Here is a 72089-nt window from a genome sequence, read left to right as displayed (position 1 = left end):
TTCAAGCCCGTGATTGCTTATTTGACATCAATTTAGCCAAACTATTTTCATAATAGAAATGGTTAACGGTGTATATTTATCTATATATACATTATTCTGTATACTCAGTGTTGCATAGAAAACCTAAAAGGTTATTCAAAATTAGAAGAAAACATGGAAGTCAAACGCTATGATCCTCTCAGGACTCTGTCAAATAACAAATCAAATTGGAGAATCAAGGTTCGATTAACATGATTATGGAATAGTCATAATGTAACGACACAAATCTTCAAGGGGTACAACATGATTTTTTTAGATGATGATGTAAATGGATTATCCTTAATAGTATATAGTACTATTGTATAGTAGTGTATCTCTTTCATATTGTATCCAAGTGCAATTATCATCCATGTTTTGACTATCATGTTATTAATTCATGCTAACCTTTATTTTTGTCGTATGTACATCTCTTTTCGCAGAAGAGTCACATTCATGCATATGCAGAAATGAAATTTATCAATGAAACAAAAGAAGCTCCTCAAGAAGGGAAAGTTTATGCAATATTAAATTTTAATGTAGCTGATTCAAACCGAATTACTCCGCTGTAAGAAACAAAAAAAATATATATTTTTTGAAGAATACATGCATGCAGCTTATCGAAGAGGATGATGAAATGATCCCAAAACACAAATTTGAGTTAGTTGTTTTTAAGTCATTGAAGAGTAGGATTGGAGACACCAAATACTTAATAGGTAAAGAGTAATTTTTTTACTTTTCACATAAGATTATTTAATAACACCATTGTCAATTTTATACCGACCATATAATATACATAGATCACATGTATATTTCTCTTATATTTCATATTTATATAATTTAAACTCAATTCTCTTTACAAATGTGATGGGATTGTTGCAAAAAAGATATCCAATGTCCACCCGTAATACTGTCAAAGGCACAAAAGATATCTTACTAATTGACATAACTGATGGAAAGTAACAGTTTGGTTATTCGAATTTCATATAACTATTTATTATTATAGTAATGTAAAATAAACTTATTATTATTGCAGTGAAAAGGTTATTGTCACCGTTTGGGAGCCACTGGCAACTGTTTTGAATGAAGAGTTAAATAAAATTCATGACCTTGAAAATATTGTGATGATTATCACAAGTTACAAAATAACTGAGTATGAAAGTAATGTAACTAAAACTTTTATAATCAGGAATTTTCAATTATAATTAATTTTTAATTCATAGCAGTGTGTGTACTTCTTGAGTAAGTTGAAGAATTTATTACTTTTTAGGAGTACTTCAGGCAAGTACGTTTTCACCATCAAAATTTACATAAATCCTGATTATGATGCGGTGTATCCTTTGCATTACAGGTAATTTTTTTAATGGAATAATTTCTAATCCAATATTATTTTAGAGTTTGCAATCTTATTTAATGTACTATACGTCAAGGCATTCATATTTGTTTAATTTGACATGTCTTGAAAACTATGACAGGCTGCTTAATGCTGCAACAGAGTCATCAATATCATGTGAAACATTTTCGGCAAGTGCATGTTCAATTAAAAAAATAGAGGTATACAAGTTAAACGAAATTGTCAAACTCCAAAACAATGAACTCTAATAAGTGAGTTTTTTATTAGTATTATTAAAACTATCTTATCCTTCCTAAATTTTTTTTTGTATAATTTTTTTATTTTTTTTTATTACAGCTAGATATAATCTGTAATGTGAAAGTTAGGAGTGTTGATGTCAACTCAAATTGGTGGTATTATAGTTGTGATACATGCACAACCGAGCTGGATGAGAACTATACATGTGATACATGTGATCAGAAAATTGTTTCAGTTTCTGATAAGAGGTATAAAATTTTTGTTATGCAATTGTAATTTTTGTGAAAAATAGTTTTTCTTATTTGATATTTAATAATAATTTTACCATTATTATTAGGTTCAAGGTCGTAATGCATGTTTATGATGGAAGTGAAACAGTTCAAGTTTTATTATTTGATCGTGAAGTAAGACGATTGATTTCTAGATCTATTGACAGTTGTGTTAGCCATGATGATAAGGTTTGACATTATATAGATGATTATTAAATTTTTAGTTTAAATGATGATATTCACTAAATGTACCCACATATATTAATAATTTATTTTATTTTTTCCTAAAGGAACGCCAGTACCCCACACCAATTAAAGAGGTTGAAGGATAATCATTGACATTAACTCTGTGTTTGAACAAAGAAAATTTAGTTAATGGCAGCAAAATTTACTATGCTTTGGATGTTATTGAAGAAATTGAAACAGCAGCAATTTGTTCAGCTCTTGAGAAAACTGAGCAAAGCTATGCAGTGGTTGGTGTTGTAATTTAATTCTTGATTTCTTTTATCATGTACATTTAATGGACCATTTTTCTTACTATTTTTGATTTTGTGTAATAGGATGCTAACTCTAGCAAATATGATGAGAGTGAGGCTAGCAAAAGTACTCCCCAGTCCAAACAGCTTGCCAACAAACGTCTCCACGCAAATGATGATGGAATAGATGATAAGAATAAAAAGAAAAGTGTTTAAGTTGTATTTCACAGTTTATTAAATATTTAATTGTTAGCATTGTTTCTCATGGAAAAATAGTGTTGGATATTTTTATCATTTCAGTATGAATAAAGTTTTTCATTATGTTTTATTGAATAATATTGATGTTCTAAATTACGTTTATAATTTTATTTGTTTAACAAATATTTACAAAATTTAAAAATATTATCATTTAAATGTAAAAAATAACATAAAAATGTTTAACTTGAAAAAAATCAACCTGGTGCGTAGCACGGGTTGAACACTAGTACATATAATATGTGAGTGTCGTTTAACAGTGAGATATTTTATTTAAATATAAACATAAATTTTGGATCATTTGTTAAGATAATTTTAACAAATTGAAGTAAAAATAAAAGTTTCAAGGAGAAAAATAAACCCTGGTTGCGCAATTAATATCGCATTAATTGTGCCCGAGTTGGGCTGACAATAAAGCCCATTACAAAAAGCCCAAAACCCTGAATATTAATTAATTTCATAATTAATTAATATGGGTAAAATCAGTTGATAAGTAAAGTCCAAATAAGGATACAATTCCTTAGAGATTGGCCTCCAAGGAACCTCATGGGATAAGAAATCAATTTCCTGCATTCTAGGACTCCAAAGTCTACTCTAAATCTGAGACTTGTCCACCAAGTCTTCTAAAACTAATTCAATTCAAAGGCATCTTGTGCCTATATAAGGGGTCTTGCCCCACAAGTCAGAACTGCATTTTTGACTTGATCATTGGCAAACAACAAGGTACGTAGGCATCTTGTTAAGGCAGACTAAGTCACGAAACACAAGAGCAGTCAAATCGAGCCTTAAAGCTTAGGAGCCCTAACAATAAATACACCCACGTTTTTTACCCATAACATTTGGCGCTGTTTGTGGGAAAGCACAACAACAACTATGGTGAACACACGGAGCAGAAATAACGCCCCTAAAGGAACACATGCTGGGACGACCCAAGCAATTTCATCAGTGGTGGAGAAACCCCCGCATTCAACCTACGTCTCCACCCAAGGAGGAACTCTGGTGGGAGCAACCGAGGCACAGCCTTAAGGGATGAATCCCCCGACTCCTCAAGGGACGAATCCCCAATTCCAGCAGCTACATGCACCTGCGAACCCTCGACCCGTTGGGTATGAGTATTCAACAATAGTAACCACAAACCCCCCTTACGGGATGCCCCTATACCCCGAAGTTGGAGGAAGTTCCAATTGGAGTGAGGCACAAGGGTGGACGCCCCAATATATACGTGGTTTGGATCCTATTCCGGAGGATCAAGAAAACTCTGGACCTTATACTGAAAGAGACTCTGAATTATCGGATGATGATGTTGCTCCGAGAAGGAGGCGTGCTGGGAAAGAACCGCTGCCTGATGCTAACCAGTGCCCCAGGAGCACTCGAGGGACGAATCCCCAAGACGTCCAACAGAGGATCAGGGCTCATGAAGCCAAGATCTAAAGACTGAAGCGTGACCTGGAAGCGCACCTGACCCCAAGACCACCACTTGCTCTTAGGCGAAGAAACCTTCCTCCAATCATAGACATGGATGGTCCAATACCAAGAAGGGTTGTTACCCCAAGAGCTGATCCAAGTGACCTTATCCCCCTAGGAGATCCTGATGATCCAACTTCACCATTCACTAAAGAGATAATGAATGCCCACATCTCAAGGAAATTTAAGATGCCCACTATCAAAGCATATGATGGTACTGGAGATCTCGCTAATCATGTTAGGACTTTCTCCAATGTGCTGTTGTTGTAGCCCGTCGATGATGCAATTAAATGTCGGGATTTTCCTCAAACCCTATCGGGTATGGCTCAAACGTGGTACAGTCGATTTCCACCAAACTCAATTGGATCCTTCAGAGATTTGAGTCAGGATTTTATCAAGCAATTCATCAGTGGAAAGGTGCACGAAAAGAGCTCAGCTTCTCTCATGAGTATAGTGTAAGGAGCAAAAGAATCCCTTAGGGATTATCTGAACTGTTTCACAAAGGAAGCCTTGAAGGTTCCGAATCTTGATGATAAGGTAGCAATGATAGCTTTGCAACAAGGAACCTAGGATGAATTTTTCAAGATGTCATTGGCCAAGCGACCACCGGAGAACATGCTACAGCTCTAGAGCAGAGCGGGGAAGTATATTCAGGTGGAGGAGAGCATGAGAAAGACAGTGATAAACAATGAGACCGCTGGAGGCAAGAAGAGGAAGATGGATCAGGAATACAATGCTGAAGACAAGTATCCAGGAGTTGAGAAAGATACAGACTCGACCCCAAAGAAGGGAGGACCAAGACAAAAATTTAACGAATATGCTAGGCTGAATACTCATAGGAGCTAAATCTTGATGGAGATAGAGAGAGATAGAGAAGTCCACTAGCCTAAAACCTTGAAGGCCGATCCTGCTAAGCTAGACAAGAGTAAGTATTGCCGATTTCATAAGGACACTGGCCATGACATCGATGTGTGTAGATAACTGAAGGATCAAATTGAGTTCCTTATTCGAAAAGGAAAACTGAGTAAGTATACTGGAGATGGAGGAGATAGGAACAATAATGAAAGGAGGAACTTTGATGATCGTATAAGGGATCAAGATGATCAGGGGCGAAATCCCCAACCCCGGGGGCCGGTGATAAAAACTATCTTTGGAGGACCCCAACCCCGTGAAAGAGATATGTCCTAAGTCCAATCATGTATGAGGATTTAGGAATAACTTTTATGTAATCTGTTTTGATTTCATTGATATTAATAAAAGGCTTGTTTTGTTTTTATTGCGGGCTCAATCTATTTAAATATTTAAATAAGATATACCACAGTTTAGAGTAAAGCTTTTTATGGATTGTGATGAGATCATAATAATGAGACCTAAAAGATGATAACTCTAAACTTAAATAGTTCATGGTCGTAGGATTACTAACTGGTAATTAATAATCCGCAAAGATCGGTACATACTATGATTGCTTCATTATGAAGGATATCTGTTCTCATAGACATTTGTGTGGTGACACTATAGCTAGTATGTAGTTGCTTATTATAGAATAAGTTAATTGAACATGACTCACACAGCTGAACAACTGATGGAGTTCACTCACGTGTCAGCAGTTGTTCACATAATGATAGTTGTACAAGTATCTTTAGACTTGAGATCATCATAGTCATCTTGTGTACACTGAACTATGCTTTGGTTTAGTTCTTAGTCTCAAGGGACAATTATAAGGGCTCTACTGGGTATAGGAATTTGTACACGAAGATAGTGTTTGATCAATAAAGGATCTACCCCTTCAAGTGTAGGAAGAGAATGTTCAATGCTGATCCACTTATGTTAGTTCAGGAAACTCTAGCCAGAGTGAATGAAATTAGAAAGGAGTTTCTAATTTACATTAAATAGAACTAAGCATAGTGAATGGGAAAGCAAGTGATTAAATAAGATAGGCTTGATACAAGTTCCATGCCTTGTATTTAATCGTGACATTGCATGGTAGAAGGAATTAATTGTACGGTAACTACTCACTGAATAGGTTCTTGGTATTCTAAGCAGTGAATTCGTATTATCCGGATAGTCGCGATATGCTGAGAAGTATCCCTCACGATGTAGAATAAATATGATTAATTAATTAATCATATTTAATGAATTAGAGAATTTATATAAATAATGATAAAATAGTTTTATTATTATTTATTTCTACTACCGGCTTAATATTGAACCTACAGGGTCACACCATAAAAGAGAATGATTTAATGGTGGAGGAATTAATTAATAATGGCTGATAATTATTTATTTATGAAATAAATAATTAATTGGCAAATTTAATAATTGATTAAATGAGATTTAATTAATTATAAATTAATTAAGAAAAGGTTCTTAATATTATTAATTAAGAATTTAATTTTTGAAAATTAAATCAAGCGAGAGAATTATTTCTAAAGAGTTTAGAAAAAGGATTAATAATTAAAAGGTGTTTTAATTATTAGTGAGAATAATAAAGGGTTAATAATAATATTTTATGGGAAAATTTTCAGCTGAAAATTTTGCCTATAAATATACTATTATAAACCCTATTTTTGCCTCAACCAAAAAGATTTACAAAACCCTAATTCTCTCCATCTCCTCCTCCTTCATTACATTGTTTTCTTGGTGGATACCGGTGGAGTGCTTCACACTTGAGGAGCAGCTGCTAAGGATCTCCGTTCATTGTTTTTGGATTGCCATTAAAGACCTCCATCTTTCCATTAACGTAAAGCTTCTTAAGGTAAACATACTAAACTACGAATTAAATATTATTTTTCGCATGGATCATGCGGAGGGTTTCAGTTTTTTTAAGATTTAAATTTACGTTTTCGCTGCATTTATGTGCTAAAAATCCTTCAATGGTATCAGAGCTACTTGCGAAAAGTTTTTAATTCGTTTATGTGTTTAACTGTTTTCGATATATGAGCATGTATGTGATTCACCATGATTTGATGTTGATATAATATGCTTATATATGTATGGTTTTGAATATATGATATTCATGTAAGTTGTATAATCATAAGATAATTATGTAATATGTATATATACTGATATATAAATGATTTATGTTTGTTCTAATTATGAGAATCATATTAGATACGGATTTTGAATTGGCTGCTGCAGATTTGCTGAAATCTGGTTCTGGTGTCCGATATACGCAAACGAATACCCTATTCCATAGGTAAACGAGCGTATGAACAAAACTGATAGCCAAATCTATCAACGACTCGTCTGTAAGGCGTTTGACATCGTTTACTGCCCGTAAACAGTGATTCTTGTTTTTCTGATTTGATTCTAATTTTTCTGATTTGATTCTAATTTTTCTGATTTTTGTCATATTTTCTTTTTATGATTAGATCATGGATAATACGATATGTTAAGATCAGATTATGTGTTTTAACATTCTTTTATGTGTTGTATGTGCATGGTGGATGGTTATGGCATTTCGACCTTAGTATAATGGTTTTGGTTTTTGTTTTAAATACGACTTGCATGTCGTCAATCTTTGTAATCATAAATCTCGAATGTAACTCGAGTTATTCTTGTAAGTTCATTAGATTAGTTTTACTTTCAATCATGTAATGTAATTGAAGACTCAAGAAGGTTATCCAATGGAGGTGATACAAAGAAGAAGATGAGGCATACAAGAAGACTTATGTAATAAGTAGTTGTATTTATTTCCATCACCATATTAGATTGACCTTGATCTTTATCATGAGCTTGATAAACATCACATAGGATGGGGCCATAACCAAACACATTTACTTTATTGCACTTTATATTTACTTGTTTATTTAATTTTATATATGAGATATATGCCTATGTTTACCATGCGATGATAGATTTAGGTGAACTTAAATCAATATAAGGCGTGCTCTGGAAAATCTAGAATAGGAATCGTTTCTTGCCTTAACAATAATATTATGAATACAATCATGAGATTCTTGTGTTTATAAAACACGTAATTAAATATGAATTTTCAATATTGAGAGAAAGGATGATTCTGTCAAAAGCAGATTTCTATCTGTAAGAAAGGGGTATTAAGTGACGCCTCTTGACAATGCTCCCCCCGATCTGGGAATCATCTGATTATCGATTATTGATTTGAAATATTTAATTTAAAAGGAAGAATATCTTTATAATATGATTATGATTGTAACATAATATAATCCCTCTAAAATTAAATAATATCAAGTAGTAATTGGCCAATGACACAACGGGTTTGTGTCGGTCATAGCCTTTTAACATGGTAGAAAGTGGTTCTTATTTTTAAATCATTGTCATTTTGTGCTACAGCCGAGGGCTTTGATTTGGAAATAATAAATACTTGTCTATTACATAGAGATGTGTACATTGAATTAGAATCTAAAGGTCGTTACGTGCTACAGCCGTGGGCCGTTGGAGACTAATTCAATTGTACGAAATGTTGGGTTAGACTTGACTTAGAATATTGAGTTTGTCGTGCTACAGCCGTGACTCAATTATTTAAGAGGCTAAAGTTTTATTAGGGAATAACATAAGATGTAATTGACAAGAGTTGTGTGCCTATTGAACATCACATGATGTTTCGTGCTACAGCCGAGGTTGTGTGATGGAATGTAGGATCCCTATTCCCACTAGCATTATGAATGCTTAATTTTCACTTAGGGGTTGTATAAATTAGATAAACTAGTGGGAGCCACTTATGAATAAAGACCCGATTCATATAGTGTTTTGAAATGAAATTGAATATTTGTTAAGTGTTGTTATGTGTTTATCATTTACAGATTTACTATATTCGTTATGTCTTCTGCACTATCACTCCGGAGTATACTAGATGCTCACAAGTTGACTGGTCCTAATTTAGCTGTTTTTTTCATTGTAACAAGTTGGGGCACTAAAAGAGGAACTGCAAGGTTTACCTTGCAGAATTGAAGAAGAAGAAGGGTAGTAAGACTACCGCTTCTGATTCAGGCATGTTTATGATCGAAGTTAATGTCACTAGGTCAAATTTCTACTTGGGTATTAGATACCGCCTGCGGTTCTCATATTTGTAATTCGTTGCAAGGACTAAAGGGAAGTAGGACTCTTGAAAAAGATGAGGTGATTCTACGTATGGGCAATGGAGCAAGGGTTGTGGCCATATCTGTAGGATCATTTAGTTTACATATGCGTACGGGCAAGACTATTATTTTGAATAATTGTTATTACGTTCCCTCTATTGTGAGGAATATTGTTTCTATTCCTATGTTGGATGTGGATGGTTTTTCATTTATTATTAAGAATAATGAATGTTCTATCCTTAGAGATAATGTTATTTATGGACGTGGTATTATAAATAATGGTATGTATGTATGTGACGTAGAGCATGATTTACTTCAGATTGAACAAACTAATAAAAGAAAACGAGATGATGAAAATCTGACCTATTTATGGCACTGTAGGCTAGGTCATATTAGTGAAAATAGACTGCGGACATTGTATAAGGAAGGGTTAATTGACCCCTTTGATTTTGAATCAGATCCTACATGCGAGTCTTGTCTATTGGGTAAAATGACCAAATCTCCATTTAGTGGACATGGAGAGAGGGCTACAGATTTACTAGGATTGGTACACACAGATGTATGTGGACCAATGTCTACGCAAGCCATTGGTGGATTTTCGTAATTCATTACTTTCATAGATGATAGATCTAGATTCGGATATGTGTATTTGATGAAACACAAGTCTGAAGCCTTTGAAAAGTTCAAAGAATATAAACATGAAGTGGAGAAACAAACCAAACACAGTATTATAACTCTTCGATCAGATCGAGGTGGTGAATACTTGAATGGAGAGTTTCTAGATTATCTCAAAGAAAATGGTATAGTCTCCCAGTGGACTCCTCCATATACCCCACAGTTGAATGGGGTATCTGAAAGGAGAAATCGAACTTTGTTAGACATGGTTCGGTCCATGATGAGCTATGCGAATCTTCCAGTATTCCTATGGGGTTATGCATTGGAAACCTCAGCATATTTACTGAATAAGGTGCCTTCCAAATCTGTTCCTCAAACTCCATATGAGATATGGAAAGAAAGGAAACCGAGTCTTAAACACGTTAAGATTTGGGGATGTCCAGCTTATGTCAAGAAAGTTGACCCAGATAAGCTGGAATCTCGATCCGTAAAATGTAATTTTGTGGGATATCCTAAAGAGACTTTGGGGTATTACTTTTACACCGATCATCGGGTGTTTGTCTCCAGACATGCTACCTTCTTGGAAAAGGAGTTTATCCTTGAAGGAAACAGTGGGAGCAAAATTGAACTTGATGAAGTTTAAGAAGCACAAACTACTACGGATCAAGTGGAAACACCTGTTCAGACTGAACAACCTTCTGTGGAACAGCCCATTCATAGGACAGGGAGAGTGTCTCGCCAACCTGAGAGGTATTATGGCCTTGTCATTGAGAATGGAAATGAGTTGTCAATCATTGATGATGACGACCTTGTGACCTATAATGAGGCTATGAGTAGTGTTGACTCTGAGAAATGGCATAGTGCCATGAAATCCAAAATGGAATCTATGTATACCAACCAAGTATGGACTCTGGTTGAGGCGCCTGAAGGTGTTAAGCCTATTGGGTGCAAGTGGGTATACAAGAGAAAGATTGGAGCAGATGTCCAGGTGGAGACCTATAAGGCCAGGCTCGTGGCAAAAGGATTCAAACAAAGGCAAGGGATTGACTTTGATGAAACTTTTTCGCCTGTAGCCCTGTTAAAATCAATTCGGATTTTGCTTGCGATTGCTGCTTACTACGACTATGAGATCTGGAAAATGGACGTGAAAACGGCCTTCCTAATGGGGAACTTGAGGAGGAAGTGTATATGACACAGTCAGAGGGTTTTCTTTCCAAGGGAAATGAACACCTAGTGTGTAAGCTGCTGCGAACCATATATGGTTTAAGGCAAGCTTCTCGTAGATGGAACATCCGTTTTGATGAGACAATCAAAGAGTTTGGTTTTATCAAAAATATAGATGAACCATGTGTCTACAAGAAGGTTAGTGGGAGCACGGTAACATTTCTTGTATTGTATGTGGATGACATACTTCTTATAGGAAATGATATACCGATGCTACAATCAGTCAAAGTATGGCTATCAAAGAACTTCACCATGAAGGACTTGGGAGAAGCATCCTACATTCTCGGTATGAAGATCTATAGAGATAGATCTAGAAGAATGATAGGTCTTACCCAGGGTAGATACATCCAGAAAGTGCTTAAAAGGTTTAGCATGGAAAACTCCAAAAGAGGTCTCATACCGATGAGCCATGGAGTGTCCCTTTTCCGAAAAAATGTCTCCTAAGACACCTGAGGAAAGAGAGCGTATGAGTAAGATTCCTTATGCTTCAGCAATAGGATCTATCATGTACGTGATGTTGTGTACAAGGCCTGATGTTGCTTATTCAATTAGTGTGACGAGCAGATATCAGTCCAATCCAGGTGAAGACCACTGGAAAGTAGTGAAAAACATCCTTAAGTACTTGCGAAGGACTCAGGACATTTTTCTTATTTTTGGTGGTGAATCTGAGTTGAAAATAGAGGGTTATACTGACTCTAGTTTTCAATCAGAAAGTGATAGCAAATCCATGTCAGGGTACGTGTTTACTCTGAATGCTGGTGCGATTAGTTGGAAGAGTTCCAAACAGTCTACAACGGCTGACTCCACAGCAGAAGCAGAATATATAGCTACAAGTGAGGCTGCAAAAGAAGCCGTTTGGATGAGGAAATTTGTTTCTGAGTTGGGAGTTGTTCCTAGCGTTGAAGAGCCTATTGTGTTGTATTGTGATAACAACGCAGCAATAGCACAAGCCAAGGAACCTAGGTCTCATAAAAATTCCAAACATGTCCTGCGGCGCTTTCATCTGATTAGGGAGATTGTTGAAAGAGGAGATGTCAACGTCGAGAGAGTTGACACACATAACAACGTAGCAGACCCACTCACAAAGCCACTTTCTCAAAGTCACTTTGATCGTCATAAAGACAAGATGGGTATTAGATACCAGAGTGATTGGCTTTAGTACAAGTGAGAGATTGAAAGAGATATGTCCTAAGTCTAATCATGTATGAGGATTTAGGAATAACTTTTATGTAATCTGTTTTGATTTCATTGATATTAATAAAAGGCTGGTTTTGTTTTTATTGCGGGCTCTATCTATTTAAATGTTTAAATAAGATATACCACAGTTTAGAGTAAAGCTTTTTATGGATTATGATGAGATCATAATAATGAGACCTAAAAGATGATAACTCTAAACTTAAATAGTTCCTGGTCGTAGGATTACTAACTGGTAATTAATAATCCGCAAAGATCGGTACATACTATGCTTGCTTCATTATGAAGGATGTCTGTTCTCATAGACATTTGTGTGGTGACACTATAGCTAGTATGTAGGTGCTTATTATAGAATAAGTTCACTGAACATGACTCACACAGCTGAACAACTGATGGAGTTCACTCACGTGTCAGCAGTTGTTCACATAGTGATAGTTGTACAAGTATCCTTAGACTTGAGATCATCATAGTCATCTTGTGTACACTGAACTATGCTTTGGTTTAGTTCTTAGTCTCAAGGGACAATTATAAGGGCTCTACTGGGTATAGGAATTTGTACACGAAGATAGTGTTTGATCAATAAAGGATCTACCCCTTCCAGTGTAGGAAGAGAATGTTCAATGTTGATCCACTTATGTTAGTTCAGGAAACTCTAGCCAGAGTGAATGAAATTAGAAAGGAGTTTCTAATTTACATTAAATAGAACTAAGCATAGTGAATGGGAAAGCAAGTGATTAAATAAGATAGGCTTGACACAAGTTCCATGCCTTGTATTTAATCGTGACATTGCAGGGTAGAAGGAATTAATTGTACGGTAACTACTCACTGAATAGGTTCTTGGTATTCTAAGTAGTGAATTCGTATTATCCGGATAGTCGCGATATGAGAAGTATCCCTCACGATGTAGAATAAATATGATTAATTAATTAATCATATTTGATGAATTAGAGAATTTATATAAATAATGATAAAATAGTTTTATTATTATTTATTTCTATTACCGGCTTAATATTGAACCTACAGGATCACACCATAAAAGAGAATGATTTAATGGTGGAGGAATTAATTAATAATGGCTGATAATTATTTATTTATGAAATAAATAATTAATTGGAAAATTTAATAATTGATTAAATGAGATTTAATTGATTATAAATTAATTAAGAAAAGGTTCTTAATATTATTAATTAAGAATTTAATTTTTGGAAATTAAATCAATTGAGAGAATTATTTCTAAAGAGTTTAGAAAAAGGATTAATAATTAAAAGGTGTTTTAATTATCAGTGAGAATAATAAAGGGTTAATAATAATAATATTTTATGGGAAAATTTTCAAATAAAAATTTTGCCTATAAATATACTATTATAAACCATATTTTTGCCTCAACCAAAAAGATTTACAAAACCCTAATTCTCTCCATCTCCTCCTCCTTCATTACATCGTTTTCTTGATGGATACCGGTGGAGTGCTTCACACTTGAGGAGCAGCTGCTAAGGATCTCCGTTTATCGTTTTTGGATCGCCATTAAAGACCTCCATCTTTCCATTATTGTAAAACTTCTTAAGGTAAACATAATGAACTACGAATTAAATATTATTTTTCGCATGGATCCTGCGGAGGGATTTGGTTTTTTTAAGATTTAAATTTACGTTTTCGCTGCGTTTATGTGCTAAAAACCCTTCACCCCAAGGGCCAGTGATCAACATAATTTTTGGAGGACCTACTGATGCTGGTTCATCTAAAAACTCGAGGAAAACTTATGTCAGAGAAGTCATGCACATCGTTGGGGAAGCTCCGAAGAGGGCTAAGACAGGACTAGCAATAACATTCGATGATTTTGACTTAGAGGGGGTCAAATTTCCCCATGACGATCCCCTGGTCATAACACCGATAATAGGGAACAGCCCGGTGAAGAGAGTCCTTGTAGATAATGGGGTATCCATAGACATCTTACTCTATGATACCTATATAAGGATGGGGTATAACGATTCTCAACTGACCCCGACTGATATGCCGATATATGGTTTCGCTGGAGTTGAGTATCCTGTGGAAGGAATAATTAAGCTACCCCTGATAATGGGGCAAGAGCCAAGACAAGTCACACAAATGCTGAACTTTGTAGTAGTGAAAGCTGGATCGAAATACAATGCGATCATGGAAGGACATGAATACATCCTTTTAAGGTAGTCCCTTCATCCTACCATTCTGTGATTAAGTTTCCAACCAGAGACGGAATAGGAGAAGAAATGGGAGATCAAAAGATGACAAGAAGCTGTTATGTAGCCTCCTTGAGGGCAGCCGAAGGAGGTGGCAGGTTTTGCCTATTGAAGATCTGGATATTCGTGAGAATGATGAGAAATGAGGAAATCCAGCAGAAGACCTGATCCCGGTCCCTTTAGCTCCCGAGGACCCCGAGAAAGTGACCTTCATTGGAGCATAATTGGAGGAGCCCCTTAAAGGAAATTTAGTGAGGTTCTTGCAAGAGAACAGTGATATGTTTGCATGGTCGGCAACTGATATGCCTGGCATAGATCTGGAGTTGATCAACGACAAATTGAACGTGGATCCAAATCGAAGGACCGTGAAGCAGAAGAAAAGGAGTTTTGCCCCCGAAAGGAAGGAAACCATAAAGAAATAAGTGGAGAAGCTCTTAGAGGCTGGTTTTATTGAAGAGGTACAATTTCCGGAATGGTTAGAAAACCCTGTAATGGTAAAGAAGGCTAATGGAAAATGAGAATGTGTGTGGATTTCACTGATCTAAATGATGCATGCCCCAAGGATTGTTTCCCGTTGCCAAGGATAGATACACTGATAGATGCGACCGCTGGTCACGAAATGTTGAGTTTTATGGAATGATTCAGCGGATACAATCAGATCAAGATGCATAAGGATGACATCCCCAAGGTATCATTCATCACTGACTTTGGTGTTTTTTGTTATCTTGTTATGGCGTTTGATCTCAAGAATGCAGGAGCTACCTATCAAAGGTTGGTAAATAAGTTTTTTAAGGATCTTATTGGCAAAACGATGGAAGTATATGTAGATGACATGTTAGTCAAGATTCTTGTGAAGACAGACCACATAACCCATTTGAGGGAAGCTTTTGACGTCCTGAGATACCACAAAATGATGTTAAATCCTTCAAAGTGTGCTTTCGGAGTAGATCTGGAAAGTTTTTGGGATTGATGGTCTCCAAGAGGGGAATCGAGGCCATTCCCGACAAGATAAAGGCTTTCCTAGATATTGAACCACCACGTTCCATAAAGGACGTTCAGAAACTTACTGGAAGGGTCGCGGCTCAGGGTCGATTCATCTCCAAATCTGGGGACAAGTGTTTGCCCTTCTTCAAGGCTTTGAAGAAAGTGAAGGATTTTGCATGGACTGATGAAAGCCAGGAGGCATTTGAGAGTTTGAAACAATATATGGTGCAGGCACTGCTGTTGGCCAAACCAGTTCTTGATGAGACCTTATACTTGTATTTGGCTGTTTCATAAAATGCCTTGAGCGCGGTATTGGTAAAGAAAGAACTTAAAGTCCAGAAGCCAATATATTATGAAAGTAAGATCCTGCATGGAGTTGAGTTGAATTATTCGACTATTGAAAAGTTTGCTTTTACTTTGGTGATGTCCTCAAGGAAGCTGCGTCCTTACTTCTAGGCTCATAAGATTGAGGTGTTGACCAATCAGCCTTTGAAAAATATTATACACAGTCCCAAAGCCCGTGGGAGGCTGATTAAATGGGCCATAGAACTGGGAGAATTCGATATTAAGGACAAGCCGTGAACGGTAATAAAAGCCCAGGTGTTGGCTGACTTCGTGGTGGAATGTACAATACCCAACCAAGAAGTCGGGGGGCAGGAAGATATTGTACCTCAAGACATGGAAGGTAATACAGGAAATGAAGAAGAGGGCATTAATAAGAAGGAGTTTTGGGTTCTCTATTTTGATGGGGCATCAAAAAAAAATCGAGTGGAGCAGGGTTGGTGTTACAGAGCCCCGACGGTTTCTTAATTGAATATGCTATGAAGTTAGATTTTTCAACTACGAATAATGAAGCTGAATATGAAGCTTTGATAGCTGGGCTTGGCCTGAAAGGAACATTAAGGGTCAAGAACTTGAAAGTTTAAGGAGATCTGAAGCTTGTCGTATCCCAGGTCAAGGGGGAGTTCGAAGCAAGAGACGAGACCATGGTGAAGTACGTACGTCTAGTGAGAGCTGTGATGACTCAGTTCGACGAGTGTCATATTGAGCACATTCTAAGGGAGGAAAATTCTAAGGCAGATGCGCTATCTAAGTTTGCCTCATCAGAGATAGAGAAAAGTTCAGGGAGTGTGTACTTCCACGTTTTGAAAATACGGAGCATTGATGTTAAGCTTTTAGCCCCTATAGGGTTGGGGACATCATGGATAGATCCCATCAAGGCCCATATTCAAACTGGTTGGCTCCCGAATGAAGTGACTATAGCATAAAAGTTGGCCGTACGAGCACTGAGGTATTCCTTGATCGACGGAATTTTGTACAAAAGATCTTATGTGATTCATTACTTAAGATGTCTCAGGCCTGACGAGGCGCGTTTGGCTCTCGAAGAAGTACACGAAGGTATTTATGGAAAACACTTGGGGGTAGGGCTCTGTCACACAAGATAACCTGTTTAGGTTGTTATTGGCCAGAAATGATGGTCGATGCCAAAGAATATGTGAAGAAGTGTGATCGTTGTCAAAAATATGCACCGGTTGTTCGACAGCCCCCCGAGATGCTGACTTCCATCAATTCTCCCATTCCTTTTGCTCTGTGGGGAATTGATATACTTGGGCCTTTTCCCATGGCCACAACACAAAGAAAGTTTCTTATTGTAGCTATAGACTATTTTACTAAGTGGATTGAAGCTAAACCTTTAGCTAAGACCACAATAAAGCAAGTTACGCAATTTCTGTGGGAAAACATCATGTGCAGATATGGAATCCCTCTTATTCTAGTCCCCAATAATGGAACAAAATTCAATAATGAAGAGTTCAGGAAATACTGTGAGGAGAACAAGATTGAGTTGAGGTTCACCTCCGTGGCTCATCCACAAGCTAATGGACAAGCGGATGTGGCGAATTGCATTATTCTAGATGGACTGAAGAAGAGGACTGAAAAATCCAGAAATAATTGGGTGGATGAAATACTTCCAATACTTTGGGCTTACAGGACTACTTGTAGAGTCACTACCGGAGCAACGCCCTTCATGTTAGCATATGAGGCGTAGACAGCCGTTCCTGTGGAAATATCGTACTCGTCTTCCAAAATCCAAGCATACAATGCTGAAGAAAATGAGGAGGGGCAAAGGTTATCCCTGGATCTGATTGATATGTACGAGATGAGGCGCATATAAAGATAGTGGAATATCAGAAAAAGCTTCTTTTTACTATAACTTAAGGGTGAAAGAAAGGTTATTCAAACAAGGTGACTTGGTTCTAAGGAAGGTGGAAGCTTCTGGTGTAGGGCAGAAGGGAAAACTCGCCCCAAATTGGGAAGGGTCGTACAAGATCAAAAGTGTTCAAGGAAGAGGATCCTACAAGCTGGAAACTATGGATGGTTTTGAAGTCCCAAGGACTTGGCATGCTCAAAACTTGAAAGTCTACTATGTATAAGTCTGATGAAAAATATGTCCACTTGTCAAAGTGACAAATAGGTTGAAAAGCACCTTGAAGCTTTGCTTGCTTAGGATTTTATGTTTTAGTTCTACAAGACTATTATTTCAAGTTTTAGTTTTACCAAGACTTATGTAAGGGATGAATCCCAAGAGTTTATAGAATTTATAAAGTTTTTGAAATGCGGTATTAAGTTCCTACAACACATAAAGTTATAATAAATAAACTAAGTGCATGAATTCAAATAAAAAGAGACAAAGTTCGATAAATGAAACAGTCACAAAGGTCCTCGACATAAATAAGTATAAATAGATAAGCCGCGCAGGGCCAACAAGCCTCTAGGGGGCAGCAAAATCCACGTAATCCATATCTTCATCACCCCCGCTCTCGCTGGATGTCACGCCAGTGGCAGTTTCACCCGAAAAAGAGTTAACATCCTCCGCAGCGGGTCTGGATGACGACTCTGGAGGGGGAAGGAGCTGATCATGAGGGATGTCATCTGAGACAACTACGCAGGTACGGAACCTCTATAGTAAGGTCTCATCATCGGGGCATACCTAGTCCGTCGGGTTAATGTCGGGACAAGCCTCGTTCACGGTCCCAAGGGTCGTGTCCCAGCCAGTCCTGAAAAACCCAGGGACCACCGTGTTGTCCCTATCCCTCATAGACTGAGCAAACTCCTTTATATCCAAATAAGAGTCGATGACTCTGTCCTTCTCATCCTTCAGAGTAACTAGCTCAGCATTAGCCTCCCTTAACTCTTCCTCCTTGCGCTTCATCCTCCTCTCCAGCGCAGCATATTTCTTCTGTTGCCTCCTGAGGGCGTTATCCGCTTTGTCCAAAGCTCTCTTCCAGGATTCGGCTTGTCTAATAGCCGCCTGGAAGTAGGCGTTGGTCTGAAAGGAAAAAGAGAAACAAAAGGATGTAAGGCAAGGAAATAACGTAACTACAAGAATAAAAGAAGTTAAGACAAGAAAATATAAATCGAGGCAATAGACTGAGCCCCCATAAGCTTCACCCGCTCCAAGTATGGGCTTGCCACCACATCGGTAAAGTCCTTGGGGTGATGGAATGGTAGGACCAGTCCCAAGCATGCTTCGTGGAACCCACTACGGTATATCCACGGCGAAAACCCCAGAGAGGCTGAAATGAACCTATGAGAATGGGAGCAAGAATGGTTGGGGCTTCAATGCCCGCATAAGAGGCCTCCACCATAGGCTCTTTGTGTTTCATCAGGAAGATAGGCTCCGTAGCCTTACCCCGGGTATCCAACCCTGCAAGACCGGTCTTTTTCATCCTTGTCGTTTCCTCGACTATAAGCAAGTTCTCGCTATTGATCTCCTTAGCCACTGAAAAGAAAAACAATAGACAAAGATAAGTGGTGTCAATAATGTATGAAAAAAAACATGGGAAGGGAAGAAAAGAAGTACCCTGCACAGGGACTGAGGAAAGCCCCACTTGAATCAAAGAAAATTCATCTAACAAAGTCCAGCTGGACATTATCCTTTACAAGCTCATTATATATTATAGTTTCCTCGGGAGATAGGTGAATGGTTTTGGGGCTGCCATCAATGACCTTCCCGAAGGAGGGTCTAAAGAGTGTGCCCAGTCACCATTCTCCCATCTGAGACCAATAAAACCATCCCTCCAGTGCTGGTTGTTATCAGAGATTGAAGCACTGTTGAAGATTTTTGGAGACTTGGGTCTTTGTCTAATATAAACCCAACCAGGTTGGGCACTATTATATCATTGAAAATTTTTGCTAAACACAGCTACGGAAAGGGGAAAACCACTCATAAGGCATAAAACCATGAAACAAAGGATATTCCTCCAGGAATTTGGGGGAAGTTGACAACGATTAATTTGCAAATCAGCTAATAATCTGAGAATGAATTCATGAAAAGGAAACCTTAGCCCCGCGGTAAGGGCATCAATATAAACAAATAGAGTGTCAGGCTTCCAGTGGCATGTGTGATCACCACCATCAGCAAGAACTATCCTAAGGGAAGGACGAACGTTATAAGTTGTGTTAAGCTTGTTAATAACATCTACCTTATACCATTTGTTGCAATAATCAAAGGAATCTAAGTGGGCATTAGACGGGTATTCATCCCCCTAGTGTTAATCATATCTATCAATGACATATAAGAAGAACGAATTTCAATATTGTTACCTCGTTTGGAAGCTGAAGCAATCTTGGCTACCCTCTCTGAGCTTTTATCTGCCATTAATAGAGGATGACTTAAAGCTTGAGGATGAAATTGGATGAAGAGGATGGCCGGAGAAAGGTGGTAACCTCCCGGGAAACTCTAAGGAGAAAGAGGAGAAAAGATTTTTTTTTTGAGAGGGAAAGTAAAATGAGAGATAAAAAATAAGAAATCTCACTCCACTATCCCCATTATATAGTCCTCCTCAACCGGTCAATGGGCCGGTAATCTAGGATTCCAACCGGTTATAACCGGTTAAAAGCACAGCCCAAAGGCTCGGGCCCAACTCTGGAGGATTCTGGAAGTTTCCTGAGAAACAAAAATAAAACAAATATATATATAAGTATATATATAAGTATATATGAATATACACAGTTTCCAGAACATTCTGGATAGAAATTGGGCCAAAAAAAAAGCTCATCAAGACAGGGCTAGTTAAAATGGGTCAAGCCCAATATAAAGCCCACAAGTTAGAAAATCAAAATCATAAAAAAAGAAGAAAAGAAGGATTAAATTCCGGATCGAGAGGTTCTAGTCGAATAAACCCACGATCAGGAAATATAGGTCCATAATCTGGTCAAAATTCGGAAAAAACGAGAAATTCTGACCGAAACGTAGAACAGATTCGGTCGAGAGTTCCTGGTAGAAGTAACACACGATAAAAAAATATCGACCCTTAATTCGGTCAGAAAAGTAATTTAGCATTAAATTCTGACCGAAAATCCTGATCGAATCATCCTGATCGAAAAATGGACGACCAAAAATTATTGGACCGTATTTCGGTCAGAAGTAATTTAGTATTAAATCTTGATCGTATTTTGGTCAGGAATCCTGATCGAATCATCCTGAGCGAAATCACCACGACCAGAAAACATGGGGGCATAATTCGGTCAGAAAGCAAAGTCAACCATAGATCCTGACCGAATTCGGTAAAAATCCTGACTGAAATGCCTCATGACCGATATGCCTCATGACCGAAACAGCTTCGACCAGAAACATCTGGAGAAAAATTTTCTTAAAAATTCAGAAAAAAAAAGAATTTTCTGAAATAAATTCCATAAAAATTCAAGAAAGCTTCAGAAATATTGTAAATATTTTCTGAAAATTATGGAAAATTCCTAGAAATTATGGAAAATTTCTTGGAAACTAGAAAAAAATCCTAGAAATCAAGGAAAAAATCATATAAAATGCCAGAAAATTCCTAAAAAATAGGAATAAGGTAAGAAAATTAATAGGGAAGTTCCAAAAAATATCCTAAAGCCTCGTATAAGGCAAATCGTTGTAAATGTGTAGGTCGCTCCACACTTTACGCTGAAAACGATACTCTATAAAGGAATAAATGAATTAACTCATGCAAAATCTTTTACGATTTCTCAGAAGTTGGGGGCAAATGAAAGGGAAAAAAAATAAACCCTGGCTGCGCAATTAATATCGCATTAATTGTGCCCGGGTTGGGCTGACAATAAAGCCCATTATAAAAAGCCCAAAACCCTGAATATTAATTAATTCTGTAATTAATTAATATGGGTAAAATCAGCTGGTAAGCAAAGTCCAAATAAGGATACAATTCCTTGGAGATTGGCCTCCAAGGAACCTCATGAGATAAGGAATCAATTGCCTGCATTCCAAGACTCCAAAGTCTACTCTAAATCTGATACTTGTCCACCAAGTCTCCAAAACCTAATTTAATTCAAAGGCATCATGTGCCTATATAAGGGGTCTCGCCACACAAATCAGAACTACGTTTTAACTTGATACTTGGCAAACAGCAAGGTACGTAGGCATCTTGTTAAGGCAGATTGAGGCACGAAACTCAAAAGCAATCAAATCGAGCCTTGAAGCTCACGAGCCCTAGCAATAAATACACCCACGTTTTTTTACCCATAATAAAAAGGTCAAGTATAATACATCAACAAATCACTACCTTATTTATCAATTATTTTTCAATTTAAAATATCTCTTACACCTTTTTCATATAAATTAATTTCTATATATTTCTATGTTTTTTATAATTTTTTGAAATCAGAATCGCATATATATATACATATGTGTGTGTGTCACGACTATAAAGAATAGGTGTACTTCAGTTGAATTTGAAATCATAATTTGACCCATTTTTTGAAAAATATTCTTCATTTGATCATATGAGCTGATTCACTATCTAGGTTTGGTTAATTTAAATTACGAGTTTGACGAAGACGTCATATCAATAAGGCTGAATGTTTGCTAATATGTTTAAAAATTAACTAACTTGACCAAAGATGGGTTATTATTTTTTAAACTTGACATACATGAAATTTGACATGAGTCGTCACAAAATATGTTGATTACCTAAACTTCCAAGATGTATGTGTGCCGGAAGAAGCTATGGACCTAGTTGATTTCGATGTGGTCTCTTTTTGGGTTTGTGGAGTCAATTAATTAAACCAATAAAAATAGACTATTTAAATTCAGATTAATTTATGAATTAGTCTAATTTTCATATTTGTACTATAATTTGATTTAGGTCATGTTACGTTAATGTATACTCAACAACAAGTATTAAGAGCCTAGATTTTCAGGCGAGTGGGAGCGATGGTAGAAGATTGGAAGGTAAAGATTGTCAAATTTGATGGCAAAGATCATGAATTTTGGAATATACAAATTGAAGATTATTTGTATCATAAAAACTACACGAACCGATACAAGAGAAGAAATTGGTTTCATTGAAGGATGAAGACTGGAAGCTATTAGATAGGAAGACTCTAGAGGTTGTCCGATTGACTTTGGCGAAAAATATTTCTTACAATATCGTCAAGAAAATGACAACTTATGATTTGATCAAGGCTTTGTCAAATATGTATGAGAAGCCATTTCTTCAAATAAGATATATTTAATTCGCTTGTTAGTAGCCACGAGGTTAAATGAAGGAGATTGTGTTGCTGATCATGTGAACGAATTTGTCTATCCTAACAAGATTAGCGTCGGTGGATATTAAATTACTAGAAAATTGGTCAGGTTTTGTCACTCCTATAAGTAATTCATCTGGGAGAGGTAATATGACTTTTGATGGAGTTCGAGATTCAATTCTTTGTGAAGATATTCATAGGAGAAACTCAGGAGAGTTGTCAGGTTCTTTCTTGAATGCTGAGAGTAGAGGCAGAAAGTTTAAAAGGGGGCTGAATAAGGGGCATAACATATCAAAGTCACAAAAGAGAGGACAATCCAAATATCATAAGGATATTGTTTATTGGAATTGTCAGAAAAAAGGATCACTTAATGAATCAGTGCACGGCTACCGCGGTTCCTAAAGGAAAGAGTAAAGAGGATAAATTCAACTAATGTAATTGAAGAAGTGGTGGATGGTGATGCTTTGATTTGTTGTATTGAATATTCAGTTGAATCATGGGTTATGGATTCTGGAGCATCATTGCATGCTACCCCTTGCAAGGATTTGATGTTAACTTTCAAAGTTTGAAAATTTGGTAAAGTCCGTCTTGTTGATGATGAGACTTTGGATATTGCAAGCATGAAAGATATTAATCCCAAAACTTCTTTGGGAACTAACTGGATGATGAAAGATGTAAGGTACTTTTCTGGACTTAAGAAGATGTTGCTATTTGTGGGTCAGTCGGATAAGGAAGGGTATCGAGTTACTTTCGGAGACGGACAGTGGAAGGTTACAAAGGGAAATCTAGTTATTGCTCGTGACGAGAAAATAAGAACTTTGTACACTATTGAAAAATCTAGCAATGAAGAAAATGCAGTCGCTGATGAGACTGGGTATTCAACTTTTTGGCACCAAAAATATGGTCATTTGAGTGAAAAATGTATGAAGCTGTTAACTTCAAATGGGAAGATTTTAGACTTGAAGAATGTGGAAGTTGGGTATTGTGAGCAATGTGTTCTTGAAAAGTAGAAAATTGTTACTTTTACAAAATCAAGGATGAACCCTAAGACTAGGGTTGAGCATTCGGTCGGTTCGGTCAAAAACCGAACCGAACCGAATTAACCGAAAACCGAAATTGCTGATTTTTTCATAACCGAACCGAACTTCTGTATAAACTGAACCGAAAACCGAACCGAATTATTTCGGTTTATTCGGTTCGGTTTGTGAAACCGAAATATTTAAAAAATTTATATTTCTGCAAAATTTTATCCTAGAGAATCCAGATTAACGAGTCATGTATAGAAGCCAAAATTCTATCTGTATTGTAAAGAAAGGACAGTGAAAGAGGCTTCAACCCACAAAACTATGATCCAGTTGGGCTAAAGTCCTATTTCCTGACTTGCAAGTCAAATTTCTTTAAAAGAATAATCTCTTAGGTAGAAAAGAAAAACCTAGAAAAAACAGAAAATATATAAATGGCCTTGAACTTTCCATCCCAGATTGCTGTTGTGTTATACAAAGTTCAGGTCCCTTGGCAAGTCATAGAAGGCATGGATTAATCTGTACTATTAGTGTATTACTAATTGTATCTATCTAATTATACATATTATATTATATATAAAATATTATTAAATATATGTATATATACTATTCGGTTAATTCGGTTAAAACCGAATTAATATTTTTAAAAACCGAACCGATTCTATTTCGGTTAAAACCGAAAAATCGAAATAACCGAAATTTTCAAAAAATCTTAAACCGAACCTAACTGAATTTTACCAGTTCGGTTCAGTTTTTCGGTTTCGGTTCGGTTTTGCTCACCCCTACCTAAGGCTAAGAAGTTAGAGCTAGTTCCAATAGTTTCGATTTTATTTTCTTTTTTCAAAAGTCATGTTACAAAAATGGATGAGATGTTGGAGTGAACCATAATTAATTATTAACATAAAAATTTGAATTTATGAGTCCAGTTTTAGAATTTTCACTCGAGATCTATCGAAAGAAGTATGTAGCTTATTTTATTAGGGTTTTATGCTTGCTGGAAGTAAAATTTAAAGTAAATGTTCAGGTGCTATTGGTTGTTGTCATCATTTACTTCTAATTGAGGTCCATATTTTTAGAAAACTAACTTATAAAAATATTAAAATCGTAAATTTGTAAAGTTTATGATGATATGATAATTTTTATTTGAAAAGGTAGATTTTATTATAATAAAAGGATACTGGAACCCCTTACAATAAAAGTAGCATAAAGACCATTAGCAAAAAAAATTACTTCATTTGAGATACCCCCTACATCATACTATTCTAGACTTGAAACCAGGGGCGGAGGCAGGCACGGGCCACAATAGGTCTATGCCCTCCTTAAAATTGGGTCAATCTTACTTAATTTCTTATTTAAAGCCCAAGCACAATTATTCAAAGCTCCAAATCCATCTATTTTATGAATTATTAAGACATGGTTGATAGTTTGATGGTTAAAACATAGTTGAAAGCACAGTAGCCTATAATAAGGTAACAATGAAATTGATTCTTTAAAATTATATTGTTAGCGCACAAACTGAAAATGAGATTAATTAGCATATGGGTCATTTAGTACGTTTTAATATATCAAATGAGTCATCGCGAAATTTTAGATCTCATTTAAATCACTCAAGCACAAACGAGAATCATGTAGTTAAATTTTTTGAAATTCAACACTAAAATAAACATTTCCGTTTAGGTGGTTGACGTGTTATCTACATACACATCTAGTCCTTGACCCCAATTTTTTTCGAGCTATATTGTCGATTATAATCATTAAAATAATTGTTTTGGGGGGTATAAGAAACGTAAAAACTCGAATGAAAATCATATATATATATATGTGTGTGTGCATGTATAGTCTAAAATGGACTACATTAAGGCACAACAAGCCATTAGAATGCCAGTTTATTTTTTTTCCGTCCAATGCTTTTCAAATTATTTGACGGAATGGAACATGTTATTTAATGAGTGATTTAATAAAAACCAATAATTTCGCGGTGAAGGTTAGGTAGATAGATTTTTTTTCACTTACAAGTATATTAGAAAAAAAATTACAATGTAATTTGTCACGTCCCTAAGTTTATTTAATTCCTCCACTACTTGAAACTAACATAAAATCTCATATGAATAATACAGATCAAATATAATATGGATAACATAATTATATGATAATTTATAAAATGAAATTGAAGTAATTCGCTAAATATCTCAACATAGTCGACAAGAAAAAATAAGTTAGAGTTTATCATTTTTCCTTTAGTTGATTGTGTTTCTTTGAAAAATTTATGATATTCATAATTTAAATAATTTGATTATTCCGCGTAAAGATGCAGAAAAAAAACCTCGGTGTGCCAAGTATTATTTGTAGTTACAAATTAAGCCGAACTTTTTTAAAAAATCGAGTTGGACGAAACTTTTTCAAGCTAAATTGGACTTTTATCCCGATTTTTTACTTATACATACATATATATATTAATACTAGTTTATATTCTGTACTTTGATATATTTAATAGTTTAGATGTGTAAGCACACAATATCCTGAACTATTAGAATAGTAATTTAGATACCAAAACAAATAATATATTTATTTTTATATTATATTCAAAGCTTCTCAATTATCAACCTGAATTAGGGATTTACAAGATCCGAGTTGGCCCTATTTTAGTTTTTTATCGACCCAACTCGTTAAAATAGGTTTAACAATTTTCAAAGCCACCCATTAAAATTTACTAGACCCAACCCAATTTGTTGTATTTTGGTTAGGGTTGATTTGCATGAGTTACTGTTAACTTCTGGAAAAAAGCATTCCGCATAAGAAGGAAATCAATAAACAAGTTCCAATCAAAATATTGCAACCAAAATATATAATATGTATATTAAGTGAGCCTACAAAACTTCGACTGCTGAGTTTTTTTTTTTCAGGATTACAAATTGGCAAGGATGTTAGTGTCATATTTTTTTGGCTAACAGCATCTTCGTGCACATGAAACAACCCCTGAAATAACAATTATACCACTGTAATAGTTCTAAATATTCTTAACATACCTATATGCACTGTTTAGATTGCAAACCAAAGTGCAGAGATTTATTATAGGTAAACTTATATCATTTTTAAACTATAAATTATTTGCTTCTATAATGTATACAAATATTACTTGTATATTTATTCATGAATTATGTTTGGTTTGAGTTGGCCCAATAAAATCTGAAACCATACCTAACCTATCAAATTTGGGTTAATGTCGATTCAACCCAATTATACAACGGTTTATAATATTCTGTATGGGTCGACCGAAAATATAACCAACCGGGTTAAACGATTTTAACGGTCCATGTACCAAAACATGCTCGACAAAATTATCATGATTTATAGTCATGACCCGGGGCTTGGATTTCTGTTTAAATGTAACTGTTATAAAATAGACACTGTACTCAAATTACAATTTTTGATTACTTCAGAAAGCGAAGTTCTTATCGAACCCGGGTCTATTCATTCACCAATACATCTTTATACCACTGCACCAAATTAACACATGTCGGTTTAATCATAGATATAAAATATGAGTGTTGTTTAATAGTGAGACATTTAATATAAATTTAAAATAATTATTGAATTATTTGTGGAGTTAATTTAACAAATTGAATTTAAAATATAAGGTCAAACATAATACATTAACAAATCATTAACTTATTTGTCATTCATTTTCGGTTTAAAAATATGTCTTAAACATTTTTTATATAAATTAATTTTTATATATTCCTATATATATATAATTTATTGAAATTAGAAACGCATATATATAGGCAAATGATCAAACAGAAACCGACCTTAAAATAAAAACCAGAAGCACCCTTATTTAGTACTATCCACCCATTTCCCTTTCAATTCAATGTACTAAACCCCCCACTCTTCCCCCAAAACCACACACTTCAATTTACCTCATTACCCCACCCCTACCACGCCATGACCTCCACCGCCATCACCTACACCACCACCATCACCCTATCATCGCCATCGCCATCCATATCCGTTCCTCTCCATTTATCCCATATATTCCTCCCTTCATGTTCTCTAAACTTTTCTTTTTCGATGACCTTTCTCTTTTTCTCACCTTTCTCTACACATAGTAATCATTGTATTGATTTATGTTTGATATTATGGCCGCGGTGAACTGATTCCAGGTGATGACAGTGAGATAGGCAATAGTGTTATAATGACTGTGTTTAATATGTACTAACTATGTATCAATTTTTAATGATTTTTACAATATAAATTAGTGATTTTAATAGCACACATTAGTGATTTCTGTGATAGAAAATAATGATTTTAGTGTTTACCCGGTATTTCAGTAATTTGTGTAATATAAAACAGTGATTTCAGTTCAATCTCAGAAGAGTTGATGAACAATTTGTGTAAATTGTCGATTTATGATAAAGATTGAGTTATTTTACGTATATTTATGATAAGTCTGTGATAGAAGAATGAAGCAGTAGTTGATTAGTTGTGTGTGTATATATTGTATGTATTATGTCACGACTATTGATAAAGGAGAGTACTGAGCTGACAGAATGGAAGATGTTGGGTAACATAAATTTTAATGGGTTGGACCTTAGTTTCTAATTTTTATTTTAAGACAGATTTTTATTTGAACAGCCTATATATATATATATAACCTCGTCCTCCAACATAATGAAATGACGAAATATCATATTAAATTCAATGAAATAAAAAATAAAATTAATTATTTATACAAATATATACGATTTATACTTCACTATTAATCATTCTATGACATGTATCATATATTCTCACCATCTCATAGGTTGTTAATATCGTTGTTAAGACACAGAGATTAAAAAAATGAATTATGTTGAAAAAAACTAAGACATCAGGGGTAAATTTTGGAGCCATTATAAAGATAATATGCTATTTTAGAAATTTTAACAATTTTTTGGAACATCCCAAAATAGAAAGTTATTGGGACAAAGAGCATCATATGTCATTCAGTGAGTAAACTTACGGTATTCACGTCATTGCCTATATAGTATGACTCATCAATCACATTTCTAACACAAAAACACATATTAAATGATACAAGAGCGGGGTTTAATGAGCAATTTAATTAATATGACCATTATATCCTTACATTAATATCTATATAATATTTATTTCACCCCATCATTCATTTATTAAAATTATTAATTACTGTATAATTAATATGTGCATACATATATTAATATATATATATATATATACATGCATACATGTATACAATAAATATATAAAAATATATAAATTAATACATGCATGCATGCATGCATACATACATATATATATATACATGCATGCATACATGCATACATTCACACACACACACACATATACATACATATACATACATAAATACATACTTATATATTCTTATTTGTCATCAATTTAACATCGTTCTCCAGCACAATGAAATGACCAAATATTATATTGAATTATATAAAATAAAAAATAAAATAAATTATTTATACACATATGTACAATTTAAACTTCAATATTTATAATTATGTGACATATATCATATACTCCCATCGTCCCCTAGGTTGTTAACGTCGTTGGGGGGTTTGTTGAGTAAATTAATTCATATGACAATTATACCCTACATTAAAATCTATGTAATATTTAATTCACCGTGTCATTCCTTTATTAAAAATTATCAATTGTTGTATAATTAATATATGCATACATACATACATACATACAATAAATATATACATAAATATAAGTTAATACGGGGACACACACACTCGTATATTCTTATTTGTCATCAATCTAGCCTCGTCCTCCAACATAATGAAATGACGAAAGGTTATATTAAATTCAATGAAATAAAAAATAAAATAAACTATTTATACATGTATGTACGATTTATACTTCACTTTAATCATTTTATGGCATGTACTCCATTTGTCCCATCTAATTGTATACAATTTTTTTCAATACCCGACACACACTTTAAGGTGAATATAAAGTATATTTTCATAATTTATTTTTAAATTTTTCTTTTTTTGTATTAAACTTTAGACAACAAATTTTTTATTCAGAAAAAAAAAATTAAAAACTATGTACGAAACTATATTTTGAAGGAGCCTTAAAATGCGTGTCGAACACTCATCCCCCAATATATACTACATAGGAGGACAGAAGAAGTATCATATACTTCCACCGTCCCATATGTTGTTAACATCATTATTAGACACGGAAATTAAGAAAATGAATTATGTTGAAGAAAAATTAAGAAAAATGGGGTAATTTTGGAGCCATTATAAAGATAATATATTATTTTAGAAATTGTTAACAATTTGTAGGAACATCCCAAAATAGATGTTATTGGAACAGAGAGTATCATATATTATTCAGTGAGTAAACATACAGTACTAGTACTGAGGTCAATTACCTATATAATATGCTCATCAATCACATTTCTAACACATAAACATAGTAAATAATTAAAAACAAATTAATAATTATTTTATATTTAGAGTTATCGATAGACACACATATATATCACTTGCATTTATTTTACTTTCTAAATATTAACATATGACAAATACCATTTAATTATCAAATGACAAAAAATGTATATTAACATAATTTATTACTTTCTCCGACGAATACACCATTTCAAACATAACGCAATCACTCGTGCTCATATGCATAAGCAAATAAATTATTCATCCGTTATTTAACAACATAAATATATCATTAACAATTACACGAAAATAGTTTCAATTAGTACAATGTAAAGTATTGTCGTAGAGCTAGTTTTATGTAAATTCTTTGTTCAAATTTTCGAAAAATTCTTTTAAAAGTTATCAATATTTTTAAAAAAATAAAATAAATTTTAATTATTAATTTATTTAAAAAGCAATATCTGAGTACTGTGTCCATAGTGGCAGTCTTCAAACTAGTCAAGTTTGTATAATTCTCTTGCAAAAAATTTCAACTCAATCCTCTGATCACTCTCTCTTTAACATCTCTCTGCAATATAGTAAGTAATTCAATCACACATATACACACACATATGTTTGCACAGTTTGATGTGTTTATCTGAATTGGTTGTAGCTTTTTGGTTCTATGATATTTGGGTTTTAGTAAACTTGTCTAATCTTCAATTTTTTAACTTTTTATTGGGTTTTTCCTTGTTGGGTATGAAGTAATTGTTGGAAAATATGGGTATAAGTCCCATATTGGTAAGTCATATTTTTGAGCATTATGACTAAAAGATGTGTGAGATATGATGATATTCTCTTAATAATGGAAATTATTATTTTCCATTAGAATTTGGCTCAAATATTATGGCATAAATTAATTTGATTTTGTTTCAGATTAATTGATATGGTGTATGTCTTGATATATTCAATCTGATTCTGTTTCAGATTATTTATGGAATAGAGTAGCTTGCAAGTATTACACCGATTCCATAATTAATGATATTTAATTATGGAAAAGAGTAGCGCACAAGTCTATCTACACCTATATAAACACCTCTAAGGCGTTAGGGTTAGACACACCAAAAACATATTCGTCTCTAAACACAAATCTCTCTCTCTCGGTGATAGTTTCGTGCCCGTTCAAGCTCGCTGAAGGTGCTCGTTATCCGTAACGCCGCCGCTACCTCGTTTTATCCTGGGAGGCTATCGACTCGCACATACGGTGAGAGGCGAAATAGCTTTAAGGAGACAGTTTCAACTGGACTCGAGGATCTCTCTTCTGTTTATATCTTTTCTTCCTCCGTTTGATTTCGTTTACTCACGCACACACTTGTTTGATTATTTGTATTAATCGCAGATTGTTTTCACAATCTTAAAGCTATTTATTTTATATACATCTGTGACTGATACATCTGTATCTGCTTGTTTTGTTGAGTAACAGATCGATGGAGAACCAAACTGTGAACGATTCGATGAACATGACGGCTGATCCCAACGCACAGATCACTGGATCTGATGGGGTTCACCAGCAGCCGATTAACCCTAACGCACGGATCGTACGATCTGATGGGGGTCAAACGCCTGTTGGACATGTGCCTTCGGGACATGTGCCTTCGGGACATGTGCCTGTGGGACACACTGTCATTGGACAGTTTAGTGTTCCTCTTGGACAGATATCGGCAGGATTCACTCCTCCGATCATACCTGCGGTGCCTACTGGTGTGCATACACCTGTAGTACAGACGCACGTACCATCTGTTCCACCCGTGGTGCCTGCTGCACCTGTTATGCCAACTGTGCCTGCTGCACATGCTGAAAAACCTGAGAAGTTCAACGGAACGAACTTCAAACGTTGGCAACAAAAGATGCACTTTTATCTGATCACGTTGCATATGGATCGCTTCCTTAAGGAAGAACCACCGTTGCTCACTGCTGAGAGTAACATGCAGACTGTGTATGCTGCTGATGCTTGGAAGCACTCCGACTACATCTGTCGGAACTATGTGTTAAATTGTTTGTCTGACTCGTTGTATAACGTATACAGCGCAAAGCCAACAGCTAAGGTCTTATGGGAGTCACTTGACCATAAGTATAAAACCGAGGACGCTGGGGCAAAGAAGTGGATTGTTGGCCGCTTTCTTGATTATAAGATGGCAGACTCTAAGACTGTGGTCAGTCAGGTGCAGGAACTGCAGGTGATCATTCATGACATTCATGCTGAGGGAATGGTCATAAGTGAGTCTTTCCAAGTTGCTGCTGTTATTGAAAAGCTTCCACCTGGATGGAAAGATTTCAAGAACTACCTTAAGCACAAGCGAAAGGAGATGTCTATGGAGGATCTTATTGTTAGACTTCGTATTGAAGAAGACAACAGAGGGTCCGAGAAGAAAGTTAACGTTGCCACTGAGAAGGCAAACATGGTGGAGCATGCTCAAAGCTCCAAGCCCAAGAAGGCTAATTCTGGTAAAGGGGCAAAGCTGGCACCCAAGGGAGGGATTTCGAAGTCGAAATTTCAAGGGAAGTGCTACAACTGTGATAAAGTTGGTCATAGGTCTTCTGACTGCAAGAAGCCCAAGAAGCCCAACAAGAAGAAAGAAGCAAACATGGTAGAGAATATCTCCAAGGAGATGGGTGACATAGACCTCTGTGCTACGGTCTCTGAAGTGAACCTGGTCGGTTCTAATCCACGTGAATGGTGGATTGATACTGGTGCTACTAGGCATGTTTGCTCAGACAAGGCGGTTTTCTCTAGCCTCAAAGCTTCCGATGCTGGTGAGAAACTCTACATGGGGAATTCAGCAACTTCTACCATTGAGGGTGAAGGCACGGTGATCCTGAAGATGACCTCTGGGAAGAATCTGACTTTGAAGAATGTACTTTATGTGCCTGATATTCGCAAGAACCTTGTGTCTGGTTCTCTGTTGAATAAGCATGGCTTTCGCATTGTAATAGAGTCAGATAAAGTTATTTTGTCTAAGAGTGGTATGTTTGTAGGCAAGGGTTATTTAACTGATGGGCTTTTTAATCTCAATATAATGTCCGTTAAGGACGATAATGAAATGAAGAATTCTTCTGCTTACTTGCTTGAGTCTCCTAATTTATGGCATGCTAGATTAGGACATGTAAATTATGACACTTTACGACGTTTAAGTGCAAAAGAATACATACCTAAACTTACTATCGATCCAAAACATAAGTGTGAGACTTGTGTTGAGGCAAAATTAACGAGATCATCATTTAAACGTGTGGAAAGGAACACCAAAGTGCTAGACCTAATACATAGCGACATATGTGATTTAAAATTCGCTCCAACAAGAGGAGGAAACAAGTATTTTATTACATTCATTGATGATTGTACAAAATACTGCTATGTATATTTGTTGAAAAGCAAAGACGAAGCTATAGATAAATTTAAAATCTATAAGGAAGAAGTTGAGACACAACAAACTGAGAAAATCAAAACGATACGAAGTGATCGTGGAGGTGAATATGTTGAACCGTTTGGGGAATTCTGTTCACAACATGGTATAATCCATGAGGTCACTGCACCATACTCCCCTCAGTCAAATGGTGTGGCTGAAAGGAAGAATCGCACTCTGAAAGAGATGATGAATGCGATGTTGTTAAGCTCTGGGCTCCCACAATCGATGTGGGGAGAAGCCATCTTAAGCGCAAATAATATTTTAAATATTATGATGCGCAAGAATAAGGATGTAAGTCCTTATGAAATGTGGAAGAAAAAGAAACCAAGTTACCAACACCTGAAAGTGTGGGGGTGCCTTGCAAAGGTACTGATCCCTACACCGAAGAAGGTGAAGATAGGTCCTAAGACTGTGAATTGTGTCTTCATCGGATATCCTCCACACAGCACTGCATATCGGTTTCTTGTTCATGAATCCAAGATTCCTGATATTCAAAAGAATACCATTATGGAATCAAGAAATGCCTCATTTTTTGAGACGATGTTTCCCTGTAATCCAGGAAACCAACAACCTACGACGTCTAAACGATCTCATGAGTCTGTAGATGACGATAATGAGAGTGACGAAAGTGAAGACGAAAATGTGGGGGTAGTGAGAAGGAGCAAAAGACAACGAACAGAGAAATCCTATGGGTCTGATTTTATGACCTATTTGCTCGAAGAAGGTGACCCAAAAACTTATAAGGAGGCGGTTACCTCACCTGATGGACCTATGTGGAAAGAGGCCATCAAGAATGAAGTTGATTCAATTATGCAAAATCATACTTGGGAATTAGTGGACTTGCCAACTGGTTGCAAACCATTAGGTAGCAAGTGGGTTTTCAAGAAGAAGTTGAAAACTGATGGCACTATTGATAAGTATAAGGCCAGACTTGTAATTAAAGGATACAAGCAACAAAAAGGCCTTGATTACTTTGATACATATTCTCCTGTAACGAGAATAACGTCCATAAGGATGATGTTTGCTATTGCTGCAATGCGTAATCTAACTGTACATCAAATGGATGTGAAAACAGCTTTCCTAAATGGAGACATAGATGAAGAAATCTATATGGAACAACCTGAAGGGTTTGTTGTCCCAGGACAAGAAAGGAAAGTGTGTAGATTGGTGAAATCATTGTATGGTTTGAAACAAGCGCCTATGAAATGGCATGAAAAATTTGATGAGGTCGTGCTGGCCAATGGTTTCAAAATCAATGAATGTGATAGCTGTGCCTATTACAAGGATAACGAGAACAGCTATGTCAAGGAGAATGACAATGGCTATGTCATGATGACACTATATGTAGATGATCTACTTATTGCTGGAAGCAATGATAAAGTTATCAAATCTACAAAGGACATGTTGAAATCAAGGTTCGACATGAAAGATATGGGACTAGCAAATGTAATTCTGGGAATTCAAATTTCTAGAACATCAGAGGGTCTCGCATTAAGTCAACCACATTATGTTGACAAGATCCTTGAGAAGTTTCTTAAGGATGACTTTGAGAAAGCTAGGACACCTGTAGATATGACTTTGCACCTATCCAAGAACAAAGGTGTAGCTGTTTCCCAATTGGAATACTCGAGGATAATTGGTAGTCTGATGTACCTCATGAGTTGTACAAGACCAGACATTGCATACTCAATTAGCAAGTTGAGTAGGTTTACGAGTAATCCGGGAGCTGATCACTGGAAAGCGATTATAAGGGTACTAAGGTACTTGAGGGGAACTCGAGACTATGGACTGCACTATGGCAGATACCCAGCAGTATTAGAAGGATATACTGACGCAAATTGGATATCTAGCAAGAAAGCACTTAAGTCTACGAGTGGCTATGTGTTTACATTAGCTGGAGCGGCAATATCATGGAAATCCTCAAAACAAACGGTGATAACTCATTCCACGATGGAAGCTGAGTTTGTGGCACTAGATAAATGCGCCGAAGAGGCTGAATATCTACGTCAGTTTCTGGAGGATATTCCAAGATGGCCAAAGCCTGTAACTGCAATAGGGATTCACTGTGATAGTCAATCCGCTATTGGCAGAGCACAGAGCACGATGTATAATGGAAAGTCTCGTCATATACGACGATGACACAGTTCCATTAGACAATTGATCTCAACCGGAATTATCACTATTGACTATATACCATCAAAGGATAATATCGCGGATCCACTAACCAAAGGGTTATCAAGAGAAGTGGTTGAGAAATCATCGAGAGGGATGGGCCTTAAGCCTATTGCTTAACGGCATCATGGTGGACACCCAACCATTGCTGACTGGAGATCCCAAGAACTTGGTTCAATGGGACAACTAAATCATGATGACCAAATCACTGTGGGGGTAACCCCTGGCCTGTTCCTATGATGAGGAAACAGTGAGACCCGTAAGGTACGAGGTTAAGCTTTGAGCCTTTAATGATCTTTGATGAATACGTGGAGCTCAGGAGTGAACGCATGGAATTCAGTTGAGTAAACGCGGGTTACTCTATAAGATAAAGATCACCTATGTGGGAGAGAAGTGGGGCCGCTTCAAAGGAGAATTGCGAGGCACAATTCTTTAGAAACTTCTGCAGAACCAGGACGATGTTCCATGGCCAAAATGGACATACTCATGAGAGCTGAACGAGTCAGAAACGATATAGTGATAAGTATATCATCGTTTACATAAACGGTCGAACAGTTCAAGGACAAGCACGTCTACTGTCTACCAGTAAAGTCGGTATGCTTACTCGAGCGAAGGTTCAAGGAGCATTCTCTACCTATCGTATGCTATATCTGATCGAAGAAACTATCACCAAGTCAAACTCCGTGTCTGTCTGTCTGTCTGGTGTGTGCTACTAAGATTACCAATCTCACCCATGTGGGGGATTGTTGGAAAATATGGGTATAAGTCCCATATTGGTAAGTCATATTTTTGAGCATTATGACTAAAAGATGTGTGAGATATGATGATATTCTCTTAATAATGGAAATTATTATTTTCCATTAGAATTTGGCTCAAATATTATGGCATAAATTAATTTGATTTTGTTTCAGATTAATTGATATGGTGTATGTCTTGATATATTCAATCTGATTCTGTTTCAGATTATTTATGGAATATAGTAGCTTGCAAGTATTACACCGATTCCATAATTAATGATATTTAATTATGGAAAAGAGTAGCGCACAAGTCTATCTACACCTATATAAACACCTCTAAGGCGTTAGGGTTAGACACACCAAAAACATATTTGTCTCTAAACACAAATCTCTCTCTCTCGGTGATAGTTTCGTGCCCGTTCAAGCTCGCTGAAGGTGCTCGTTATCCGTAACGCCGCCGCTATCTCGTTTTATCCTGGGAGGCTATCGACTCGCACATACGGTGAGAGGCGAAATAGCTTTAAGGAGACAGTTTCAACTGGACTCGAGGATCTCTCTTCTGTTTATATCTTTTCTTCCTCCGTTTGATTTCGTTTACTCACGCACACACTTGTTTGATTATTTGTATTAATCGCAGATTGTTTTCACAGTAATTTGGGTTGATTGTAATAAAGTTGGTAACTTTTTATGTGGGTTTATTTGGATTGAAGTTCTTGTTACTGGTTTGATGATTTAATTTGATCAAAGTTGAAATTTTTACTTAAAGAAGTCATTTTTCAGTGGATATGTACTATTTAAGTTTTAATCTTGCATGGATTGAGGATTGGAAAAATATTTGTATGGATTATAGTATAACTTAGTACTGTAGTTATAGTTGGAAAATGATTGCTAAAGGTTTGGATTGGAGTATGCTAGGAGGATTTTAAGCATTTGAAGTAGATTGTGATGTGTGTGTTTTTTTTTGGCAATTTCTGCGTGTGGCGCGATTAGATGCGCTTGTAGAAAGATTACGTTATTGATTTAGAATTGGGACGCGTATTCTGGTAATGGTGTATAGAGAGGTTTTTCTGCAGTGTTGTGTACCTATTTTGGACGAAGAACTAATAATATGTGGATGCTTGAAAATGACTAGTTTATGGGCCTATGGCTACATCATCCTCTTATTCTTTTTCTTGATGTTGAGATATGTTGTAGACTTGTAGCTGAGGATGCAGTTAGTAAGGTAGCAGCTGGTACTTATAACAAAATAAAAATAATAATTGAATGGTTTTTGCCCTCACTAAATATTTTAAAAGTCACTACTCACGAAGTGCTATAAACAGTGGAGTTCTGGAGCCCTACTGATTATGGTTGGTTGTAAATTGTTTTCTGGTCAATCTATTATGCTAAACCACCCTTATGTTTAGCATATGTCCTTCTCTCTTTTTTCTTCTGCAAGTGGCCGAAGCTGCTTGGGTGTTGTGTTTTCCATTTTCAGTTTCCCAAGTTATCTGTTTAAATACTAATTTGGCTTGGTTTACTCTCGGCGTGTAAGTATGCAGTATTATTCAGCTTTTAAAAGTATTGGACATTTTAAAGGTAGAACTTTCTTTCGTTTAATAACTCTGAAACATGTGGTATGGACTATGGAGTGACCTTTTCCTTATTATTATTATTTTTAATTTATTTTCCTAAATTTTAGAACAGTTCAAGTAGAAAATCCTAATTATTTTAAATATTCTATTATGTATATACCATTACATGTTTTGGTGTTCAACCTTGAAAATGCACTAGTCGTGATCCAACAATTTAGTTCTTTTTCTTTCATTGTGAAATTTTTACTTATTGTAATTTTTGCACTTTTCTTTATAAAAAAAAAAAATTAATCAGCTTATATAGATGCACTTTGTATTATCGTGCTAGTAGTCTCAGCTAGATTGGATTATGATCATACAACTTTTCCACTTTGCGAAACATATCATCTTTGAGATACAAATTTACTCGAACCTTCATTGGGTTGGTCATATGTTTTATTAGTCATGTAGTGCATCTGAGGGTTGTATGTACTATCTGTATGTGATCTTTTTTACCTTATCTTACGAAAGTGCTTCTCAGCTTCTCTTATATTTACCATAATCATGGCTGGAGTTGCACCTGAAGGTTCTCAATTTGATGCACGTCAATTTGACGCTAAAATGACCGAGATGTAAGTGATCTTTGGTTTCAGTTATTGTTTTTACTCCATAAATATTTCTTCTCACATTATGTTTCTCTTCTCAACTCTGTTAATTTTTATATGAAAAAATTGTGTGTTTAATTGGAGATGCTAACAACAATGTTCCTCTTTCGCTTGATGAACTACTCATTGGAGCAGACTTGGTGCTGAGGGAGAAGAATTCTTCACATCATATGATGAGGTTTATGACAGTTTTGATGCTATGGGATTGCATGAAAACCTTTTGAGGGGCATCTATGCTTATGGTAGAAGAGACTTTAAATTGTTTTTTCTGTATGGTGCTCTATATTATAATATTGTATGACGAGGACTTCCTGAGATTAAATGAACATACTCTAGTTTTCTTAACTACTTTGAGATCTATGCCTTGGCAGTAATTACCCATCAGTTTGCTTGATTAATAATATGATGATTCCCTGGAACGTTCTTCCAGTTTTAGCTTGAGTTTTTCAAAGCCCCTTTAGGACTTTCTGCGGGTTGTTAGATCATGGGTGTTGGAACCACCAATTCTTCGTGTGCCAGCTAACTTAATTTATCATCAATTCTCATTCAACAACTGTCTGTTAAGCAGAAACTGATAGAATTGTCCAAATTTGTGTTTTTGTTTTTATATTTTCCAAGGTTTTGAGAAGCCATCCGCAATCCAGCAGCGAGGAATTGTTCCATTCTGCAAGGGGCTAGATGTTATTCAACAGGCACAATCTGGTACCGGGAAAACCGCAACTTTTTGCTCTGGAGTTTTGCAACAGCTTGATTATGGTGTTGTTGAATGTCAAGCATTGGTTCTTGCTCCCACTCGTGAACTAGCACAGCAAATTGAGAAGGTTATGCGAGCACTCGGTGACTATCTTGGTGTGAAGGTTCATACCTGTGTGGGTGGAACTGTTGTCCGCGAAGATCAGCGAATTCTCTCAAGTGGAGTTCATGTCGTGGTTGGTACTCCTGGCCGTGTATTCGACATGTTGCGAAGACAATCACTTCGTTCAGATTACATGAAGATGTTTGTTCTCGACGAAGCGGATGAAATGCTCTCAAGAGGTTTCAAGGATCAGGTATTTGTCTTACCTATGATCTGTATGGCCATCAATTCGTGGGTGTTGCTGTATTTAATAGGCTATCTGATGCAACTCTACCAGCGTATATCTGCTTATAAATTGTATATGTACATAATGCATTACAGTATTTATGTTTTTTTCCCTTATAATATGTCAATGCTGTATCATTTCGCTAGACTCATCTTGCTTTTAGGCTGATATTGTAATTTAAATGCTTTCTCATTAATGTAGAAGCTGCTATATTTCAGAACACTATCACTTAAATGTTTTCTTTATTCTTGCAGATTTACGATATCTTTCAGTTGTTACCGCCGAAAGTTCAGGTTGGAGTTTTCTCCGCCACTATGCCTCCTGAGGCTCTTGAAATTACTAGGAAATTTATGAATAAGCCTGTGAGGATTCTCGTAAAGAGAGATGAGCTTACTCTAGAGGGTATTAAACAGTTTTATGTAAATGTTGACAAGGAGGAATGGAAACTGGAAACACTCTGTGATCTATACGAGACTTTGGCCATTACCCAGAGTGTGATTTTCATCAATACCAGGCGCAAGGTTGATTGGCTGACTGACAAAATGCGCAGCCGTGATCACACAGTATCCGCCACTCATGGAGACATGGATCAGAATACGAGAGATATAATTATGCGTGAATTTCGCTCTGGTTCTTCTCGTGTGCTTATTACAACTGATCTCTTGGCACGTGGTATAGATGTCCAGCAAGTGTCCCTTGTGATTAACTATGATCTACCGACTCAGCCAGAGAACTATCTTCATCGGATTGGACGTAGTGGACGTTTCGGAAGGAAGGGTGTTGCAATCAACTTTGTTACCAAGGATGATGACAGGATGCTGATAGACATACAGAGGTTTTATAATGTAGTAGTTGAGGAGCTGCCGGCAAATGTTGCCGATCTTCTTTAGTGTGGGAACTGACGTGACGAGGTAAATGTCTTCAAAAAGTTACTTGCTGTCCTTTCTAGTCGGAGTTTACTTGACACAATCTGTTGGATTTTGGACTTCTTTTGTTCATTCGTGACAACCCTTGCGCATTTTCTTGTATATTACTATTTGCAAATTTTGGTAAATTTAAATGTATCCTATGTTTTCCGTACAATGTGCAGTATGGGATGCTTGAACCAGCTGTAATGAGCTCAATAGCTGATTTTTATTTCAATAACTCTGTTTTTGCACAAGTTGATTTCTATAAAGGTGTGATTTTATTTGTAATTCTGCTTGAAACTTGTATACTTTAGAATTTGCAAGTAATTTCTCTTGATTTCTTGCTCCTGTACGTTTATAGTTTCTGTGAAGTTAGAAGTGAAAAAAACTCGACGCGGTGATATCTTAATTTATGATCTATGTATCGACACCTCTAGTATTAGTCTGTGTTACTCGGACCGGACTCCAGTGAATACCGTGTTCCATTTGCTACTCTTCAAGAATTGTTCTAGGTGGTCTTTTTTATTTCAATTTTGGCTGGTTACCGACGTATTACTATGGTTATCTATTGATCCATTTCCTCCTGTGGTAAGTTTGACATTGCCGCGGCTAATAGCGTTTTGAGAAAATATGACAGCATGTTTGTTACCTACATCAAATAGGATTCGTAGTTGAAATAGAAGTAATGTTACGTTTTTCAATTGATATTTAGTGAAGGGTGTGGCTTTTCTTTATTTTTAAGAAAATTAATATCAGTTTTCTTGGCAAATTTTAAGTTGCTATAGCTATTTTCTTTGTTAACTAAAAATCTTAGTTTTTCCAGAAATCGGTTTAATTTAAATTACTTAACCTAATTTTTTTTTCCTGAGAAAGCGAGAGTATTAGACTTGGCTGGCACCTGATTGTGTAAGTTGAAGATCCAAGGTGCTCGCTGTGTATTATTTTATCTAATAATTGTTAGTTATCATCAGCTTTAAGTTGTTGCTGAAAAAATAATGTGGATTTGTTTTAGATAGGCATATAGCTAGAAAACACAAAAGCAAAATCAATTTGCCTAATTATAATATCATCACATTTCGGAATCCATTTAGATACCTTGTAATATGGAGCAATTTTTGAAAGCAGAGCAGTAGTTCCAAAAAATGTGAATTGATTTTTCCCATTAATTTGATCGACTTTGAGCAGTAGTGGTTACTATTTTCTGGATACAATCATTAGAACATGATTGTCCATTAAACACACTGTCTATCTTCAATTCATGTGATGTGTATGACATATAAAAAATGAAGGCGATGAGAAGTGCATAATTGAAGAGATGCAAATTGTTTATCTTCAGCTTAAATAATTTTATTGGCAAGTTAGTGAGGAAACTATTTTATGTTTGAGGAAATTTGTTGTCCTTGTGACTGATATCAAGTGTTTTTGTCCTGCTTATGATTAAATTGTTGAACAATGAGCCTTAAAAAATGCCAGAATCAAATTCTCTCAAGTTAGTATGGATCTCTGCATAAAAAATGTGTGTTCTGCTTGCATTTTTTCACTAGCTGTATGTTTAATTGGCAGGAAAACTTGCTTCTAAGGATCAATGATCAGTGAGAAGTTCTATGCCATAGGCGATGGTGCTGTAAGGTGTGATTGTCCAGGCCTGTACGGTTCTAATGTTTGTGTGAATAAGCTCTTCTAAACCACCATTCTCTTTTTGCTTTCTAAACCACATTTATATCAAATTGTATACATAATCCCAGTTCTAAAGGTTCTTGGGAATTTTGGCCGAAGAAAATGGATTTGTTACCAAATAGCACAGTTTATGCTGCAAGCAAGTGGAAAATAGTTCATGACAGATAGTAGTGAATAGGTTGGTCAGTATGTGATTATGTTTTAGATTTTAATTGCGTTAGTTTCTATAAATATAGGTTACTGTTGTAGTCATTAGGAAAACTAGGTTTCTTGCTTATGTTTTTGCATTTCTAAGATTCACTGATGAATTGTATTAGTTTTGTTACTTCCTTATGTTAACTATGTAAAAGACAAGGCATGGGAAGTAATTTTCTATTATCTTCCCAATAAAGCTCTATTCTTTTTAGTTTGGTCATATTATTTTCTTAACTTCTTTATTGGTCTCTGCTTCTTGGCTGTTTATCACTTTGAGTAATGCACTTCTTCGCGTGCTTCCTTCTTCTTCTTTTTTTGTTTTTTTTTTCTGTAAAAGATTCTTACATTTAATATATATTTCTCTGTTTCCTGTTTTTCTTACTGTTTCAGAGAAATACGATGCTTTAAATTTCTATTTTCCTGCTTCGGCCTGTTGTAGAAGAGTGATAGACCTTTAGAAGTTGCATGAGTGTTTGTTTTAAGTGGTTGATTTATGCTTTCCTTGTTACTGTCCCTAAAATATTTAGTCCCTTTAATTTTGTGTTACATCTGTTAGGTTACGCTTTGCTAAAATGTTTGGTGTAATATTATTTGATACCTGAAAATATCTGTAATGTTCTTATATTTTGGATCTGATAAAATATAAGTGCATGTTTTCTGTAGTCTGAGTTAACTGTCTTCTAATCACAGGCGATGGGTTCAAGCCACTTGAACAGTTTGAGCTACTTATCCGTCCACTGAAACTGAAACAAGCTACAACGTCAACTCCTTTTGAAGGAGAGTTCCAAGTCTGATAACAGTGATATGGCCGGTAACTGAGTCTGTAATTGATATTTTTGAAGGAATTATTGAAATGTTAGGTATGTTGGTTCTAATGACGAGGTAAAAATCATTTCAAATTTTTTCTCATCCTTATTTGCCAACTGCATTTCCCTTTTTATGATTATGAAATTATGATAAAACTGAAAGTTCTGGTTCACTTATTTAACATGTCCTGATTAAAAGGGAAACTTGATAGAGCGGGCTTTTAAAAGGATAGATGACTATTTTATTTCTATTAGGGATGGGGAATTTGCTTATAATGGTTGCAAAATGCAAATACTTATCAGCTCAGGTAAAGCTGATTTTCGTCTTTTAAGCTGCTTCCTTCTATATTATTGAGGTCGATGAAAGAGACTGGAGTTTCAAGATAAAAGTACTTTCTAAAGAGAACCAGCACACATGCAAATCAACTGGTTGATGCTAAGGGAGTCAGCTCATCTCATGGCCTTGCAATGAATAAACATATTGTTGCAGGAAAAAGGGTTTTAGAGCTGGTTTATGGCTGTGGCGGAATCTGTTCAATGATTACCTCTGAATTGAATTGGCTGATCTTGTTGTGACAACTGATGGAGATGAATTGGCTGACATTGTTGTGACAACTGATGGAGATAAAAAAGCACTTGAGTTAATAGGCGAAAAGTTAGTTCGAATCTCCAATCCTCTTGACTAGCCAAACTATTTATGCATAGGTTAGAGTGGGGTAGTGGAACCTTAAAAGAAGCAATGGAGGATCAAAATGACAGAAAGTTCGATGTCATTATAGGTACAGAAGGGACTTATGTTTCAGAAACTGTTTTGCACTTGCTACTGCGAATAAATGGGTATCATCTAAACAAAATATCAATCAAGAATTGATACCAGCACTTACTTTTTTCCATGTTTTTCACAGAGTTGATGAACCTTCTATTCTTTAAGGTTTCAGGTGCATCTAAACTTGGCTCTACGCTCGTTGATAGGTGACCTGATGCACTGTGCAACTGCCTCTTCCTATAGCATCATCAGCAGCGGGTTCAAAAGAGATACTCAAGATGATTGCATTCTCAGTATGGGATTTAAATTAAACTTCAAACCCTCTATAAATTTTCACAAATAGCTGTATATGTATAACATTTTCAACACAGGTATCATGATTAATGTTGCAGAAGTTACTTTTAAGTAATTTGAAGTCTCCGACGTGTGGTGTGGGCTGGAAACCCGAACGTTATAACTCAGTTTTGTCGATGGGATACTTACAATTCTAAGGATAATGCTCTAAACTTCTTGAACGAGCCGTTTGCATTAATGATCATCCATTTAGTTCTATCTTTGTGATGCCTGCTAGCAATGTAGGGAAATATAAATGTAGAGGAGAGATCGGCTACGTGATAAATGATAAACAAACAATATTGGGGGTTATGGTATTGCAACCAAGGATGTGAAGATGGTGTGATCATATGTGTCTTTGGCTTTTGATTCGAATAAAGCATCCCATAAGGTTTTGGAGAAGGGTTCTTAAGGGGGAGAGCAGAGACACCATCGTGTATAGTAATAGTACAATGAAATGTGTAATAAAAGTACTTGAAATTAAATCTACATTATATAGTTGACATCATCATACCTTACGTGTCAAACTCTCTTTTAAGCTGGTAAGAATTAGGTTATAATTGAGACAATAAGCTGAAATGAAAGCTCAATTAATCAAAAGAAACAATTAGGGTTACAAATGCCCAATTCGAGGAGAGGCAACCTCAAATAAGACAACGTCTTTATTGGATAAAACATTTGCATATCTCCCCTCGAACCCTATCCTTAATTATTTATATTTCCTTTTCCCCAAACAAATATTTCCTTCTTTACCCTTGATCAACTTCTTTTGATAGTCTTGCCCTTCCTTTGATAAGTCAACATCCCATTTGAGTTCCTTGCATTACCTTGGGCCCAAACATTGACCTTATCCTCAAGGTGAAAGTCAGGAAACAAGTTCACAATCTGTTGATAGTCCTCCCAAGTTGCTTCCTAATCCTGTAACCCTGTCCACTTAATCAAAACTTGTGTGCTGCTGGGATGGTTCTTGGCAGGTCGCACATTGAGAATCCGTTCAGGTTGGACGTCCAGAACCATATCAGTAGTTAACTGGGGAGGAATTATTGACGATGCAGGTTGTGTTCCAATTGCCTTTTTTAACTGTGAGACGTGAAAAACAGGGTGGATATGGGTGCCTGAAGGAAGCTGCAAGCGATAAGCAATATTGCCAACTCGCTCTAGGATAGAAAAAGGCCCATAGAAACGTGTTGAAAGCTTCTCACAAGGACATCTAGCCAAGGAATGTTGACAATACGGCTGCAGTTTTAAAAACACTTGTTCCCCCACTTGAAAAACCACATCACGGCGACCTGCATCAGCATATTTTTGCGTTCGCTGTTGTGCACGAAACAACGACGCCTTAACATCATCCAACACAGCGTCCCTTTCTAGCAACTGTTCTTCCAATATAGCCACTGATGTACTTCCTTTTTCAAAACGCATCAAGGCTGGTGGCTCGTGACCATAAACTACCTGAAATGGTGAGTATTGATAGACACTTGGTAGGAAGTGTTGTACCAAAACTCTAACCAGGGAAGCAGGTTTGCCCAAGAATTGGGTTTGCCATTAATAAAGCACCTTAGGTAGGTTTCCATCACTTTATTTACTACCTCCGTTTGCCCGTCGAATTGCGGGTGATACGCTGAGCTGCGATGCAGTGCAGAGCCCTGGCTCTTAAATAATTTTCGCCAAAAAATGCTCAGAAAAACTCTATCTCGATCGGACACAATGGTAGCAGGGAAACCGTGATGTCGAACCACCTCACGTATGAAGACCTGTGCTACAGACTAGGTTGTGTAAGGATGTTTGATGCCAATGAAGTGTGCATATTTGGACAGGCGATCCACCACCACTAAAACTGTATCCACTCCACTAGAGGGGGGTAAACCATCAACAAAATCGAGTGATATATCTTCCCAAATTCTTGTTGGAATTGGTAATGGTTGCAAGAGGCCTGCTAGCCACAGTGATGATGTTTTACTTTGTTGACAAACCAAACAAGCTTGCACGTATTTCTGCACATTTTTTCGCATGTCAGGTCAAAACCATTCACGGGCTAGCCGCTGGTAAGTTTTAAAATCACCTGAGTGGCCACCCAAAGTGGTATCATGATATTTATGTAATAGCAAGTCTACTAATTTTGATTTCGGAGGGATTATCAAACGCCATTTGTATCTTAAATTCCCCTGGTCAAGACTGTACCCTTTGGGAGCCTGCCCTTTACCAATTGTTGCCACCATTTGTTGGACGAACTGATCATTCTGAATCTGAGGTACGAAATTTCCCTATTGCACTCCACTTGCTGTTATTAAGTTGGACAACTCACACGAGCTGCTGTATTCGCGGGATAACGCATCGGCGATCTCGTTAGCTGCTTCGGGTTTGTATTTGATGTCGAAATGAAAACCCATTAATTTTCCCACCCAACGCTGATATTCCAAACCAATTTCACGCTGCTCAAATAAGAAGCGTAGGCTTTGTTGATCAGTACAGGCCACAAATTTACGACCCATAAGATAATGCATCCACTTTTGGACCGCAAACAAAATTACCATCAACTCCTTCTCGTAGATGGATTTGAGTCGATTTCGAGGTCCTCACAACTTGCTATAATAGGCGATTGGATGATTATCTTGCAGGAGAACAGCTCCTACCCCAAAACCCGAAGCATATGTCTCAATTTCGAACATTTTATCAAAATCTGGGAGAGCAAGAATTGGAGCCTGCATCATGGCTTTCTTTAACAGGGTAAATGCGGTAGTAGCAGCTTCAGTCCAGCCGTATTTGTCTTTTCTTAATTGATCAGTAAGTGGGTGCACAATTTTTGCATACCCTCGTATAAACTTCCGGTAATATCCTGTGAGACCAAGGAACCCACGTAGCTCCTTTATGTTCTGAGGTACGGGCCAATTTGTCATGGCCTGCACTTTAGAGTTATCCACAGCCACTCCTGTTTCTGAAATGATATGGCCTAAATAGGCCACTTGTTTTTTGCCGAATTCACATTTTTTCTTATGCACATATAACTGATTTTGCTTGAGCAGTTGCATAACCATTTCAACATGTTTAATATGGTCCTCAACACTTCGACTATAAATTAAAATGTCATCGAAGAAGACTAACACAAATTTACGAAGATATGGGCGAAATACCTCATTCATGATTGCTTGGAAAGTGGTTGGACCATTTGTAATATCAAAAAGAAGGACCAAAAACTCGTAATGGCCTTCATGAGTGTGAAAAGCTATTTTTGGCACGTCCTCCTCCTTCATTCGTACTTGGTGGTACCCTGATTTTAAATCCAATCTTGTAAACCACACCGCACCATTTAATTCGTCCAACAACTCGTCGATTATAGGTATCGGATACTTATCCGGTATGGTGACTTTATTTAAAGCCCTATAGTCGACACAGAATCTCCATGAACCATCACACTTTTTCACCAACAATACCGGGCTAGAGAATCGACTGTTCGATAGCTGTATTATTCCAGCTTTAAGCATATCTTTAATGAGGATTTCGATCTCTTTGTTTTGTACTTGAGGGTAACGATATGGTCGTACATTCACTGGATCAGTTCCCTCTTTTAACACCACAACATGGTCATGGATGCGTTTCGGAGGTAACCCTGTACGTAAGTCGAAAACCTGTTCGTACTCTTGCAAACCCCTTTCAAAAATTCCGGAATAGTACTGGTCATTTTCTCCTCTTCATTCAACTGCTCTACGGGTGCTTGTAAGAAATTAAATTCCACAAGATAACCATTGCCTTCCTTTCTCAGATTCCGCAGCATGGATTTTAAGGATATTCCACTACGGTCTAACGATGCATCCCCTTTAATGGTCACAGTCTCAGTTCCCCGTTGAAACCGCATCGTTTGAGTCTTCCAGTTTGCAGTCATGGTGCCCAAAGTCTCAAGCCATTGTATACCTAAAATGATGTCAGAATTTCCTAACTCTAAAGGCAAAAAACTCTCCACAATTACTATCCCTTGCATTTCCAACACCACTGATTTGCAAATGCCAATCCCCATCACCGAGTCCCCTATACCGAGAGACACCCCAAACTCTTTCGATGGCAATACTGGAATATTCAGTTTTATTTATTGCCTCCAAAGAAATAAAATTATGGGTAGCACCCGGGTCTACCATAATCACTGCCTCCTGACCTCCGATATATCCCAAGAGTTTCATCGTTCGTGGACTCGTCAAACCCATCACGGAATTTAAAGAAATCTCAGGTTGGGGTGTGTTAGGCATTACCTCTAAATTCTCCTCTGAAACTGAGCTGTGTGGGCTTAATTCTGGTTCTTCTTCCTCCCCTTCACAAGTGAGCAGTACGCTCAACTCTTTTCTTTTGTATTTGTGCACAATAGACCACTTATCATCGCAGCGATAACATAATCATTTCTCCCTTTTAATCTGCAATTCTGCTTCGCTCAGCCTGCGTATCTCTCCATAATTTTTCCCCATTGCTACACCTCTGCTCTCTCCAGTTGAAGAGGCTGTTTGAATGTACTGTGAGTAATGACTTGGGGAAGTCGACCCGGTTGAGTAACCAGAGATACTTCCTCTATGAGACGCTGACATGATGGACGGTGTATAAGATCCTCGGCTCATGAATTGGCCTGACCTCTGTTCCCCCTTCCTACTGGCCCCAACACGCAACTTATCTTCTACCATCAAAGCCAAATCCATCGCATTATCTAAGTTTTTAGGCCCTAATAGACGAACCTCCACCTTAATTTCTTCTTTCAACCCATTTAAGAGCTGTCCCTTAGCTATTTCCTCCGGCACTCGCTTTAAAGGCGCCAACAACTCAATAAATTTTCGTCTGTAGTCTCCCACCGTCCCATTTTGTTTTTGCCCCAACCACTGTTCGTGTAAACTACCTGTAGCCATAGACCTGAATTTTCTTCGAACCATTGTTTACATTTCTTCCCAAGTTTGCATGGGCCTCCATCTATTTTCCCACTGGAACCAAAGTAAGGCATCTCCTTCTAGTGTCACGATTGCAGCCTCTAACTTATCTTCCTCTGACAAACGATAGAACTGATGATAGTGTTCAGCTCGCAAAATCCACCCGTCTGGGTTTACTCCATCAAACAAGGGCATATCTAGCTTTTTAAATCTCCAGTTTGTTCATCCCCCTGTGACAGACAGTCCCATACTTAAAACACCTCCTAGACCCCCTCCAGATCACTGGCCAGTCTGGCTACCATCCTCAAATAACACCCCTTTTCCATACCTATCTTCCTCTCCCGACTTACGTTCACTCATCTTAGTGCCTCCAGAATTTGTTATTACCTCCGATTGAATGATTTTCTCTTTTTGCTTTCCTATGAGATCCTTAAGAGCAGCCCGTACCTCTGTTTGCAAAGCCACCTGATCATTCTTCACCATTGACATCATCGAGTCCTGCTGACATCATCGGCTTTGATTTATTAGGTGGTTTTCGAAAATGCCACCATCATAATATTTTTTTTTCAAAAAATGTTCTTTCTCGAAATTATTAACAAATATATGTTTCCTTAATTTTATTTGTAAAAATACGAAATGCAACTTTGCAACCTGATATGTAAGTTTAATTTCATTTTTAACCTATATTTTTATAAAATAGAGATGATAGAAGTAATAATTCGGATTTTTTTTGAAAATAATATGCCTATCGAAGCTTGAAAAAATATCATAGATACAATATATGTTTTATTTATTTTTTTAAATACAAAAAAATTTAAAAAAAAGGCAATTACACAGTCATACCCGGTCTCGAGACAAAAACATGAAGTGTTACACACAAACACACTAGTCTATCTCTTGCTTGCAACATTCTCAACTCCTGCGGCGTACATCCTAGGAGTTTGAGAAAACCCTAACCCTACTTTCTAAAACTCTCTCTCCTCTCTGTCTCTCTGCAATCTGTAAGTCTTTCAAGCTTTGATATACATACATGTATGTATAGATTGATGTTTCTTGAATCTTTATTATTGGCTTTTTAGTGTTCTTGAATTCTTAGTTTTTTTTAATATTTAATGGATTTTTCTTTGTTAAGTGTGAATTAAAATGTTGGGTCCGTTTCATTTCTAGTAGATTGTGATAAAGTTGATAACTTTATTTGTGGGTTTATTTGGATTGATGTTCTTGTGTGTGATTTTAATTAGTAAAGTATGTTTTTTTTTTAATTTAAGAATTCATTTTTATTGGATATGTACTTTAGAAATGCCTGTATGGATTGTAATTTCATTGCGGGTTTTGGTTATAGTAGGAGCTACTCCCTCTGTCCCATTGAATTCTATACGTTACTTTTCGGCACGCTTTTCAATGCTCATTTAAAACATAATTCCACAATATTTTTTTTTTAAAAAAATTTCTGAAAAAAAGTTTCATGTTTAAACTTTTATTCAAAAAAAAAAATTTTGAAAAAAACATTACGGAACTATATTTTATAGAGACCTCAAAATACGTGCAAATAGTAAACGTATAGAAATCAACGGGACAGAGGGAGTAATTGATAAACGAATCGATTGGAGTATAGTTGTTTTCTTGCTTTATTTTGAACAATTTTAATTATGTGAAATTACTAGTTATCATAAAGGATATATGGTTAAGTTGGTTTTTATGTGTTTTTTGGAAACTTGTGTGTGATAAATTGGGGGAGAGAAGAATTGATAATGTCTGCGGATTGGACACTTGTAAAAAGAGTTGGTTTTAAATTTAGAAGCGGATACTTACTCTGGTAATCTTGTGCAGAGAGGTTTTCTTGGAGTGTTTTGTGCCTGTTTTGGTTGAATTGATAAATATGTTAGTCTGAGTATACGTAGTTTATAGCTACGTCCTTGTGTGATTTTTTTTTTTTAAAGAGTATTATGATGTAGACGTGTGGCCGATGACACAGGTAGTATAGCAGCAGCTGATACTTGTATTAAAGTAAATACATGCTTTTTTCCCTTGCTAAATATTTTGGGATTTACTACTTTTGAAGTGTTTAATACAGTGAAGTTCTGAAGCTCCACTTATTTTGATTAGTTGTAAAATGTTTAAGACCAACGCACAATGCATTATATATATGCCTTCTCATCATCATATTTTCTTCTTTTCCAAATGGCCAAAACTGCTTGGGTGATTTCAGTTTCACCAAGTTCTTTATTTGGAATTTTGGATACTAAATATTGGTTTGGCCTCGTCTAGGAGTATATAAACAAATTTCCGAGAACTCAGATTCTCTGAAACACGGGTATGGCTTGGAGATGACTTTATCCTCGTTTTCTTTTTATTCCTTTTTAAAACTCTGAAAGAAACTATATTGTATAATAAGGCAATTAGTGATGGAATTTATTTCTTTCTATATATATGAATGTGATATACCATTACATGCCTCATTTGTAGTTTTCAATCATGAAAATATGGAAGTCCTGAAACAACAATTTGGTTAAATTTATAATTCTTTACCTTGCGAAATTTTTATTACAGTACATTTCTGGTTTCGCTACTTCTCTTTATTAAAAAGTAATTAGCTAATAACAAATCACTTTTCATTATTGTGCTAGTTAGGCTCAGTTATCTCCGAGTATGATTATTTAGCCTTTTTAACTTTACAAAATGTATCACTTGGAGATACAAATTTACTTGAACCTTTATTCAGACCATATATTTCCATTAGTATTGTGGGTGCATCTTTAAGTTGCATGTATTCTCTATTTTTGATTCTTTTCATCTTTTCTTATGAGGAAAATGTATCTCTTAAACTTACAGTAATCATGGCTGGAGCTGCACCAGAAGGTTCTCAATTCGATGCACGTCAATTTGATGCAAAAATGACTGAGATGTAAGTGATTATGCTATTGGTTCTGATTTTTGTTTTAGCAGCTTAAGTTTTTCTAGTGACATACAAATATGGTTGTCTTTGTTGATTCTGTTTTTATATTGAAAACATAGTATTTTTATTGGACATGCTAACAACAATATTTCTTATTCGCTTGATGAAATCATTGGAGCAGACTTGGTGCTGAGGGAGAAGAATTCTTCACATCATATGATGAGGTTTATGACAGTTTTGATGCTATGGGACTGCAGGAAAATCTTTTGAGAGGCATTTATGCTTACGGTATAGAAGTCCTTTATTTGTTTTCTATATGGTGCTTGTGGCTATATAATATATTATATAATTGTACATCAGTAGATTAAATGAGGATTACACTAGTTATCATGACTGGTTTAAGGGTTATTATGCCTCAACAGTAACCTGTCCATCAGTATACTAAATTATTAAAATGACATTTTCATGCAACATTCTTCCAGTTGTAACTTAAGTTTTTCAAAGCTCTGTTTTCTGTGGCTTGTTTTGCTGTTGGGGCTGTAGCCACCAATTCTTTCTGTGTTCCAGCTAACTTTACTTTCATCATCAACTCTCTGTTAAGCAGAAACTAATAGAATTATCCAAATTTGTGTTTTTGTTTGTCTTTTCTAAGGTTTCGAGAAGCCTTCAGCAATTCAGCAGCGGGGAATTGTTCCATTCTGCAAGGGGCTAGATGTTATTCAACAAGCACAATCTGGTACCGGGAAAACAGCAACTTTTTGCTCCGGAGTCTTGCAACAGCTTGATTATGGTGTTGTTGAATGTCAAGCTTTAGTTCTTGCTCCTACTCGTGAACTTGCGCAACAAATTGAGAAGGTTATGAGAGCACTTGGTGACTATCTTGGTGTGAAGGTTCATGCTTGTGTGGGTGGAACTAGTGTCCGCGAAGATCAGCGAATTCTCTCAAGTGGAGTTCATGTCGTGGTTGGTACCCCTGGACGTGTATTTGACATGTTGCGAAGGCAATCACTTCGTTCTGATTACATCAAGATGTTTGTTCTGGACGAAGCAGATGAAATGCTCTCAAGAGGTTTCAAGGATCAGGTATTTATCTGTCCAATGGTATATGATATATACGGTCCTGAATTTGTGGGTGTTGCTGTACCTAATATGCTATCTGATGCAACTCTACAAGCTTCTATCTAGTAATAAATTATATTTAAAATATTAAAATGTTAGTGTTGTAACATTTCACTCCACATATTTTGCTCTTAGGTGTACTCATTTTAATTTTTTTCTCATAATTAAGGAAGCTGCTAGATTTCATAATCCTCTCTTCAAAGTATATACTGCTAAAGGCAAATCCCTCTCTTCTAACGTTTACTATGTACTTGCAGATCTATGATATCTTTCAGTTGCTACCACCAAAAGTTCAGGTTGGAGTTTTCTCTGCTACCATGCCTCCTGAGGCTCTTGAAATTACAAGAAAATTTATGAACAAGCCAGTTAGGATTCTTGTAAAGAGAGATGAGCTTACTCTTGAGGGTATTAAACAGTTTTATGTAAATGTTGACAAAGAGGAATGGAAACTGGAAACACTGTGTGATCTATACGAGACTTTGGCCATTACGCAGAGTGTGATTTTTGTCAATACGAGGCGCAAGGTTGATTGGCTCACTGACAAAATGCGCAGCCGCGATCACACAGTATCCGCCACTCATGGAGACATGGATCAGAATACTAGAGATATAATTATGCGTGAATTTCGCTCTGGTTCTTCTCGTGTGCTCATTACAACTGATCTCCTGGCACGTGGTATAGATGTCCAGCAAGTGTCCCTTGTGATTAACTATGATTTGCCGACTCAGCCAGAGAATTACCTTCATCGGATTGGTCGTAGTGGACGTTTTGGAAGGAAAGGTGTTGCGATCAACTTTGTTACCAAGGATGATGACAGGATGTTGGTTGACATACAGAAGTTTTATAATGTAGTGGTCGAGGAATTGCCAGCTAATGTTGCCGATCTTCTTTAGTGTGGAACTGATGTAATGAGGTAAATGTTTTCTAAAAGTTATTCTATCTAGTCAGGGTTTACCAGACACATATATTGGATTTTGGACTTCGATTGTGACAACCCTTGCGCATTTTGTTGTATTTTGATATTTGCAAAATTTTGGTGGATTTATATGTATTCTATGTTTATCCTATCACTGGGGGATTTTGAACCAGCATTTTTTAGCTCACTAGCTGATTTTTATTCTTAACTTAGTTTTTATGCACAAGTTGAATTCTATGAAGTGGTGAAAAAATGTTATTCTGCATAACCCCTTCTATACATTTAGAATTTAAAAGCAACTTGTTTTTGATATCTTGCACCTATTTGTGTTTACAGTTTCTACACATTACTTGTAAAAGAAAATAAATGCAATGATATCTTTATTTATTAGTTATGTATCGTCGCTATCAGTGCCATCAGCGTATGCTACCCTGACTCGGGCAGAAAGTGACCACTATAGATTATACACCGGCTGAAAGTTGTGCTCCGTGTTACCTCTTGAAAAATTATTTCAATTGGTGGATATATTTTAGTTTTGGCTGATTTATAGGAATCATTAATGTTATATTCAGATCTCTGTTCTTTTCTGGTCAGTTTGACATTAAAGTGCACAGCGCTTGAGAAAAGTCAAGTGTTTGGTCCATTAGTTCATCATATAAATTCTTAGTTGGAAATTGACATTTGTTAGAAAAGAAAAAAGTTAGTGTTAAGTTTTTGAGTGATATTTTAGTAAAGGGGGTGCTAATTGTTCAGTAAAAATTATTTTTTTTTCTTTGCAAGTTATAATTTTCGTAACTTTCCTCTTTGAATCGTACTTTTCGTAAAATCTGATATAGATGAAATACTTGGAGGAACTGATACATTTATGGAGAAAGTGTGAGGTAGCTTTGCTGGCCTTTTCATATACAATTAGTATGGGCAGAGTACGAGTGGAAGAAGAGTTGGTGAGGAATGGACTTTTGTAGACACCAGTTTTTGTAAGTTTATGATGAAAGGGGCTGGCGGTGTATTAGTTTAGTCGATAATTTGCTGTTTTCGTATGTAGTTTATCAACCTACATTATCAGCTTAACTTGTTGCTGAATAAATAAAGTAGATTTGTTGTATATGGCTAGGAAACACAAAAGCTAAACTAATTCTCCTGTTTGTAGTATCATCACTTTTTAAGATACAATTAGATGCCGTGTTTTATGGAGCTTTTTATTGTATTTTATTTCAAAATGATTATGTAATTCCAAAGTATAGCAAATTAGCAATTGATTTTGGTCAATATTCTAATTAACCAGTTTTGGTTGAAATTTTTTGGACACAATCATTAGAACATGATTGTACATTAAACACGCTGTCTATGTTCAATCCATTTCAAATGTACTGAAATTAAGGGTATAAGCAAATCAGAATGACAGAGGTCCCGAATAACAATGATTAACTTTTAACGGACGACATTGATAAACTCTTGATCAGATAGTATCTCCTTCACTTGCTTTACGGAATACTAAAGCAATACAAATGCATGTTGTGCGGGTTAGTGTGTTTAATTATTAAAAAAAACATTTAACGGAAGTACAACTAATCTCCTTCACTTGCTTTACGGAATACGAATGCATGTTATGCGGGTTAGTGTGTTTAATTATTAAAAAAATATTTAACGGAAGTACAATATTAGTTAAACATTTTTAAGATTTATCGTTGCTGAAATCAACTCCATCTTTCGGGGAGATATACTGCGTACATTTGATTTAGTTCGAATAAAAAAGAGCAGCAGTAAAATTCATGAAAAACAGAATATTAGTGGAAGCCAGATTGTCAAACATGTTTCTTGTCTCCTGAGAACAGTCTGGCTTATATATCTAAGACAAGAATTAAGGCATATTAGTGTTCTTGTCTTAAGAAATATAATGGGGGATTACAGATCAAATTCATATGGTAATGGAGGATTGCAGATGGAAAGATACTACGGCGCCAGAAGCTCTGCAGCAAATCCTCGAGATTTCAGGTCTTACAGTGCTTCTTCATACACATCAACATATACAGCTCCACCTGTTCAAAACAAGGAAATGCAGTTGAAGAAGGGTAAAAGTGTCAACGGAACATCTTCGAAATCATCGATATTCAGTGATCCAGAGTTTCAGAGGAAGAGAAGAGTTGCTAGCTATAAAGTCTACTCTGTCGAAGGGAAAGTTAAAGGGTCTCTCAGAAAGAGTTTCAGCTGGCTCAAGAATAGGTTCTATGAATTGTTCTAGTCATTCTTTTTAATCTTTCGTTATCAGCTCAAGTTTCTACTTTGCTATTTTACTTTTGGATAACATGAGTTTTAAATACTATGAAAATTTCTAGCCTTGAATCGTTTGTGTCTGTTAGCACTTGGAATGATCAATGCTGTCATGCTGATAAGTTTCTTGGGTGATTTCATTGATCAAAATCCAGAACAAAGATTCATCATAGATCTTTAAATTGCTAAGTATTCTTTCATTTTTATTCTCTTTTTTTATTTGCTAATTAAGTATTATTTTATTTAGTTTTACCAAGTTAATTTTATATGATGGAAATCTTGTCCGGAGAAAGATCTTATGCTGCACCTCGATTTGCTAGACTACACGAGGACCAGCACATTATGTGAACAAATTCTTAGGATACATTTCTGATAAATTCTATTCTTGTTTTAATTATTGTGCTCTAAAATTTTATGTTAAACTATCAATAAAAAACCCCTAGCCTCCTCTCAAAAACAAACCATTTATTTTGTTTTATTTTTTTCAACAATATTTCCTTTCAGGGGAGAATCTTTACCTATTTAGTTTATTTAATTTGTTTTTAGATCTAACTATCGAAGCTTAGATTTTCTTCTATGTTGAATTCAAACGGAATAAATTGGATTAGAGTGTAAAATGATTATTTCTTTTTAAGTTCCGTTTTTCCATATCTAAATTTTTTATCTAGAATTTCAGTTTTTTTCTTTTCCGGGTGAGAGTGTATTTGTTCTCTCCTTTAGTGTGAGTGCTAGATCTGATTTAGTGATGAAGATTTCTACTTGTGTACATTTATGGTCGATAACGCAAAACGCGTTGTGATTGTCATAAAACATGTACATGTAAATATATATTTTTCAATATATTGCATGAACGGATTGTGATTGTAATAAAACATGTACATATAAATATATTTTATTCAACATATTGCATAATGGTCTCTAGACGAAGACTTGCATAAAACCTGACAATTTGGTCTATTTTATATTTGTTTAACTTTCTCTGTGTAGGTGACGTACGAGTTTGTTATTGAATTAAATCAATTACTCTTCAAAAAGGATACATTTATGATGTTTCAATATTCATATCATACACGGCAGCGAGGCCCATCGCTTTGCATATGCATGCTTAAATACGGGTACAACAAATAATTTCAAAATTAATTTTCACTGATTTCTCAAATATAAAAATGTTGTATAAAATTAGCAACCTGGAAGGAATAATTATTAATTTGGAAGAAGAAAAAAAAGTTACAGTTACAACAATTTTTTGTTGGAAAACTATTAGACAAGTATTTGGTAATTTCTAAAAACTAATGTCTGGAAAAGCGTTTTTGGTCTAAAAGCCGCCGTTAGCAAAAAAATGTTTTCCCATGATTTTGGAAAAAGAAAATATCTATCAGTTTTACCATCAAACTTTCACAAAAACATCATTTTTATATAATATATCTCAAAATATGCATAAATTAAAAAAAAATACCAAATAATCATCTAATTTTCCTAACAATATTTTTTCAACAAACAATTTTTCTCACAATACAGTAATTTTAATTAGCACTTCCAAATGGAGTCTAACGTCACTAACAACCTAAAAAGAGGATGGAAGAAAAGTAATGAGGACTAATATCACATTAATGAAATGACTAAACTGTTGTACAACCTTAAAGAACATGCTAAACTTTAACACCGTTTTCTTATGTATCAAATGTGAAATGACTACTATATGACTCGATTATGTTCTTTTCCGGTTATAATGCATTTTTGTGGTCGCAAAGTCAGGATCAAACCCAAAATAAAGTAAAAGTTCGTTACGGTTTCGCCTAAAAACGAAAGATTATGGTCATGTTAGTTATAAGTTGTTTGAACTACCTCTGTAGGTTATTTTTCCTAACTTATTAAATTTAATTATTTTGAATAAAATTATTTGATAAATAGATGTTTCACTTAGCTTTTTGTATATATTAGGTGAAAGAACTCCTAATTTTTTTAAAATTAGTTTTTTTGAACTTAGCAGTTATTTCAAAAAACAAATTACCAAGCATTATTATTAGAGTTTTCATTTAATTTAAACCTTTAATTTGATTAAAAAGCTATCAAAAATCTAAATTTCAAACAAGGGCTATATGTATGTAATGTATAAAGGGAGAGAAGTTGACTCGATTCGAAATTAAGAAGTTCAAAATATTATTGTTTAGGAAGATGACCTTTAGCGTCGAATGCCAGGGGTTTAATTTGAATCGAGTCGACTTAAAATTGACTTGATAAAATGGACTCGACTCGATTCGAAATTATTCTCGAATACGAGTTCGAACACATTTCGGGCTTGATAAAAACACTCGAGTCCAACCAAGTTTTTTTAGCTCGATTCGATAAACTCGAATTTGAGCTCGATTTTTTATCTCTTATATATATATAAAAGGTAATGGTCAAATAGAAATAAGTTTAAAATAAAAATTAGAAACCCCTTATAAGTACAACCATCCCCTTCCCTGTTGTACGCCACCTACATCCTTTCTCTAGCGTCTCACCTCTTTTCCCACCTCTTTTTCCAATCATCAATATCTTCTACGACACCATTTTTATCAATGTAAAAAATTATATATTTATATTTATATATCTCGTATATACTATTTGGTGATATTTATATTACAATTTGGTGATTAGTGTGATATAAATTAGTGATTGTTGTCATAAGAATTAGTGATCGAATCGTAGATCTGGTGATTTATCACGTTTAAATTTCAGATCATGTAATTTTTATTGAAAATTAGTGGTTGTTGATTATTGTTTAATGATCTTAGATTTCATTCACATATCTATTTCAGAGTAATCGTTCAAAACCCTAACATTTTTGCCATGTACATTCAACTTCGATCATATTCATCATTTTATGTAATAAAAGTTAGTAATTTACGTAAGATAAATAATGATTGAAGGTGGGTGATTATGGCAATTGTAAAGTTTAGTGATAGGTGATGGTGGCAGACGGAGGTAGATCGGAGATGGTGGAGGACGTATGTAGATAGGAGATAGCGGCGTAGATAGATCGGAGATGAACGGGTAATTAGAGATGATGACAATGATTTGAGAGAAGATGAAGAAAATGATAAAGAAGTGTGTGTTTGTAATAAGTGGGTTGGGCAGTTAGTTGGGTTGAGCTATTACTTAATTAGGTTAGTTTCTAATTTTTATTATAAGCTTATTTTTATTTGAATATATATATATATACACACTAGTTTATATGTCTTTCAATTATCCAATAAAATTAATTTTACCAACCAAATTTGTAATTTTTTCATATATTTACGAGCATTATTATATTTAGTAAAAAATAAAAAATTAATCTATTTATAAAAATATATCTACTTATCTTATTATTAACTTCCATAATTGAACTTTAATTTATTCATGTAATAATTCAAGTGAATGTTTCATACTTAAGTGGTGTTGGAGAAATTTCGTAACAACACGAAATCGGAGGGTTGCTGAAATAGTAGAGCGTGATTTGTATAAATATAATTGTTTTTCACGGATTTGGGTTTGTGGAAAATAGAGGGGTTGGACTTGACAGGTGTCTCGATTTGTCTCGTGTATCGGATCCCTTTGTCAAGATGTCGGCGTGCGAATTTATATTAGATCAGTTTACGCAGTTCTATGAAATTTGAGCTTATCACCAAGATACTTTAGGGATAAGTTTCGTTAATGTGGTTAATTACCATTCTATCTTGTATTAATCTTGGCGTTGTGATATCTTAGTTGATTTGAAAGATATTGTTTCGAGCTATATCCTGTAATTGATTGAGTAATTAATTATTTTCTCGTTTAAGGGAGAGGATATAAATTGGACATTAACATATAATTATTAATCGATATTAATAATTAATTAAATATTAGAAATTTGGAGATATTAGACTATGCCAAAACGTGGCATAACATTAAGGATCAAATTACATCAACTGTTTTAGGCTAATTATGTATAAGATATAAATTATAAAGAATAGTTATTTTTTAATAAAATAAAACATAATAAATGTTATTAGCAATATTAAAATGTATCTGATATCACAATTATTACCCAAGTTCATATTTTTACTAGTCGATGCAACAATCGCTAGGTTAAGTTCGTTTGCTAATTACAAATATAATTTATTAGCCGTAATCCCTAATTGCACCTACGAATTGATCGTCATAATAAAGATAATTTATTGAAATACTAATGGTTCTTATGTTCATGGTGTCAATTTTGAATAAGCAAAAATCAAGTGTGTTCACAATAAAAAATTACAATTTGTTATTGGTATTATCATTGTATATTATTTAAAATGTTTAGTTCGTAATAAAGATAAAATGCATATGTAAAATATGTACAAACATACTACATTAGACTATTATTTAAGTAATTGAAAAAATAGAGTACCGAAAATATTAAGTTTGTTATTCTGAAATCATTAAAATCATTTTAAATTTTACGTTGAACTTAAAACTATGATAAATCTAATGAAGTAAATTTCGTGAAACCGAAATCAAAACTTGAAAACTCGAAAATTCAATTAATAACCATAATAGACTCGAAAACTCGGTAAGCTCGGAAACTCGTTAAAAAACTCGAAAACTTGATAAAAACTCGATTATCTCGAAAACTCGCGAGCACCTCGAACTCGACTCATTTATTTTACGGGTCGAGTTCGAATAATTTTCAAGCTCGATTACCTTTAAACTCGACTCGAATCAATAAAAACAAGCTCGAACTCGAATTTGATATGCACAAACTCGACTCGACTGAACTCGATTTGCACGCCTAAACAACGCTATCACGATTTTGTAAAAATAATTAGTTCATGTTTCAATTGCATTTTTACAGGAAAAAATAATATTACTTATTTGAAAATTAAGGAGACGCATTTTTAAAAAATACATATTATAATTACGTTCTTCTGTGGTAGAAATGATAATATTCCTTAATTTGAACCAATTTTAGTAAAATTATGATAGAAAAAACTATCACCCATATAAATCATCCTTTTTCATTACCGTGCTAGTCATGCCTCGTACATAAATTATTTATGCACTAAAAGCATTTTTGAATCCCCGGAAATATTTAATACATCTGTTTATTATATTTTTTTCTTATCAATATATTACCAAAAACTGTTTATTTTCGAAATTTAATGCAGGAACTAGTAAAAAATCGACCTTATCGATTCCAAACGTCCATTTTCTACTAGTGGTTTTTCATCTTTTTATACACTTACGTAATTTTTGCGTTATTGTTCTTGTGAAATATTAGCTATATTTAAATTTTTGACATATAGTGATGGTTAAAATTTTGACTGTTTAAATGGAATGAAGGTGAGAGGATGAGATACAATTAATATTCTTGTTTGTGATAATATATACTTGTTAATAATTATTTCGTCCTTCGTTTTGAATGGAGTTGAGATTGAGGATGGATTAATCATTTTACATGTGATAGTATTTATTTTGCTTAGATACAGGCAATACAAATAATTTTATGTGAAGTTTTGTTAATTTTGAAATTTTACTTTCACCTTGTCCTCAAATAACAAAACTTCACATAAAGTTGATGATAGTAGCAAACTACGTTCACTAATAACGACCTAAATAGACCACGAAAAATTATCGAGGACTAATATTACATTAATGAGTAATGATAAGTAGTTGTACAATTATATAAAACATACTTTAGTTGTAACACCTTCATAATCATCGATTATGAACTTTTACTTGCGTCAAATGATTATTATATGACTTGATTAGATTTTTTTCGAATATTATATATTTTGTGATTACAAAGTCGGGATCAAACCGAAAAAAGAAAATGACAAATGATTTCACCTAAAAATTAAATTATGTTTTATTAAAGATTTTTTTGCACTTTGGTGGCTTGTACTAATTATTTTTTTCACTTTAGTGGCCGACTTTAGAAACTGAGCAACTGTGTGGCTATAAAAATAATTTTAAGCCATTTGCATGGCTCCGCATAAGGACCGTTAACGCCGTTAACGGTGAGGCAGGGCATATTGGCCAGTTCATATTTCAACGGCTCTACAATGTGTATATATGCGAGTATAACCCTCAGTTTTGCATACCCAAATCAGATAATCTCCAAATTGAAGCAAATCGAAACCAAGAATGAACCACCACTTATACAGAAATTGGGCAGTGGAGAAAACGTCATGGATTGAATATAATCTGGGTCGTCGATTTCTAACATGTGCTACCCAAACCTGCAACTTCTTCAAATGGGCTGGGCCGGAGTTAGATGGTCGAAGCAGAGGTGTGATTAATGGTCTGTTGAGGAATATAGGGAGGAAGGATAATGATCATATCATGGAGTTGGTGGAAGCTCAAAATGAGTATAGTGAGGAGATCAAGCAGTTGAGAAATGAAGTCACGAAATAGCGTGCATTTGTTGTGTTGCTCCTGTTGTATGTTTTCCATAGATGGTTTAGCTCAGTTGCTGAGAAAAAGACGATATCTAGTGTTGCTCCTGTTGTATATTTTCATGTTGTAATATGGATTTTAAGGAAGGATGTTATTTTATTGTATTAGGACTAGTCTTGTATTAGTGATGTAGTGATGTTATTAAAGTTGTATTAGTGATGTACTTTGATTTCTGCTATTAAAGTTGTTGTCTGTGTTATTGTAGTAGTGATATTATGTTAGTAAAATATTATGCCAAAAGAGTAAAATTGCCATAATCTTCAACTCAGTCATACAAAATCAGTCATACAAAGAAAAACAATCACTAACAAAATGATCATAGATATTTTTGATCATCAGCCATAATCTAAAATTTTGATCACTAACATAATGCACAAACATAAGTACTCATACAAAGAAACTTAAATCCTCCATCCTGGTTTTGCATCCATATTATCTTTCTTGCCAACCGTTTTTCTTTTTGCTGCTTCAAGTTGTCTTAAAGTAGTTACTTCATCTCTTTGACTGGCTTCAGCTCCATCATTTTGACCTTGTTGTCTGGTCATTCTTCTTGTTTTAAGTTTATGCACAGGAGCTTCAACCCTATCATTTGTAGTTGTAGCAGTGTTGACAAGATTGGTTGTTTTCTACAAAAAAAATCATTGATTAGTTGTAAACAATCAAATGGTACAACTAGAGTTTTTCACTAAATTTTTAGTACCTTTGCAGAACAAGTCCTTAAGTTATGGCCTGCTTTTTTGCAAGTTTTGCAACTAACTATTGTCTTGGCAATATTTGGCTCTCTTCCTTCCTCTACAGCCTTCTTTATTTCATCACTTTTCTATTTAAACAATTTTATACATTTGATTAGCAAAAATACTGAAAATATGTAAATGCACAAAGAAGAGGAGCATACCTTGGCAGGACATGTTCTTTTGTTATGGCTTTCTGCCTTGCAATATTTACAATTCATCTTCATATTAGTCCTTGGCAATTTGGTTGCATTTGCAGGTATATCATTCTTGGTATTTCTTTTCTTCTTGGGCCTACCAATCTGAGGCGCCTTATAGTTGGTGGTAGAGGCATTAGTTCAGGGGTTTCTTCCCAAAATTCAGGACCAACTATTGGTTCTAGTGTGTAACTGTAAACTGTTAAATTGAAGAAATTAGTAATGTATTATAGAGAAATTAGTAATGTAGTATAGAGAAATTAGTAAAGAATTTGAAGGAAATATATTACCTTCATGTACTGAGATTTTTTGTAATGATCAATAACATGAATTTCTCAAGGGTCATTCCTAAATGTTATAAATGCACATGCATGATAACAAGGAATCCTCGTCACTGTCAGGATCTGAAAAGTCTTTGACTAAGCCCTCTAATTCCCTAAACTCTTGTTCAGTGTCTATTTCTTGTTGTGTAGTGCAAGGGCACTGAGTACCATTCAAATCAATTTCATCATGTTCAGGGGGTATGAGTTCCCTAAATTCTAAGTTTTGTGAAGAAGATAGTGGAGCTTCAAATTTCACAAAGATGTCAACATATCTTTTCTTAGGAATCAGTTCACACATTAACATTACCTCCTCATCTGAATCTAATACAAAGCATCCTCTTTCCATATTTGTACTAGGTAATTTATACCATAACTGGGCAAATCCACCAATGTATCCTATTTCTTTTAACATATTCTTGGTGATTTCAATTAAACTTATTTGATCTGAACTCACATAATCAATATAATCAACTTCACACCCAATATAAGACCTAGGATTTTCAGTCATTTCACCACCATGATGAAATTTAATAGTAAAATACTCAATTTCTGCAAATTGACAAACAATAGAAAACAATTTACACTTTAAACAAGTATGCAAAAATATATAGTGGGGCATTTAAAAAGTAAAATAGTTCGATTAGGGGAAAATAAACTATAATCTACCACTTAAACAAATACTTCGAAGTTCAAAACAACTTAAACATTTACCCAATTGCATGCAAAGAACAAAGATTACAGACATACCACTGTAATCAGGGCATTCACGAGGAGCGTATACGTGTTCATCTTCCTTTAATCGCTTATACCAACTCATTTTCACACGATCGCCTCTTCAATTAGGGTTTTGATCGGAAGGGTCAAACCAACAGTGCGTTTTGAAGGCAAAATGATGTGTTTTTGTCTGGTTTTTTAATTTTTTTATTAATTATTCAAGGAAAAATAATAAACGCCGTTAACGGCGTTAACGGTCCTTCTGCGAAGCCATGCACATCAGGATGAATACTTCGTTTTCCAATTTGTGACAACATCCTTCCCAGAAAAAAAATTAATTTTATTCTTTCAGTACTTATCCTTTTTCATTCTCTATGTATCTAACCATCTATTTTCAATTAAAATATAAGAAATTAGTTAAAATTTATAGAGAACCTACATAGTCATAAAAAGAAATTCAGTTTACAAACATAAATCGGAAATCGAGAATCTACAAAATTGATAGTTGTATCATATAAACTTCCTCTGCAAAAATGTTATGAAAAAAGTATTTTTACCATCAAGTGTCGCTATAATATATAAGAAATTTATACGTTAATAATATAAAAATACATATTGTTATAATTTTATGACCGCAGATTCGTCAAAATATTATGCGACAATTTATTCCTTATATAACTGTTATATTTGTATAGATTTCATCTCTAAGTAACTGTTCTTTGACATAATATGTTTTTGCCATAATTACAAATGATTTTTTTTGTTGGAAAAAAATCAAAATTATGACACACAATAGACCAATAAAGCTCATTAATCTAAACTATACATTCAATTAAAATTTAAAACGTAATTTCTAAACTCATCTAAATATAAAAGAAAATCAAAACTTAAGTCTCGATTAAATTTCTACAAATTTAACTTTAAATAAAAAATATAAATGAACATTAATAGAACAATTCTAATTTTTACACTTAAATTTTAATTCTCCTCTACTTTTCAATTTCCATGTGTTGTTCTGCACTCTTGCCTCTTGTTTTTCAATGTTTAAATTTCAAAAATGAAACGTTTTTCATTCGCATACCACTCTGCCCACTTTATCATAGACCCTTGTTTTATTTAACACTTGTTCTTAATTAATCTATTTATTTTCTCAAGAACAATATTTATCATGTTGTAATATAGTGATTGCCATGCATGTGGTCAATGAATCAAATAGTAGGGCTATGATTTATAGGAGTAGAATTTGTGTATGCATTTAATGTTCTTGGCTTCTTGCAAATTCACATTGGCTATAAATAGCCACACTCGGTAATGAAGAAAGATGCACCCGAGCTTTCTTTCTATGCTCAGCTTCTTACCTCCTTCTGTTAAATTTAGTAGCTCTCTGGTTGTTCTTTTATAGCTAGGATATTACAATACGTTATCAGCACGAAGCCCTGCCGGAACTGAGAAGGTATAATTTTATTTAAATGTACATATACATGAGTAGACGTGGTTACACCCTCTACTAATATTTTAACTACATATGGCCGGAGCACCGCCTATTTACGGTACCATATAATTTTGGGTAATACCGAAATATAGTGGGAACCTTGATTTATAAATTGCCTGCCTATCGGATAATAATTCTTTTGTGCCTAACTAACTTATGCAGGATTTTCCACTTAAATATATTATTGGTTGGAGATAACCTGTATACGCAGACGTCCGTATGGCGGGTGAAAATCCATTTGTCATTTTATATATAGATCTATTTATAATATCGATGATAATAATGATGTACACATTTATTATTGCTTACTTGTTAACGCACCAGATTCAGTAGGATTGTATGTTGTTATTTCTAGAGAACTAACAATGAGATTTACAGAAGGGGGGTTGAATGTAAATCTCAAAACTTTTTCAAGTTTTGAGCAGTTTATAAAGACTGTGTGTTCAAGATGAACAAGTGTGTGAATTGCTTTAAGCTGATACAGACAGATATATATTCAAACACAAATGTAAAGAACACAATAAACCTTTAAAAACTTTTCTGGTGGATTTGTTGTTCCACCAGAGATGGTATTTCAGAAATTCTGTGATCTAAGAATTTGATCACAGCTGCATCCTAGTACAAACTAGATAATTTTTCTCTCAAGATTTTTCTAAACAGCTCTGGAAAAATTCTCTTCTAATTACTAGCTACAACTTGGTTTATATATTACCAAGTTTACAAGTGAAGACAAGGATATATAAAATAATAATGTAAGATCTCCACTTGTTTCTTCTCCAGTTCACTCCAGTACTTTGTTGACTTAATGTCTCTTTATACTAGAGTAGAACGGCTGCTTTTTCTGATGTTCCTGAAATTAGGCTGCCACATTTCAGTTATCTCTGTTCACCCACGTGCCTCTGTTTGTAGGTACAACTACCACTTATCAACGGTTAATCAACAGAACATCCGTTGAAGCTTTCATCCGTTGATGCACTCATCCGTTGAAGGATGTTATCCGTTGAAGCTTTAGAGACATCCGTTGAAGCTTAGCTTCTCATCCGTTGAAGGTCTTTAAGTCATCCGTTGATACCACTTCATTTATACAAAATTACAAGGCATGAAATATTTACAATTGGCCTTCCTATCTGCATATCTTCTAGTAGTCAACATGACTCATAGTTTCTCTCAACTTCTAAGAATTACATCTTAAATACAGAGACTGAAATATGCTACAACACTAGACTTATTTCTAAGTAAAGCTACACCATCAACGGATAGCCAAAGTGGTCTTATCCGTTGAGGCTACAGACACTGAATTTCTACTTAAGTGTTTTGTTAAACATATCATCAAACTAATGCACATATATTCCTAACAATCTTCCCCTATTTATGTCTATAAGAATTGTAGGCATAAATTCAGGGTTAACTTGATGATAACAAAACACTTAACAGATATATGAATTGAAACTAAGTAGAAATTTGAAAATGCTGCAAAAATGTATGTACTAGGAGGAAATTGAAGATTTACAGTATTTCCAAGGATACTCCTTTAGCCTGAGCAAATCATCTTTTTCTTCTTTGTTCCCTGGTTTTCTTTCCTAGCCCTTTGTCATTTTCCTCAATTTGGAGTTGGAGTTGTCTGAAGAATTCAGCTTCATCTTCAACACTGATATCCAACTTAGATTGCATTTCCTTGAGAGTTTCATTGCTGGCAATCTTGAGTTGGTCTTCAAGTCTGAAAAATCTTCTGACTCCTTTATCATCTCTAAATTCCATCAACCAATGAGGTGATTTGTGAATTGTAATTCCCCTTTCTTGAATGAGTAAAGTCCTGGGTAAAGCATTGGGCTCCCTCCAAGTTTTCCTTATATTGGCAATCTTGTTGAGAATTTCAGTCTTGGCAGTTCTGGTAAAGCCAGAATCCTTTTGTATAGCTGAAAAGACTCTAATCAAGGTAGAGTAGCCTTCATTCAGAATCCTGTGGAGAGGCCATGTTCTTTCCCCAGCTCCTTTGTATCTGAACACTAATCTCTCTGGTAGCTGTCTGTAAGCAGCTATTCCTCTTACATCCTCCAGCTCATCCAGATAGAGTTCAATGTCTGAAATTTCTTTTATGTCACAGATGTGAACATAATCATCTTTAGAAATGGATGGCTTAGGCTTAGGCTTTTGTTTTTGAGTGAATTTCTTAGAGGTTATGGGAGGTGTAGATTTGGGTTTTCTTTTCTGTTTCTTTGGTAGTGGAAGAGTGGTTAGAAAGGTAGGCAATTTGATGGTGTCCCAATCAATAGGTTCCTCTTTTGGAATGATTGGTTCACCATGGATGTTTATAGTGGGATTAGCAACAAGAGGTTCAGGTATGGAAGGTAGTGGTTTAGATGTAGGTTTGGTTACTTCAGTATTATCTTCACTCCTTCTATGTGCCTTGGCCTTTCTTCTGTTTCCCTTCTGCCATTCCTTTCTTTCTTCCATACTCTCACCAAATATACTCCCAAAAACCTCATCTAGGTTTGCACTCTTGTCTTCACCCCTGACTTCAATTCCTTTCTCTTCTTCAACTTGACTTGACTTTAGCTGTTGTTCAAGCTTTGCTTGTGCTCTTTTGTCAGCCTTTAGTTGCTTGACTTCTTCCTTCTTTGCTATTGAGAATTTGGGATGTCCTTGCATCACACATATGCTCTTTCCCTCTCTAGAGATAATAGCCCTATTTCTCCTTACAGCCTCATCCATGGTCTCTTTGAGATAAGCAATACTCCTACCTAAAAGCTTGTTCTCATCAGCTTTTGGAGGAGGAAAGTCCACTTCTTTTAAAGGATTCTTTGTAGAGTCCTTATTGGATCTTTTATTGGGCTTGAGAATTATAGCTTGTAGTTCTTTGGAAGAAGCTTCTCCATCCTTATGTCTCCCTACTGGCTTGAGCTCCATGTTGATTGGTTCAATCTTTGTGCTATATTTCACAGATGTTGATTTATCTTGTGTAGAGCCAAACAACAGTTGCAACCTTTCATCAATTCTCCTCCTTTGCTCTTTCACTTGAATTTCAGCTGCTGCTAGCTGAATCAAATCAATTCCATCAGGCTTTCCTTTGATTTGAATGATTGGAGAAGTAGTGATGGCAGGAACTAGCACTTTAGATATTTTGATTTTTGTAGATGGCTCTCCTTCCCCTTCCCTTTTACTCTCCCCCTTTTTGTTATCATCAAGGAGAGGGGTCAAGCCTTGTGCTTTTGCCAGCTGCATTAGGAGACTGGTTTGAGATTGTTGGTTGTGAAGAATGGTGGCCACAGAATCTTCAATAACTTGAACTCTGTCTTCCAACTTGGCCAACCTTTTCTCAGTAACTGATTCCTTTTTCAATCTCAAAACCAAGTCCTGCAATGTACCATAGGGCATGACTGAATCCAATTTTTCAGAACTGTAGGATTTCAAGTCAGCAATATCCTTCCTGAGATCATCCATACTCAGATTCTGCTTTACTTGCTGCAACTTCATGAGATGCAGTGAGTCCAGGTGAGCTTGAAGGATAGCCTTGATACTTGCATGTGAAGTGTTCTGAATGGCCTGTTGAATAGTGTTGATTTGTTTGACTAAGGAGATATTGAATTCCCCTGATCTATACTCCTTTGTCAAAGCCCATTCAGGTAGATTTGGGATTGAACTAGGGCCTTCATCTCCCCCTAAGTTCATGCTTCCATCAAAAGAAACAGAGTCATCATCATCAGAATTTACTCCAAATTCCTCAGATGGCTCACCAGCTGTAGAAGGCATCTTTTTAATAGCAGCTTTATCCCTTTGAAGAGATTCTGTTGTGTGTACTAGATGTAGTGTCTTTTCTGCCTCCTCATTGCCCTGAGCAGCCAATATTTGATAGGCTGACACAGGATGAGTAAAAGTGTCAGCATCCAAGGAAATGTTATCAATTACAGCTTTGTAATGTTGCTGAAATTGTCTTTCCTTTTCAGCATCATTCACAATCATTGACTCAATAGCAATGGCTGGTTCCACCCTTATATCTACTGTACCTGCCTTTCTCTCTTTTTCTCTATTTTCTTGCATCAGGGGCTCCCCCTGGCTCACACAACTCACTCCCTCACCTTCACCTACTAAGGTGATACTCCTCTCACTTACTTTTGCCATGCTGGAAGAAATAGCATGCATTTTTGAGCTCTCAATCTCTCCTTTTGCCTGGGAGCAACCCAACCTCTCACTCAAATTTTCACACCCTTCCCTCAATCCTAAGAGTGATTGCACAGTATTCATGTCTTCTACACTTGGAATTGATTCAGTTATGTGTGGAGAGACTATCAACGGATGTGGAATATCCGTTGAAGGTGAAACTGATGTTATCAACGGATAACTGCTGTTAAGCTTATCCGTTGAAGAGCAACCACTTGTCAACGAATGAGTGATATCCGTTGAAGAAGGAAAAGAAGTTGAAATTGAAAGTGATATAACTGTTGAATCTGTGTATATTGATTTGAGATGTGGTGACACAGATCCTTCAATTATATCTAAAAGAATTTGCGGGTGATCCAACAAATCATCTAAGAGATGATGATCACCTGTATTTGAGTGGGGCTCCTCCCTGAGTTGTAAAGAGGGAGAATCAGGAATTGATGGGAATAACATATCCACATCCAGAGATGGTGATGAAGTGTTTGGTGATTGATGTGTGATTATTGTGAGAGAATGGGGCCGTGACTCCACATTTATTGGAGCCACATCAAACTGAGTTTGAGAAGGCATAGATACAGATGGATGTATCTGTGCAGTGTGTGCACCCTGTGTAGAAGATTGGGTTCTAGCCTTCTTTCTTCTAATAAAAGCTTTTGTTAGTGAGTGTTTGGCTTCAGTGTCCCTCCCTCGTTTGTTCTGTGTTCCTGGTTGGGAACTATTTTCAATAGTAACATCCTTTTGGGAGGATGCAACTAGGGATGTGCTAGATACCTTTTCAACCACCACAGCTTTTTGAGAAACTGTGGCTTGGCTAGCTTGGGAAGCACTTAACTCTCCTTCCTTATCCTGGGGGTTTCTTTGATGTTCACCCCTCCCCTCACCACTCACACCCTGTTCACTCCCCTCAGGGTTAATGGTTGGTGTTACAACTGTTGTCTTTTGAGGTGGTTTTCTTTGTCTTTGATTTTGAAAGTTTAGTTTTGGTGACCTTGGTAGAAATCTGTTGGGGCATTGTCACAGATTTCATGGCCACACTAGAAGATAAAGAAATAGAGGGGTTGGAAGAAGTAGGAGTTGTAGAAGCAATTACCTCACCTACCTGAGGTGCATTCATGATTGGTAAATATACCAATGGCACACTGCTGTTGAGATCCATTCTCAATAAATCTGCAAGAACTCTTTTCTCTTGTGCCCAGCACTTGAGTTTATTATTCTCATTGATTATGACCAAACCTTCAGCAACA

At 35.5% G+C, this 72089-nt stretch overlaps 4 protein-coding genes across 12 annotated transcripts; 3 read left to right on the top strand and 1 right to left on the bottom strand.

Moving 5' to 3' along the window:
• Positions 1 to 30817: 30817 nt before the first annotated feature.
• Positions 30818 to 43645, top strand: LOC141672352 (eukaryotic initiation factor 4A-2-like). 7 transcript variants are annotated; one of them, XR_012555474.1, is made up of 8 exons: positions 30818 to 30930; positions 38799 to 38889; positions 39058 to 39164; positions 39541 to 39971; positions 40259 to 40915; positions 42476 to 42541; positions 42658 to 42767; positions 43175 to 43645. XR_012555474.1 is itself a non-coding variant. In XM_074478926.1 (6 exons), exons 2-5 carry the CDS (start codon positions 38822 to 38824, stop codon positions 40892 to 40894), a joined length of 1242 nt encoding a protein of 413 aa, XP_074335027.1. In that variant the 5' UTR covers positions 30818 to 30930; positions 38799 to 38821; the 3' UTR covers positions 40895 to 40915; positions 41095 to 41166. The 7 variants fall into 7 exon arrangements, 2 of the variants coding, with proteins under 2 accessions (XP_074335027.1, XP_074335028.1); XR_012555472.1 differs by having other exon boundaries at positions 42476 to 42559; XR_012555473.1 differs by lacking the exon at positions 42658 to 42767 and having other exon boundaries at positions 43475 to 43645.
• A 1956-nt stretch (positions 43646 to 45601) lies between these two features.
• On the bottom strand, positions 45602 to 46111 carry LOC141673273 (uncharacterized). The gene has a single exon (XM_074480004.1). It carries the CDS (start codon positions 46109 to 46111, stop codon positions 45602 to 45604), a length of 510 nt encoding a protein of 169 aa, XP_074336105.1.
• Positions 46112 to 50431: 4320 nt separating this feature from the next.
• On the top strand, positions 50432 to 55687 carry LOC141671379 (eukaryotic initiation factor 4A-2). 3 transcript variants are annotated; one of them, XM_074477605.1, is made up of 6 exons: positions 50432 to 50588; positions 52420 to 52492; positions 52665 to 52771; positions 53136 to 53566; positions 53860 to 54515; positions 55355 to 55687. In XM_074477605.1, exons 2-5 carry the CDS (start codon positions 52425 to 52427, stop codon positions 54493 to 54495), a joined length of 1242 nt encoding a protein of 413 aa, XP_074333706.1. In that variant the 5' UTR covers positions 50432 to 50588; positions 52420 to 52424; the 3' UTR covers positions 54496 to 54515; positions 55355 to 55687. The 3 variants fall into 3 exon arrangements, with proteins under 3 accessions (XP_074333706.1, XP_074333705.1, XP_074333707.1); XM_074477604.1 differs by lacking the exon at positions 55355 to 55687 and having other exon boundaries at positions 53860 to 54693; XM_074477606.1 differs by lacking the exons at positions 50432 to 50588; positions 55355 to 55687 and adding an exon at positions 51848 to 51901 and having other exon boundaries at positions 53860 to 54693.
• Positions 55688 to 56415: 728 nt separating this feature from the next.
• LOC141673272 (uncharacterized) lies at positions 56416 to 56760 on the top strand. The gene has a single exon (XM_074480003.1). It carries the CDS (start codon positions 56416 to 56418, stop codon positions 56758 to 56760), a length of 345 nt encoding a protein of 114 aa, XP_074336104.1.
• The last annotated feature ends 15329 nt before the right edge of the window (positions 56761 to 72089 follow it).

This window comes from Apium graveolens, chromosome 7, assembly GCF_009905375.1.
Source record: "Apium graveolens cultivar Ventura chromosome 7, ASM990537v1, whole genome shotgun sequence".
NCBI lineage: Eukaryota > Viridiplantae > Streptophyta > Magnoliopsida > Apiales > Apiaceae > Apium > Apium graveolens.
The sequence above is the reverse complement of the archived record's forward strand: the minus strand, read 5'-3'. Positions and strand labels throughout refer to the sequence as shown.

What these genes read in the sequence shown, in the direction of transcription:
- LOC141672352 (XM_074478926.1), top strand. Translation starts at nt 38,822, where the DNA reads ATGGCTGGAGTTGCACCTGAAGGTTCTCAATTTGATGCACGTCAATTT. An exon ending in GAGGGGCATCTATGCTTATG is followed by an intron (nt 39,165 to 39,540) that starts GTAGAAGAGACT and finishes ATATTTTCCAAG; the next exon opens with GTTTTGAGAAGCCATCCGCA. An exon ending in CAAGAGGTTTCAAGGATCAG is followed by an intron (nt 39,972 to 40,258) that starts GTATTTGTCTTA and finishes TTATTCTTGCAG; the next exon opens with ATTTACGATATCTTTCAGTT.
- LOC141673273 (XM_074480004.1), bottom strand. Translation starts at nt 46,111, where the DNA reads ATGCGTTTTGAAAAAGGAAGTACATCAGTGGCTATATTGGAAGAACAG.
- LOC141671379 (XM_074477605.1), top strand. Translation starts at nt 52,425, where the DNA reads ATGGCTGGAGCTGCACCAGAAGGTTCTCAATTCGATGCACGTCAATTT. An exon ending in GATGCAAAAATGACTGAGAT is followed by an intron (nt 52,493 to 52,664) that starts GTAAGTGATTAT and finishes TCATTGGAGCAG; the next exon opens with ACTTGGTGCTGAGGGAGAAG. An exon ending in GAGAGGCATTTATGCTTACG is followed by an intron (nt 52,772 to 53,135) that starts GTATAGAAGTCC and finishes GTCTTTTCTAAG; the next exon opens with GTTTCGAGAAGCCTTCAGCA.
- LOC141673272 (XM_074480003.1), top strand. Translation starts at nt 56,416, where the DNA reads ATGGGGGATTACAGATCAAATTCATATGGTAATGGAGGATTGCAGATG.